Raw genomic sequence first — 72089 nt, 5'->3', positions numbered from 1 at the left:
CCAACACAATTTTTAAACCCCACAGTGTATTCTGAAATATCTCTAAAACAGAGCTTAATGTAAATACATGATAGGCCATGCTGTAGAAAGGTTTTATTGTACTCATAACAAGGTGCAGCAGAGCACATTCTTGGCACTATATAAATAACAAATAGTGATAACAAAACACACTCATGGCTTCACCATATGTGAGCAACGCAGCCAGTACAACCTAATGCCAATAAAATCTTTGTATCTCCACATGCCATCATGTAGCCTCTCTACATATTATGTCAACATTTTTAAACAACTATTAAAACATTGATCAGATCACTATACACTAGATGTTTTAAAATCTCTGACATCTGGAAAATTTAAGTTCCTAAGGAAAGAAGTTTTAAAAGTCTCCAGAAAGTCAGAGGGATCTTGCTTACTGAAAAGTCAGGCTGGAAAAGGATAAGCAGAAAGCGCAGAGTGTCAGCGGAAAGTAAGATGATTTCACTTGGTTTAATGTGAAAACCATAGAGAAAGCACTTAGGTTTCTTTAAAAATGGGAACTCTGTGGTCACATGAAAAAGAATTTGCAAAAAGTACGGAGAGGACAAAACCCACATGATTTTGATTTTGTAAATTATACAATGATTCAGTCAAATAACATTCATTAGACTTGTAACAGCTTCTGTTCCTTTCTTGCTTTCCCTCATCTTTTCTATGTTCTTGCATTCCAGGAAAAAGATGAGATCCAAATCCATGAGCTCTTTACGAAATGAAAGCTGTTGGCTTTTATTATTCTCTTTTTCTGCACACTTATATTATTTTTTTCAGGTTTTAGATTTCAGGCTTTTCTGTCTGAAGCAGATACTTTTCATGGTCTGGGTTAGATTGTTGAAATTATTTCTTTTCTTCAGGGTTTGCCAAATGAAAGCATTATGGCATATGATAGTACCCTCTCTACTCTCTAAATATGTCTTTAAAGACAGTAGCATGCTGGAGTTATTGCTAACAAAGCTGCAGCACTAGGTCCCTTGATTTAAATTCTGGGTAACCTTATTAACAGGTTACATTAACCTTATACATCAAATATGTTTCTGTGAAAATAGATCAGCGGCTTGGTCTACTTTAATTATGAACGAAGAAAAACAAATTAAAAGTGACACAGAGATTGAAGTGGAACAATAAAACAGCTCAGATAAAATCCTCATAAACTTTACTTAAGGGCATAAAACTTATTAAAATAGATGAGATTATTCTTCCCTTATGTCTGGAACCCGGTCTCTGACCTTATCTAATTTTGCTGCTTAAGAGGAAGAGAAAAATTCTCATGAAGCACCTCTTTCCTTCAGGCTTACATGGTGTACTCCTCTGTTTTTACACATGCCTACAGATTTTAGGACTTTCCAAGCATCTTTGCCACCCAAGCGATGGACTCTTAGTAACTATGCAAAAATCACAGAATCACAGAATCCAGAATCACAGAATCCCAAGGGTTGGAAGGGACCTAAAAAGATCATCTAGTCCAACCCCCCTGCAAGAGCAGGGTAACCTACAGTACATCACACAGGAACTTGTCCAGGCGGGCCTTGAATATCTCCAGTGTAGGAGACTCCACAACCCCCCTGGGCAACCTGTTCCAGTGCTCTGTCACTCTTACAGTAAAGAAGTTCTTCCTGATGTTAACGTGGAACTTCCCATGCTCCAGTTTACACCCATTGCCCCTTGTCCTATCACTGGATATCACTGAAATAATTTCATATTTTTTGCAGCAAAGAATAAATTGCTCTTCCTCATTAAAGGGGTACTGTTCTAACCTTACTGCTTCCCAAATACACAGCCCTGTCACAAATTCCTAGCCCACTGCCAGCTGTTTGTCTGATAAGCAAAAGAAATTAGCACCTCTTCATCTGGCAGCTGGCATCTAAGGATGAAGAGCCTGATTTTGCTCAGAGAGTAACTTTCTACCTTTGGGTACCCAATACTGAATTTTATGAGAAATCTTACAGAAAATTCAGGTCATGAGGGCTGCGCATATACTAATAAATTAAACAGAGCTAGGGAATATTTCTGGAAGTGAAACACAATCTTCTGATCCATTAATGACAGAACAGACAGTGGCATGGTTTTAACCTGGCTTTCTCCCAGATCCATAGGCATGTTGTAGGGATTAGCATTGTCAGGGATCAATTGCCCCGTTTGGATACAGCTACTCAGTTTTGGATTTAGAGAGTTTAGCTGTAAGGATGCGGCCAGATTGTGTCACATCCTTAAGAGAGACAGTTCTTGTGGCCAGGTTAATGAAAAAGTGATAACATTTTCAATCCACAAGATGAAACTTTGCATGTTTACTTGAAAATTTCAAGTGTTTTCATTTAAAGTTAGATTTCAGAAGCTGGCACGTCTCATGGTTAGAAAACAGGCTTTGTATTAAGAGAATTACTGACATACCTGAAAAAATTCCAATCAAGACACTGGAGAAGAAGTTCTCATGTAAATTAGCAGAAGCCACACATCAGAATCTCAGATGGCTGAAACCCATTAATCAGCCCTTCAGAGAACAAAGTAGAAGAGGGAAGATGCTGGGAATAGTACACAGGCAAAAGATAACAAAATATTAAAAATTTATATAAAAAAAAAAGGCTGAATTAATTAGGTCTGGTGTTTTTAATATTTTTTACACATTTCTATTTGAGTTTCACCCATTCTAAATGCTTTCAGTGTACACTGTTTTACTAAAATTTTGAGCCTGAAAATCGAAACATTTTGCTTATGAAAGGTCAAAATATTCTGGCAATTTAGAATATATGCTGAATGTCAAAATTAACTTTTTTCATATTTCTGTTTAGATATTAATTGGTATTTTCTCAGGTCAAAAAAACATCAAAATATGTACAGCACATCTAGGGACTCCAATCTTTTCTCAGCTAATGATGTGCCTATAACAAGTAACAGAGAAAAGCTACATCTAAATCTGATACAGCCAAATGCCTTGATCATGTAGAAAAAGGATCTTTATGTGTGGTACAGGCCATCAGCCCTGCAGTCAGTCTCTCAGATGGCACAATCTGCAGAAGGTGGCAGAGGCTCCAGGCATCCCACGGTTCTGTTGCAGGATAGCACCTGCTGCCAGCAGAGCCAACTTGCTTCTTCCCCCACATTGCCTTCATCCCAGTGTGATGAAGTTTTATGGTGCCATGTAAGCCTGGAAAAGGAACATGTTTCAGGGGCCTGAGGTTGCCAGGCCTGAGGTTGCCAGGCCTGATCCCAGGGACAGCAGGATGCAGCCCCCTTTAAGAGCATATCCCTCCCTGAGTGGGGGGTAACCAGCCTTCCACCCCCTACACCTTTGTGGGCTTGGGTGAATTGCCAGCCCACTGCTGGGCTGCTGGACCTTCTTCTCATCAATTCGCATACTTCACAGTTTTTTGTAGATGTATGTTATGCGTCTTATCCTCCTAAAAATTTGTAGTGAAAGGATGCCATGGAATATTAGCAAAAATGTCACAACATTAGGATTTTTTTCTGATATGATTCTTGCTTGCACATTTTTTTCCAGATCTTTGCTCTCTTTTTTCAAGACTACAATTTACAGCCAAACTTTTTCAACCCACCTTTCTTTATTGAAATACCTTTTTTTTTTTTTTTTAATGTTAGAAAAGCTCTTACTTGGCTTTTACTTTAATTAAGGAGTTGTTTAGAAGCAAGTACTACTGTTAGAAAAGCTTGACTGGGATTCTGAAGAAAAAGGAAAGTTAAAATTGTCTATTTTCCATTCCCTTCTCCTTCAGCCTATAATTGCCTCCGTTATATGTTTCCATTTACTCCACCTTCAAATAACGCTCTTAATCTTGTTTGCCTTATTTTTCTCTGTAGCCCCTGTATTGCTGAATAGACTATGTATGTGGCCCTTTGTTGTAAATCTTTCTTTACAGCTTGTTAGAAGCTAGAGCTCTCAGTGATCATCCTTATGATCTGACTCATCATGTAGACAAAATGCCCTTTGCTGTTTGAGTAGCACAGGATGTAACAAGTAATCCTGAGCACCAGATCTACACTCATTTTTAGAGCATAAAATCGGCTTTCCCCAGGATGCCTTTCAAAACAGCCAGACCTGCAGATCCAGACATAGATTGGGTGCATGTTTTGAGTCCACTGCAGAAAAAGTTTGACTCTTCACTCTCTATATATATGTATATGTGTATATAATGTCCATTTTATTATTATTGTATTTATATGTGCATCATACACAAAAATATGTAAGCCTGAAAGAGATAAAACCTGACAAAACCACTAGGGGTCCTTCTTAGCAGAGAAGCATTCAGCAGTGTTGAAAAAAACAGAGCCAATTTCTGAGACAAATTTAGCTTTTACTGGAAATGCCTTCTCTTAAGAAGGGGGAAAGAATGAAGAAAAAGGGGGAAAAAAGATAATTTATGGCTTGCTGTTTAAAACCTTCTGGACCAAATTCTCTTTTGCACTCTTTGTCACCTTTCAGCTCTGAAATGGAGACTAGCATAAGCAGTGTCAGAGCTCATCTATCCTCTCTTGAACTTCCTTGCTGATTTTGCAGGCATCAGCAGAAAAGAACCCAAATACAGCTTGAACCTGGACCTTGGATGGGGGTGGGGACCTGCCAAGATTGAACACAGTTCTCAAGCTTCCGTAGCCCTGTAAGAATGCGGTTGAGAAAGGGAAAGGAGATTCATTCTTAATGAATGCAGTTTGAAATATATACTTCAAGACTTAAATGAATAGGTTTTCAGTTACAGTGTGGTGCAGAGAAAAGTAGATGTGGAGCAACTGCTTACACAGACATAAAACAGTCTCTCATTCTCTCACACTCTCTGGGTCCCTTAGGATGTGGTTGGGCGGATGGATACACACATGTGCAGAAGAATCTTCAACAAAAAAGCCTAGGAAGACAGACAGAGAAAAGATCTTATGTAACAGAAACATAATTAAATCCTCTTGTAATGAGGCCAAGAGCTTGTAATTGTACATTTGCTGGGCATGTCATTTACACCAATTACAGGCTTGCTGCTTTAAAAATATTTTTTTCAGGGTCATCTTTCTAGCTGTGTCCTTATAGGGATTAGTAGTCCTATCATTCTTATAAAAAACTAGCTTGGAGAAGATTTTTAAAGGTTTTTAAATAATTTTAAATGCAGTAAATCCTATTTAGTTTGCAGCAGATTGCTTTCAATGAAAGCATTTGGCAGTAGACATCGTAGAGACAATTTTTTCCAGTACCCCTACCATTACACTGAGTATGTTGTATCTTGTGTTTCCCATAAATGTTTGAGACAAAGGGAACAAACAGCTCAGAAATACAGTACTGGATAAAATTTTTATGGTCTCTACAGCATACTTATGTATACTATGTACCTATGGAGTTAAAAGATAGTATTTGCAAGTTTGAAACATATGAAAGGCTATAAAAATTTACAAAGACAGGACATGTTTGTAATTTTCCCATTGGTTCCTTTCAGTATTTTAGGAAATCTCGTTTCAGAGCCAAGTTATGAGTTCCACTGCAGTGACACTGCATCTAATTAGGTCTGTGCAGTACCGTATATTTTGCTTAGTCTTAGTAAATCCCAACTAAAAGGCTCGGACTGCCAGCTATCAAGATTGTTTCAAGTCTTCTGACATACACAGTTTCTTTAATTTCTGTGACTCTGACATAGTCATAGATTAAGAACAAGACAAAGACACCTGAACTTGACTCACCATGTGGTGGTATAAAAAACTTGCATTTACCACGTCTCTCTTTCTACTTAGAAAAGTTGGTCATGGGAAAAAGAATACTGAAATTGATAAATTTGGCCTTTTTGCCTGAGAATGGCAGACATATAGGTGTCCAGGACATAGCCCACATGCAAAGAATCTGTTCATAAGACATCTCGGACCAGTCATGTATGTGCTATGTGTGGGTACATTTAGTTACACTTTTGAAGCTTGTATTACAAATCTTCACACTATGCATCTGCTCAGTGAATGCATGCAGGCCCCCATGCATCCTTAGTACACCAAATGCAAAATCTGTAAGCATGCAAACCAATTGCACATATCTAAGCTGGATGAGAATCAGTGATCACATCCAGATCACTCTGCAACTACAGCAGTGTTACATATCTGCTGCACTGGACACTGAGGCTACACTTATGTTAATAGATTAAATATATTATTATTTGGCACTGAGACAACTGATATGGAGCGGCCCACATCCATATTATTAAACTGTCTTATCCTCCCAAATAGATCAATATCATCTAAACTAATCATTAGGAATAGTTCATGACTAACTCATGGCCGGGTCCTGAACTGTGCTTGGGAATTGTTGGGAGAGCATTAATTCCACTGAGTCAAACCCATAACAAAGTTCATTCTAATAATTTACTAGTATAGATGAATGACTTGCCATTTCTATGTCCATTTCCTGGCCCCTTTTAAATTTACGGTGCAGCCTAAATGTACTAGATGGTGCATATACACACATTTCTGTCCTAGAAATCTCTAGAAATAATGACAGTTAATAAAGGTGAATAGCAATGTCAATCCCAAATAATCTCTAAAATCACAAGGTAAGCAGTAGCCAAGCTAAGAATTACAAGCTGCAGTCTGCTTTTTAAACCAGTACACCACACAACCCTTCACCTCTTTCTGTCTGTTTAGGTGAATGTGAAAATCAGTCAGATTAATTTCCATCTCATGTTATTCGGAGGTATCGTAATTAAGAAGGAGGCCAGCTAACCCTGTTCAATACTGTGCCTGAACATAAAATTAGTTTCTTAAATGCCTTTCACATAAAAAAAATGTGCAGAAAACCAACAGCTAATCAGAAAAATATACCTTGGTGTCCTTCCTTTCAGCCTCAAAAAAGTTGCCATAGGCTACAACAAAAAGAACAATACATAGTTAAATGCCTTATTTCATTAATAGGATTGAGCCACTAAAGTAACCCTTCCAAAAGCAGTGCTTGGAACCAGAACTACAAGTAGGTGAATGTTTTAGAACTGAATTGTGGATACATTCCAGCTTCAAGTGAAAAAGACTGAAAATGTACTACAAGCAGATTTTGCCAACTCAGATGTATGCATAGGAACTGTCACCATCCATAAGAAACATTATGAAGTACAGATGTGTTTATAAAACTGGGGGTTTCTGTGGTCCATCAGAACCTTTTATAAAAAGACTTCAAATCCATAACACCCATGTTGAAGGTCTAGTTGTTAATTAATATTTACTTATTTGACTTATTTTCTGCCTGTTCACCTACTTGTTAACTTTTCTAGTGGGCCATCACTGAACACACTTGAATACAGAGACCTGCCTCACTCGGGCAAGAAACACATTACTGCTCTGACATCAGAGGCTGCACCCTGGTCTTTACCTGGAGAACACTGACAGGGCCTGACAGAAGGCACAATTGTCCTAGCATCTGTATCAGAAGACTCAGCCTTGAACAAAATGCTACACGGAAGCCCACTCTTCACCTTGCCTGAGCAGAGCCTTTTCAGTTTTCTTCTTTTGTGCTGTGCAGAGCAGGACTTATTTAGCAGGATGGGACATAATTTTATCTGGGAGTTTTGGGGGCTGCAGTCATCATCATGAGATACCATTTATCAAATGAGTCAACATCCGGAGTTATCACTTAGGCGCTCAGGAATCTTACTTAGCATTAAAAAGATTAACGTCAGAGAACATATGATCTGGTTTACAATACACTCTTTTATCTGATAAAAATAAGTACAGAGCAGTTACCAAGAAAAGAGCAGCAAGGAGCAAAAAAAAAAAAAAAAAAAAAAGCATAAACACTGTTTTTATTTAGTTCACTTTTAAGAAGTTTTTTAAATATCTGGAAAAGATTCCCACATACATTTATCCCAACTACCCAAAATCCTCCTTTGCCATCACTACAGAGCCATCACAGGATTTGCACAGAGTTTCTTAGTATGCTTTTTCCCTCCATGAAATCTCAACATTTCAAGCACTTCTACACAGTTTCAAATTCAAAATGATAAGCTGAATAATGAGGCAGTCTCCAATCTCATTTGTGCATGTTCTATATCAGCCAAAAATAGTAAAATTCAGTGATATTTCTAAATCAAGTGCTTTGTGGTATATCACAGTCAAAAAAATATCAGATGACTTAGGATCAAAAAGGCTAAAAACCTTTTTAGATTTAGCACAAAGGACTTTCTAGGTAGATATAACTTATGAAATACGGAGTAGGATGCAACTTCGACTAATGAAAGTATATACCTGCTCTACACACATTTTTGACAAATACAACTGAAAGGAGAAGCAATTCTCCCTTAGAAGAGACACCCTGGTTTCAGTAGAGGATTTCCCAGCCAAGAGCAGCTGAACTGGGTCTGCCTGTGTGAGCCACGACTGTAGCAATTAATGACTAATACAGATCATGTCAACAGCTGGAAGAGATAATGCTATTCAAAGGTTTTATTTATAATCCCTGCATCTGATATAGTGCAGTGTTCTCTCAGCAATGGGGAGAGGATTTTTTGTGAAAAGCCACATTAAAAAGTAAAGTTCTACTGCAATGGATTATTTTTCTTGCTTTTTTATTTCTGGTCTATTTACTACAGTTTAATTTCACTTACAAAATATGTCCTTCTAAAAGAAAAACCTATGGAATGAGGCAAAATTCACTCTCTTGATGTCGGTGGCTTGTCTAGAGCTTACAATGACATATGAAAATTCGACTCTTTAATGCTTCCTGCCAACAAAAATTTAAGGCATTGACACAGTTGTAATCTGTCCATCATCCCTAAAATATTCTGTTTAATATGAAATGGCTTTCCATATTTGCACATCATACAGTGTATGAGACTAAAATTTATGGTGTTGCTGTCCTAGGAAAGCTTTATTTTATAGGGTTAGAACTGAGCTAAATGTGAATCATATCCACTAATAGATGTTGGGTTTAAGTTAATTTGCTAGAATTGCTGATTATCAAAACCTTATGTTAGAATTAGAGATGATGCCAAGCTCTCATATCATAAAACAGAAAAATATAATGGTCCAGTCCTTGTTTAATTCATTGCAAATAACCAATGAAGTGAAAATTTACTCTGGGTCTGAATTGCCATAATTACTAGGTTTCCAAATCTGGTTATTCGTTTGAGCTTCTCCTTTTGGAATTCTATAATTTATGACCAGGAATCAGGATTTTTGTTTATCTTTTCAGAGACATCACATCCATAACCTCTCATTGGCCTGGATTAGTGTGATGAGGTGAAAATTCATTTCACTAAATAACCAAAACACCTGTTTTAAAATGCAGGTAATAGGAATATTGTTGGAAAATTATCAAAGAAACTACAGAAATATGAGTGTAAGCAGAGATATAAGATACAGGAATGTAACTGCCTGAAAAATGAACAGCAAAGATACAAAGGAATAAGATCAGGCTAAAATACTTCAAGATGCCACAGATGACAACCTTTACAGTGAATATTACATTTTTTTAATGACTTCAATAAAGAATTCTTTTGGGCCAGACCAGAATGCAGACAACTATGAATTTTGGAGAATAGAACAGATGATGAAATCATGAACAACTGACACCACTGCAGAAAATTAACATTTATCTACACAGTGTACCAAATTAACAAGAGAACATGTTTGCTTTATTGATGTTTGCTTTGGTTTTCACATCACATATTATTTAAATGGTAATGGTATCCTACCCACATTATAATCAAAATAGAATAATTAAGGCATATACTCAGTTCCATAAAATTATATTTGCTTCTAAATAATATTAATAAAACCCTCCTCCCATTTTTTCACTTCCTCCCCCCAGTTACTATTGAACTTTTTCTCTGGCGGTTAGCTGATGAATTCGTACATCCAATAGATTGCAAATGAGCACAGGGTAGCCTAGAGTGTATTCTCCCTGGCAGTTCTGGGGACCATGACAACATGTACAGCCTTTTTGAAACAGACATTCCCTTAAATCACATCATCCACACTCCTACTATCACCCTGGCTATTCCTCGACTTCCTAAATTATGTTATTACTAAAGAATATATAAAGATACTGGGCCTAGTTCAGCATCTGTACAAAGATACACCTGTACAAATATGTCCACCCTTCTGTCCTTCATTCCCGTTAGCATAAACCCTGTAAATTAATTATGTAGTCAGGATTACAGGAACATTCTTGCATCTGTTTATCAGCCAGAACTGCTTTGACCTTAGCAGCATGGGCAAAGTGTTCAGTATTCACTTCACCACTTGGGCAGCTTTTTGGTCCCTAGTTTTCTTGCCCAGACGGAAATATGCATGCCATAATGTATACATGCCAATACCCCTGTAACATGTTTCTCAGACAAGAGTCCAAGGCCAGAACTCCAGGAAGAACTGGCCCACCTTTCCTGTAAGGTTTGTGTACAAAACCACCAAAGGGGCTTCCAGTTTCTAGAAGGAAAGAGGAAATCTTTTAAAAAAGAAAGCGTTGCAGTCTGCTGAGTGAAACAGATTAAAATCAAATGTTTTAAAACAAAGCCCTCTTCTAACCCAGCATATTTTCGCAGCATGAGTCCTTCTCTCCAGCTTTGCTCTTCAGTCTAGCCACTTTCCGTAGTTTCTTCCATTGCCACAACTTTTGCAGAAACTCCCTTGGGATTTTGGGTAGGTTTTGGATGCAAGCTGGCATGCAGCTGCACTGAGAACCCTGTGAGCTTTGGTGGTGCAGCAGGCTTACTGCCTGCTCCGACAGGCTCTGGCAGCTTGGACTCCAGATGCCCTATCTGCTCTGTTTTTGCTGTCAGAAAAGAGGCAATCGCCCCATTTGCCCAGTGAATCGTACCTCAACCTCTGTCATAAGCATATAGTCTTCTATGTTAGTCCAAGGCCATGTAATTTCAACAAAGTATAATATCGTGTACAGAGCAAAATGTGAGCAGCCAGATGAAACAGCCCATCCATGAGAATCACACCTGCTATACATTTTTTCTGAGCATGAGTAGCATTTAACTTATGTTGCATGTGCAGGCCACATGAGAAGAGGATGTTCAAGGAGTTTAGTGAACACTTCTTAGAACCTGTGCTGGGCTGGCTGCATGTGATAATCCACCACAGCATGCAGGAACAGTACTAGCAATTGAGGCATGCAGCAGTCTGAAATCTTGGACATATGACAGAAAGTATTCTTAGTGTCTCCACATGAACAACAGTCTGATAAAGTCATCTGCCCTGCAGAGGTTACCAGTCAGCCTAGGCATGTATTACATTCCCACAATTAAAAGGTTTCAAGGTGAAAAAAAAAATATGCCCAAAAAAACTTGGACATTTGGTAGATATGCCAGAGTTGGGTTCTGTGGTACCACAGCTCTCTTACTAATAATATCCACGTTGGCATGTTGAAGTCTTAGACAGGTTTGTCTACATGAATTTCAAACACAGTGACTGCAGTGTAGACAATAACTTGATTAATGTTATGAAAAGAACAATAGAAAGAGATATGTTGCCAAACACAGTTCTGAGTTGCAAAGGGAAGTAATGGAAACATGAGCTAAAACATTATTTTTGGATATTGGAGAGTGCATACTATGGAATATTTTGGAGTTCATTTGTATTTGTTTGGTGCCTTGTTTGATTCAGACAGATAACATTACCACATTTTTTGGCTTTTGGACATGAAACATCATGAAAGTCAAATTAGAAAGAAAAAATTATTTCCATATTCTAAGAAGTGATTTTTGTCTCTTACATCCCTTTCTTTCTTCTGAAGATTTTTCAACACACCTGTGTTAAAAACTCAGTACTGACCATGGAAGATAAAGCAGTCTTCTCTGACTGCACAAGAATATCTCTTGGATATCACTCCTGACTTTCTGGATTGAAAAAAGTAAGTTATAAGTATGTGTAGCTAGTATTATCTGAAAATATCATGCTTTTCACCCTGCTTTTCTGACTCAGATCCCCAAGAAAGTGATGCCATGAGCAGCTATCTATCTGCTTTGTTCTTATATATGCCGGTGTTGAGCCTTCCAGATATTTTTTCTTACCAGATGTAATGCTGGTAAATATGTGAATTCAGGGTAAAATTTCTGCCCTCAGTATTACTATATCTGGTACTGTAGAAGCAAGTAATTTGTCTTGTCTGTTGGAATCTAGACTGTGATCGTGTGCAGTGCAGTTCCTTTAATTGTTGCTGTTTTGATTTCTGTCCTTTAGACAGTTCTCATACTGGAGAGCTCCTGGAAACAAGTTTGGAGTCAGGAATTCTTTCTGTGTAAAAAAATTTGAGACTTCCTGCAGTTGTGGGGTATGAGCCAGCAGACAGGAGATTTGGACTTTCTTGCCAACTCCTGCACAGTGCATGGCAGCTGAAAGGCCCATAATATCATCAAAGTTTCATGTGGAAGTTTTCCACTTAAGAAACAAGGCAGCAATGACTGTTAAACCCTAGAACAGAAAGAGAAATAAAAATATCATCTGGTTATTCAGGACAGCTATGTACATAGGTTTTTCACACAATTCCCATGAAGAAGAAACAGTATCAGACATGGCACCTGACCCATTTACTCTGTCTGGCATGTCTCTTCCCTTTATCCACTCCATAGCCTGGGCACAGACCACACATAAGGACTTCATCAGACAGATGGTACCATATGAGAATCCCGAGCCGTCATCCCGGATAGAAGGGAGAGCTGCTCCCAGAATGGATTCTCCCTGAACTACCTCAAGGGAACATGCTCTGCCCTAGAGATGGGAAAATAGCCAATAGGGTCATAATGGGTTATCACTTATGTTAGCAAGATAGGAAAAAAGCAGACTCATTATTATGAGTGAAATTCAAGTTCTAGGGAAAGTCAAGAAGGGGTTGATGTGAGCTTCAGTGATGACAGGGTTTAACTCTTTATTATCAAATTTAACAGTTTTCCAGTTAAGTACACTAAAAGCATTGAAAGAGAATATGAACCACTTGGATCCGAATAGCCTCTCGTGGAGTTTTCAGACCGTTTGCTAGTTTCTGAAATAGTAGTTTAATGGTTGGGAAACCTAGATTTCTCTAGTAAAACCCACATTAGCAGCCACCCGTGAACTGGTAAATTGGCACCATGCTATTCTACTTCATCTGGAAATCTTAGCTGAAATTGCTGTTAGTGCAAAAATATAAACGTAAAAGTAAAACATCTCATTAGTTATTGGACTGGAGTAGTCATCTAATTGTCAGCAGGTACTGCAGTTACATCATGGACTTCTGACTATGGACTTCAAATTCAGGGTTATGGGAAAACAAGCAAGGACCAAACTTCAGTGGTTGGCCAGACAGGACAGTCAGCTGGACCTTTTCTTTCCTTTAATGGGACTTGCTCCAATCACACTGCACCACAGCTCTTTCCTACTGCTTCTGTACCATGTCCCATGCCGTTTACCAAATGCTGTAAGAACAACAAGCAGAAGCAAACATAAATATTAGTTCCTTACCACCTAACAAATTCACAGTGTTTAGCTAAGGGGAAAATGTGTAGTCATATGTTTGACGTATGTTTGTTTCTGTGGCTGTGCATTGTGCAATAGTGGTTTTACCCATCTTAATGCTCAGAATTTGATTTGAGGGGAGGAGACAGTGATCTAAGGTGCCTCATAAGGGACAAATTTTTTATTTGCTCAAGGAAGGAGAAACGCAATGAACTTAAAAAAAAAAAAAGAAAAAAAAAGAAAAAAAAAGGAAAAAATCTTCTATTATGGTACAGAAGCTAAACTACTCATAGGATGGGTCTCCTGGGCCCCAGGAGCACCAGTCAATCTTGGCATGTAACATTTAGCCCTTACCTAAGCATGTGATATTCAGTGCAATACTTTCTGAAGTAAGGCAGAAGTTAACCAAACCATTCAGCATCCAATGACACAGTACCAGAATGTTTTGGTTTATTAACATCTAGTGTCTGCTATATCTGCATGTGTACGTACACCTACATGACAGATGCATCTGTCTGCATCTACTGCTCATTGCTGATGATAAGGTATTATAGTCAACAGTAGTCTAGTCTGTACAATCAACAAGGTTTTATTCTGCAGCCCACACACAGGCTTCTTCATTAGAGAAATGCTGGAGTGTCCAAGGAGCTGGCAAATACATTACAGGACCTGCAGGAGATCAGTGTCCTGCTGGGGGGTAGACAGGCTGCTCTGAGACATTAAATGACCATGAACAAGAAGCTGTATGGATGTTAAAGAAGTCTGAATATTATTCACCTGACTATTGCCAAGTGTCTGCCATAGAGTCAGGTTGATTGTTCCATAAGAGTTCCATTGATTTTACTGCTTGGAGTGCCAGTGAATGTTCAGACAGAAACTTGAATAAAGATGGAGCTGAACTCCCCTCTCACTGACCATAGTTTAGAGTGATTTACTTAGACCTTTCTTGATCTTAGTCCTGCTGTATTGCCACGGAGATGTGGATCCTCTATTCTACTTAGAAACCAGAGGCAAGGTTTCAGTCTTGCAGCCCTGTACTTCTAGTTACTTAGATATTGAGTGTCTGAATATTTGCTTGCACTTTAGAATGACTAAAAGCAGAGCTAGTCTTAATTCCAAACACCATATTCGACCTCTCTTATTTGGGAAAAATCTGATCTCTAAGTAGCCACATCTGCTTTGAGCAGATGTCCAAGGAAGAGTTTCAGCCTCTATGCTCACATGCCACAGGCTGGATTCTTCTGGCAAGGACGTGTGCCCAGGCTGTGCGTGCAAACTCAGCACTTCCCTGCTGAGGGAACACTGACTGCCATGACCAAACCTCTGCTTCATTGCCTTTTGCTGTCTGAGCTATATCCTGACAACTCCTTATATATAATTAACTTTCTCAGCTACAGTGTTAGCCAGCTGCAGGATTTTTGTCCAATGACACATTTACCCCCCTGCCAAAAAGGCTTTATTTTTCCTTCTTTGTTTTGTTTGTTTTGTTTCTGTGTAACAAAGACAGCCAAACACGTTAGCCTTTCTTTAGGGACTCCCATATTCTGGGCAACTGTACCATATGCAAATCTTTCTGGAAAAGAAATTCTCAAGACCAGGCAAACTCAATTATACATGTTTTTGCCTCATGGATGTGCAAGACCAACTTCCCAGCTTTTGGTGTTTCTGAACATGGACATGGTCCACATTCTCCCAAAAGTGCTTTTCTCAGCTGTGGGTCATACAGCTAATTTAGACAGGCACAGGCAATTTCTGCAGCATTGTTTAAAAATCTCCTTAGCATAGACATTGATAATGCAAACAATTGGGAAACAAATGCATAGATTTATAGAGAAGCATCAAGGCAGACCATTCTCTTGGCAGAGCTGTGCAGCAATCTTTCTTTTTTTTTTTTTTTATTTAGATTTCAGTCTTCAATTGCCTTAGATGAACTAACTGCTTCTAAATCCCCCAAAGAGGTATGTATGCATGAACAAAGCAGTCTAAAGTATTTGCTTTAGTTCTTTGAGAAGTGTTGGTAAACGCATAGGTAAACAAGCAGACAGGCAGTTACCTGAAGCCTCTGGTGAAACCAGCTTTGAATGACAAGGGATTCATGCCCAACATCCCCACCACGGCATCTTTCACACTGAACAGAGCTCACACATACAATTTGTCTAGAAGCTCTGACTTCAAACTTACGAAATGCAGTTACCTGAAGTGGAATATACTGAAGGGCAATATATGGGTAGGTGTTGCACTTACTATACAAATACTTGGTAAAAAGACCATTTTCAAACAAACATTTCTTAAACATATTGAGTATTTCATTAGAGAACGCATATATTTACACTTGTGTTCTTTGCCAGCTACTTGCAAGATAAATCTACACAATAAGAGTAGAATTTAAAATTACCGATTGTGATTTAGCCATTGCCAGTGGCTTGCATCTATATTGCAATCCAAGAGAAATAGGGAGCTCAGAGAAAAAGTTACAGCGCACATAACAGAATTTTTGCAGTGCTGAGAGGACAGAACTTCTATCACAAACAGCATCTTTTTTAACCTGCAGCACCAAGCATTTTAAAATAAATGATACGACCTTGAATGCTTCTTGCACAGAAAACAGAAGTAACACGAGGAACTACACAGCAACATGTGGTGTAGCTTTGAATGTGGAAAATCCTGTTGTGAATCAGACGGGGGTTGTGTTCAGACACAGACTTCCTTAGTATTTTCACATGGATGAAAATCATGATTTTCATGACCAATCATGAAATCTTTCTCTGTGGTTGAAATAATGAAATGTTTTTAGCTCTGAGCATTCCACACACATCAGTACAGAACATTTTTCACAAAGTTAGGGTTGGGGTTTTCTTCATCGTTTTGGAGGACTGATGCAATGATTCTGAAACACCAGATACATTTGCACTTTACAAGATTAAGCCTGATTTATTCCTTAATGTTAGGAATGTTTTCCCCTGCAAAAGAGAATCTGACATCACAGAACATGGAACACATAGGGGCAATATACTCTGATGATTGTACCCTGGGAAATTTAACACAGAGCATAATTGTGTGCGTTGGTGGCACTATAACATGATTTCTGTTTATGCAGACTTGGCATAACAATTGGGAAAACATTTTAGATTTGTCCGTCAATTCATTTTTTACTGTGAGCTTCAGCTATGTAAAAATGACATTGTTCTACCCAAGACACCTTCCCCTTCCCTCTAATTGGCATCCGATCGAACTTCAGTGCTCAAAACATACATTTTCTCTTCTCTATTGCAGGTCACACTGTACAATCATTTCTACATAACTTGTGATTCCAGAATCTTTATTCCTAACCTCTGACAGAAAGAGCTTAGACAGCCTTTTAGATTTTGTGATGAGTTTTGCAAGGTTGTTAGCTAGTTACAAGAGACATTTTACTTGTGATCTGAGCAGATTTCGTATGGAACTCATGAAAGACCATAAACCATCCACAGTTTAAACATACCTTCAGACAGAATATTCAAATCATTCTATGGTCCTGCTGCCAGGAAATTCTTAAGCTTTCTGAAAGGACACTTGAGGTCTTTTATCTTTAATGTCCACGCAGAACCTTTGTCAGGACTTTAAATAACAGTATTTTTTGCCAAATGAATATAAAGGAGGCTGAAACCTGCAGTGCACTTATCCTTCTCTTACTTGAAATGACACTTGTTATGTTAGGAGGCTACAGAATGCTCATGATATTCATGTAAATATTTCTGGTACCAGCAGTCCAGAGAAAAAGACGAAATATGGCAAAATACTCCTTTATCACATATTGGTAGTGTGTGTACAAATCTGGTCGTCCAGATTATAGTCTAGCAATGCACTTTATCCAAATATATCCAAAATTGCTATTAACTCGCTATCAAAATCTTCCCAGGTCTGTTTCTTTTCCAACCTTCCAACCTGTTTGAACTTTTTAAGCCCAACTCTTTTCTGAAAGACTCTAAGTGGAATGTGGTTTTCTTTTCATTACTTAGAAGGCCTCATTTACACAAACTTCCTTGCTACCGAATTGATAAGTCTCTATCTTAATGAGCTGCAGAAGTTCTTCTTACTGAGCAGATAATATTCTGTTGATAGGTTTATAGTAAATCAAGAAAAGCATGCACTGTCCACTGCAAAGCCACCCACACAACTCCAGACGCTTAATCTTTAAATAAAGGAAAGCCAGGCAACTTGATGTTTTTACTGAGCAGATCATTTACTTCTTAACCTTTCTAAGGTGAAGTCCGCCCTGGTGGAACGGGATATACATCAGGCCTACAAGCTACTTAGTTCTGTTTGAGTCCCAGTTGTGTCTGGGAACATACAAAAGTGATTCTTAGCTGTTGCACAGGTCTTGTGAGGCTCATAAGAAGCAAACAGTGATTGAAAATTTTTCATAGCTGAAACACACCTTAGCAGCACAGACTGCTAATAATATATATAACCAAAGTACAACATATCTCTGGCTAATTTCAACACTGGGTTACCTACTTCACAGATCTGATTTTGTGTGCTCCAGTTAATATATAAATTAGCTTATACGTTAGCTCTCAGTACTTTTAAATTAGCTTATTTTGATCAGATTTTAAAAAGTGAAAATATGTAGATGAGTTTCTAGGCTTGACCTAAGCATAAACAAAAATCTTTCCAACAAATAAAGCGAATTTTAAGGAATGCACCAAAAATATAAAGTTCAGTGGAAAATCACAGCACAAACACACACTAGAGAAAGAAAAGGATCTATGAAAAAAGAAGCATTTCTTGAATACTTATCAGTTGAGCCCTGCTACAGGAGTCAGGGGCAGCTGCTTTTGGAACAATAGGCTAAAGTTAACATTCATGTTGTACTTACTACTGTTTTGATTGTTTTGGTTTTGTTTTTTACAAAATCTTCCTGTGCACATGAAAGAAATCATGTGACCCCTTTACCAAGTTACAAATTTACAGTGAAATAGGTTGAAGTATAGTCTAGCAGAGAAGCAGAGATGACGACGGACACAATTTTTGTATGTTTGTTTTTCATATGGTTTTGAAAACTTGCCTAGATTGTTCTGACACTGCCTTTGCACAACAGAGTGAGCTTAAGTTTTTCCCAGTCATTTGTAATTAGTAATTTTAGTATAAAAGAGAAAGACAATGTCATTGCAGTAAACAAGAGAGGAGAGAAAAAATCTCTGTACAGCTTATACTCTATAGGGGAACTTTTCAGGGGAGAATAACTTTTTTTTTCTTTTTAGTAAATTTCCTGTCAACTCGAATTCCAGTGATGACTAATTCACTTTTTAAAGTTTAAGCTTGTTTGTTTGTTTGTTTTGAAGGACAGACTTGGAAACCAGCATGACACTTTCAGCTTCATGTTACAGCTTTCAGCTAAACCAGATAGACGATAAGAGCACTGTGCACTGGGTATTATCCTACTTTTTCCTCTGTCAGTTATACAGTTGAGAGAAAAATCTGTGTTATAACTGGAGTGAGGATTGGTTCCAGCAGTAAACAGTTTCCTAAGGGATCTTCAGGAATTGATACAGTTATAAAACTACTCTCCCTACCTAGTTAACTTGTTTCTTCTCCTTTGCCAGTTCGCCTGACCAGAGAGATAGTTACTTCAGTTCACCTTCACCACCTTCCTAGTTCTACCTGTCTCTTCCTTTGCTTTCTTTTTTTTGTTCCCTTACCCACCAGTGCTCTAGCTCACATTTACATGTGACATTATTACTCTGACATATACTGTCAAAGACATGGTAAGTAAACTCTAGACAATACAATTAAAAGTCACCTGTAGAATAATAATAAAAAATAATAATTTTGAAACAACAGATTTTTAAATCATCATGTATCTTATGCATTTCTCCCCTTTCCTGAACCTGCTGGTTTCCATTGCAGGACTTTTCAAGAGGAGACTGTCATTTGCCCTCTAGTTTCAGGGTGGGCTCTAATGATCACTGAAAGCTCCAAGGAATACTGAATTGCTATCAACAAGCAAAATGATAATGCACAAAAAGAGAAGAGTATGACTATCAGAGAGAAGGATCTAGTTCTTCTACCACTATTGCATAAATGTAATTAGATGACCAAAATTTTTCATTTGCATTTTCTTTGCCAAAGAAGCTTTGATAGATCATTTTGACCCAGACACAACAATTCCAGAATTGTCTGAACTACATATATTCATGTTTCTTTCTTTAACCTTGACTTATACTTGTTTTTCCTGTACTCAAGCAATACTATTTCATTCTGAAAGGTTCAAGGGGAGTGAATAAAAAAAATAGTAAATAAAGCAAATATAATCTAACTATATCACAGGACCCCAGTATGGTTTATCTAACCCTCACTAGTCATGAGAAAAAAGTTCTGGGGCCTTACAAGGGTTATACCACCCCTTGGGTAGATTTCCAAAGATCGTGAAGATTGAGACTATAGCCTCATGAATTAATGGATAGTGTTGTGCAATTCTCTCACAGTATGATGTGTCTGTATGCTTATGAAACAACTTGGGAGGTTAATGAGTACAAATGCATGCTACAAATTCTTCATATAATTTTAATCCTCTTGACACAAGAATATGATGCAAAAAAGCTTTTAGCAAATCCTGATAAATTGTAGCAGAGAATTTTAAAGGAGGAGAAGATATTGCTCCAAGACCCCCCAGCAACTCAGGCATGCCGTTCTTCTGTATCTGATGCTGAAAACTGGTTAGATTACAAGACACATCAGTAGAGGGTAGCCATTCCTCCCCTTTCCAGAAAGTTTATTGAAGTGTTTATGAAGTGCTTGCTCCAGCTGTCAGATCCTCAGGACATCTTGTTGCAAAACCTCCTAAACTAGATAGGTATCAAATCTCATTGTTCTTGGAAGCAAGTCTGATTTCATGATCAAGCTTGCCAACAGCTGACCTCTGTTCTAGTGCAGAGGAGAATACCTCAGGTTGGACACTGTGGAATCAGCAATGTAGTATTTTTATAAACAAATGAGACCTAGGCTAAAGAGTGTGGTAAATCATACCAGGGAGCTCAGGAAAACAAAAACATTTTCCTGTCTGCATGGTAGAGAGTGCAGCAGAAACTGCATTTATGACATCAAAAGTCACAAAAATGTTTTTTGTACTGCATCTGTTGCTGGCGTGTTTTCATATGTTTTTTCAGAAACCCAGTTAACCCATAGATAATGCTGAGTGAACTACACTTTTGATACTTAGACATCTTAGATATAGTCTAGTCTGAAAGAAAGGTGGGTGAAATTCGTCAGAACAAATGATAGGTAACCTCTGAAAGGAATAATCAAGCTGACAAAGACAAGATGGAGAGCAACAGCTAAAAGATGTGATGTGGGACTAACAGTTGGTAACCATCTGGAGTGATATGTAATGGATAGGGCTCTGTAATTCGAGAAAGACGTAAACTAACTAGAGAGAGTTAAAAACTGATCAACTGCTGGAAATTTGAATTAAAAGGAAAGATTAAACAAACTGAGATTGGCAGTAAACAAGGGAAGACATGATGGTCCTAAATGTCTTGTAGAAAGAATTTATTAAAAGAAAGTCTTTTTCCAAGATTCACAGTGCTAAACGTCTACCAGAACTGATACAAACACAGTTAGCTGTCAGTCCTTCCTTGGAAGTGACAACACTTGTTTTTCCACACAAATGCAGACTAGAAATAACCATTGAATCCTTTTCCATTCACTTGGTTATTATTAATGTGCCTATACAATCATGAGCAGGTCTATACAATGTCTATACAATAGCAAGTCTATATAATGTTTCGTTCTAATTGCAAATTCTTCTTTTTGTTTGTTTTACATTGTCTTAATTCAATCCATAGTCTTCATTTAAAAAAATATAAAATTACACTGTTTATGAAATTTTATGTAATAATATGGTCACATCTATGTATATATGTCATGTAAAGTTCATGAATGTATGAACCTGTAAATTCATCCATTGACCTGAAAAAGAAGTCTGTGTTGCATCTATGACTTTTGCAAGAATGTGTACTTGATTCCACTTTCCATTTAAATTTGTTCTATTTGAAAAAATAAAAATCAGTGCCCTTTGTCTGCGTCTTTGACTTTGAGCTTCAAGTAAAAAGTTTCAAACATTTCTTAACAGGTTTTTCTGTTGCCTGATACTTCAGTCCCTACAACACCAAACGCACTCCTGCCTGCAGGCTTTTTAGTTACAGGTTTATAATCTAAGGCCATACTATTTGTCTCCAGATGTTCATATTAAGCACTTCTCTGGCCATATCAAAAGGAAACTATAAACAATGCTAAACACCTTGTTAATCATAGGTACTGTTGATAGGTAAGGACTATCATAGAAATTAGGCATGGCAAAAGTGTCCTAGGGCACATGTTACATGATCATTTATTTCATTCAAAATTAACCAAATTTTGCACTGGAAGAAGCTATTACAAAGATTTTTTCACTCTTAAGAACACAGTGAAAGCAGTGACCTGCAACTGCAGCCTGTTGCTGTGGAGTCCTTATTTCATGAACAACCCTTTCAAAAGGTGTACTAGGGTGCAGAGCAGTCCCTCCATCCATCCAGAGCTGCAGGGATGAGGTTTTATTTCTTAGTGTGCACCAGGAAGAGCAGAGCTGAGTGACATAAAAATTGGGAAGCATTTTTTTGTGACATTTAAATAAAACACCAATGTTTCTCTATGATAGAGCTTCTTGAAAGAACAGGATGAATCCTCCATCTAAGCAGCCTGCACCATGAAAAAAACTCATCTAAAAAAGCCAAAGGTCATTTCTAGTTGGATGCCAGCAAAACTAAAGCTTCATTTCAACTCAGTCTGTCACAGCTAATTCTGTAGTGAAAAAGCAGTAGAAATTCATACAGTGGGATGACAACTGTCCTGCTGGAAAGCAGTGCTTGGTATTGAAACAGGAGGGAGAAAAGTGGCTTCAGAGAACAGGTACAACTTCCGGCTCTAATTCCTATGTGAGATTATACATGTGATTTTCTGGTTTCTGATATTGTGAGCATGAATGCATTTTCTATGCATGATTCCTATGCATGAATTCTACGGCTTGAAGAAACTTTTCACATGATCTTTGCAGCTCTGAACTACCTGGTTTGGCAGGTAGGACTGCTTTTATGTTTCACTAAAAAACTACTGAACTTCATAGCTTGTCATGACCAAAAACCATCTAAACTTTCATGAAAGTTAGCCCTGCCAAGACTTCTAGACCAGAGATGTCCTGGCCTTAGTAAAGATTTGTTGTGCATTAAAAGAAAAAAAATAAAACATCCATCCAGAAAGAACAATCACCTTAAAACACTCTCAGAGGTAAGTTTCCTCATTTATTTGTTTTACAGGCTTTGGGGCCACGATTTCTGAAGATCTGTTTTAGTCTGCTTTTAGAGTGACAATATGGCACATCCTTCCTGCAGGGCTCCCCTGCTTTTCAAAACCTCATCACCTTATGCTTGCACATAGTGGAGCTGTTTAGCTCTGGCAGTAGGTGGTCTAATGAAATATCACCATGCTATTTCTTCAAGGACTCCTTTAGCCTCTTGTATCATTTATCCTTCTCAAAATCATAGTATTTATTTTGGACGGTTTAGCTGGAATTGCTCCTTGGTCCCTGATTGATTTGATGAAAGGAAGGACAGGTGCCAGTGCCCCTTGGCCCTGTTCAATAACAGAAATATTTCTCTGAGGTTAGCAGACTCTCTCTAGGTGCTACTCCAGGTTTTCTTTGAAAAGCAGCTCTTTGATGACATGTAGGCTACTTAGAGGAGTCCTGTTGACATCACTGATATGGGCTTCTCTTGTAGGAGATGCAATTCAAGCAGACATGAAAGGCGCTGGAGGACAGGGGAAGGAATGGTCTTATGCAAGCCGCAGATCAAATGCCTTGTTTCTCCTCCAGAATCAGCAACTAATTTCTTCAAAGCTGAGCTAGGGAATTGAGGCTGTTGGCCTGAGTACAGCTGGGACTCCATCTGAGCTGCTGTTTGTTTAGTGACAACAGCTGCTCTCAGCTAGGACCTTCAGAAAATAGTATGTGTTTGGAGAGGCAGGAGGATGCTGCTGCTGCTGTGAAGTACCAAGTATCCTCGTCTCCACACCCTGACTGCCATGGGAGCTGAAATCTCTTAGCACTTTGCTGGCAGTGATCATCACCTCATGATTAGATGCATGGACAATTAAGGCTTTCAGATATTCCCACAGAAGTGATGAAGAGCTGCAAACATGAGGTTCTGATTCTCACCACTGTTATGAAGTGTGACTGCTGAAACATTTATTTCCACTTCAAGTATTAGTCCATATGCGTACTTCACTATTGGTATGAGTACACAGTATGGAGTTGAAATTTGAAAACTTTGGCCACCAGTGTCTGCTGGGGACATTCCTTCTTGCATGTCCACCTGCTGTGATGCCAGAAGTGTAAAGGGCAGTTTAGGCATAATAGCAAAATTTCTTCTCAGCATTCATTTTTTCCCACTATAATCATTTGTACTAGTCAACCTATGCAATAGTGCTAGTTTAACAGTTCTAATTAAGTAGCTGTTCCCTGAAAGTTCTTTAATCAGATTTAGTTCGTAGTCAGAAATCAAAGGAGCTTCTTTCTTTGTGATAAACTCTTCCACCCTGAAATTACTAGATTGAAACACTGCCCATCTTTTAAGACAGAATTACTCCTTACTGCAAGAAGTGTCTATATGTGCTGTTTAATTATATTTTTTTTAACTCTACTACACCCTCTTTTACTTCCAGCAAGAGTGTTTTGGACCCTACAAGGGTTACAAGATGTGAATTCTGAAAGTTCTGGGGAAAAAAATAAAAAAAAAGACATATTAGAAAATTCTTATGAAATTCTGTAACTATTTAGTTGGTTGATTAGTTGGTGGGATGGGGGGTATGTTTTCTTCAGGATGTCAAGAAGGGAGGTAAATACCATGATTGTCTGAGAGGCTAAGAAGCAAAAATTAGATCAAAGACCTTATAAAGTCTACCAGGGAACTACCAGACTGTTTGACTATTAGAAACTAGTTTCTATTGAAAAACAAATAGCAGATCCTCTAACGGCACGATCCTTTTTTTCCCCTAATTTTCTTTTCTAGCTCTTCTATGGATGTATACATGTTACTTCTATCCATTTTAGCATAACAGCAATGTTTGTGTCCAACAACATGTAGGAAGGTATTCTAAAAGATCTTACGTGCTAGTGAACAAACAAAACTCTGTCTTTTTGCCTTTTCAAATCCTGCCTAAACCTTCACATTAGATGCTAATGAGAAAGAACAAAACCTGACATTTGAGAAAATGAAGTTTTGTTCTCAGCTCCACACTGACATTCTGTGGAGATTACCTGTCTATAATGCTATTTATTCTTCATCTGCCTTTCCCTCCACTCATGACTTACGTACATGCTTGTACATGTGTATCTTTAATCTATCGTGACCATTTAGCAGATTTTCCAGGACAACAAACTACATCTTAAACTGTGCTTCTGTAGTGCCAGCTATGACTTGGTTTTGTTTGCTTGTTTTAAATTCCTGTGAATAGGCCACTTATAGGGGGGTTCTCCCAGTATTGCCAGTGGTACAACTCCACCAGCACTGGAACTAGCAACTGGCTTCCAATGCACTTGTGTCTTTTACGCAGTTTTTCACTTTATGTTTCCTTGTGAGCTTTATTGTTATTAGACATCAAAAAGAAAGAGATTAGAGATCCTCTAATTATGAGAAAATATTTCAGTCTTTTTGTGACTTACTAGTCAAAAGAGAAATCTTGATCAGTCCTATCTGTGCAAAGTTCCTATGTACTTAATAATTTTGAAAAGCCTGTCAAATTCAGCTCTGTCAAATTAATTAAAACTGGCCAATGAGCTTAAGAGTTCTGTAGTGATTCACTAAGATATGAGAGACAGATGGACAACATGATCATGCCAGCTTCATCTCTTTCAGGAACCAGGATTAGTAAAAAGCCCTCTTCAGTTCCTAATAATTGTTCACTGCAAAATCTTGTTCCGTATACTTCCAAACTTACATCTTTATACTTTTTTTAATTTTTTTGTCTATTATGTATTTCTTATTTAGACAACATTCAAGGCAAATGTTTTTCAGCCAGGGGAACAAAGAGGTGGAATTCCTTGAGAAGCATCATCACGATATTCTGATTTTCTGATTAAGAGGTATCTTAACACCAATCAGGCAGGCCCAGAAATGGTTAAACCCAGTGCCAGCTCTAGATACCTGCTGGTCTAAATAGAATTACACTGAGTCCTGCATGTATTAGATGTGGTACTGAATATAGGTTAAGTATAAGCTAGCAGCGCAGCCTCACGTGTATCACCATTTCTTTTTTTTAAAGTAAAATTTAAGTGCAACACTGAAAGCCCAACCTACTTGGAGATTTTCTTGCTCAGTCTGATTTGTTCTTGAAGCTTTGCCATTAATGGTGAAGCACCTGAATCTGGTGCTTCTAGCAGGCTATGTAAGAGCTCCTTTTATTTTGCATCATCTTTTACAGAGTCAGAGTGGTTAAGGTGGAAAGGGACCTCTGGAAATTGTCTAGCCCAACCCCCCTGGTCCAAGCAGAGCCAGCTGGACCAGCTGCTCAGAACTGGCTTTTGGTTTAGTGGTGAGCTTTCTTAAATCCCATCAGTGGCTTATATATCATAGCAGTGTTCCTAAATTTTTAAGAGATTATTTATATCTATTCCAATATTGTTAATATCTCTAGAATTACCAAATTAAAATGAATGCTCCTGCTAGGATCCAGAATCACAGCCATTTGGGTCCTTCTATCTGGTCAGAGCCTTTTTTGCTTAAGCTCAAAAATAAAGTCATTAATGAGTCATTCTATTCAAATACCTTGATGCATAGGTGTAAGTAAAGCACAGATCAACTTGGATAAAGTCGGTCCATCCTTCTGAATCAGCATAGTCAGAAAAAAAAGCATGTCTCTATTTGCCTGAATAAAATTAAGTGCACCTTGAAAAACCCTTATGGAATGATTTTGTTTAATACCATACTCAGAGCGCATAAGAGAAATGTTCTCCCTACAAGATCATATCAGAAAAACAGAAAATCTACAGTGTTATATTAATTTATGAGCAGAGCAAAACAGGAAAGATGCTTTCCTTCTGCATCTTAAAGAATAATTTTATTTGTCCTACTTTATACACCTACATTAAACTAAAAACTTTGTTCTAGGAAATCCTGGTTTTCTTCATTAACTGGAAAGGAAGTATGAAGAGTTACATCAGGTATAAATATCTACTTCTCAGATGTTAAATCTCATTTCTGGTGTTTTGGATTTTGGGGGGTCGTGTTTTTTTGGTGTGTTTTTTTTCTTTTTTCGTTTATTTACCAGATTATCATCTGTCTTGCACATCTGGAAATAGCATTTCTTACAGATATAGCTGCAAATGGGGCATTGTGAAACACAGACCAAATGGCCAATCCTTTATGAAGGAGTATGCCTTCGGGAAATGTGATTTAACAGTTGCCCTCAGGCCGCTATTAACGATCTCAAATAATTTCTGTTTCCATCTTTAAGAAGCCTAGGTATGAACATGGATAAGCAGCCTTCAAAAATGTAAGTGAAAAATGTATATAAGTGAAAAATACCACCTCTGTAAGCTCACTCTGAAGAGCATAACATCTGCATATTATGCACATGTCTAATTTTTCAGCCTGCCTTTGCACAAGTGAAGCAAGAGTTTGGCTCTCTGGTTTTATAGTCTATATAATAAAAAATACACATCAATGAAGAAAGGCTAGCAGCTGCCTTCTGATGCATACAGCACAGCAGCTCCCCAGGGTATCCTGCCAGGCATCTTAGGTGGTTCAGATCCTGGCTGATGATCTCTGCAGATGAGATCCTACATTTCTGCAAGTACTGATTATGACTTTGAGCAGAGTATTATTTTCCCCCTGCCCACCTCTTTCGTGCAGTTTGTCAGACCTTGTAAAATTTTTTGCAATTTTACTGCTGCTGCTTTCCCCACACTCATTCCTCCGAGCCACATCTGGTATGTTACATGTCTCCATCTGAGATGTTTCTGCTGGCTTTCCAATATCTTCAGTAAAGTGATATCAGCATAGGTACTTAAAAAAAAGTGGAGGCCCCTTTGCAGCACAGATCATTGCAATGTGTCTCTTTCTGTGACTGAGCCAGTAAGTTTAGTACTGATGCTTTTGCCTTTGAATCAGCAGCTGTGCTTTTGTTAACAGGAACTGTTCAAGTGGTTAATTTTTCATTGCAATTAGCATACAAACCCCTGTATGCATGAGCACTTACTTTGTATATGTTTTATACAGGTTTGTCTATATGCAAGTGTACTTAAAAATGGATATAAGAACAAATGCTTTGTGACTGGCACAGGATGAGCAAAATTAATGTCCTTGACCCAGTAATTAATGTAAAGCTTACATTTATAAACTTATAATAGACTTTCCCAGTGCTTTGTACCCCACACAATTTGTGTGCTGAAAGACACAAATTCAGATGCCCTCCCCCCTCCTCACACCACAATATTTCTGTCTCATCACAAGAGGTGAATTTTTCCTTTCCTCTCACAGCAGCACCTCTGGCACTCACAAGGCCCCCTACCGCTCTCCGAAAAAGTAAAAACCTGTCTTTGCAGTATACAAAATGTGTTTCATTCAGTATAAAAATAAGGAGCATTTTTTTGCAAGGTACTCCCTGCAAGTGTTACCAATATTGAAGTATCATCGGTGGAAGGATAAGAAAACAAAAAAACCCTAGACAGCCCAGATGACAAATACATTTAGCATTCTCAGTTTCTTATTAGACTACTTTTTAAAAAAAAAAAAAATCTCTTTGGCTTAATACACTTCAGGAAATTAATATTTAACCTGAAGAAAAATTAGAAACCCCTAAAAGCTGCCATCAAGAACTGCTGTTTGGTATTGTGAGACCTGGCAGTAGCTGTACGGGTTCCCCCCTCAGCCTTTTTTGTCTTTATCCTTCTTTAGTTTCCTTCTCACCACTTGTGGGTCTGTGGTACTGGGAGACTCTGCCTCCCACTGTAGCATAGATGTGCACTTCCGAAAGCTATGACATGGAAAAAAGGGAGGATTTTCTACCTTTCCTACAGGTTATCCGTGGGAGAAATGGAACATCTCATGTGATGGGGACATTACAGTTCAAAGCATAAACACGTGTCAAAACCCAGATGATGAGATACAAAAATATGGATATAACAGGAAATTAAAATGTTCTGAGAGTGTTTCCTTTTGAATTAATAACTCTTTCCGTGCCTTCAGTTTTACTTTGCATTTCTAATGCAAAACATTTGCAACATAAGAAGCATCAGGCTTTTGTCACTAAAAGATGATGTATGTCCCTCAAAATTATGAACATGTGTATGAAAACCTGGTAGTCCTAATAAGGCAAATTGACAGCATTGGGTTATCCCACATGGACACATCTCTGCAGAGTAATGACTGAGCAGTAGAAGAAGTAAAGATGTCTCAGATACTTGCCATTTCTTACTTTACTTATTAAACACTTCACAGTGGAAGTGTTTACAGTTTCTTGTAAAAATTAATCTTTCTTCTTGAGAAATACCAGTTCTTCATCTTGAATTATTTAGACACCACAGCCCAAACGTTTTCCCAGCCACTTTTTGGTGTTAGGACTTTTCTAGAATATTTTAGGAAAGGGCACCAAAATGTACATTGATAAAATTTTTTCCATATCCAGCTGAAAATGACAATTAAAAATTCATATTGATAAACAAAAATGGACAAAAAAGTAAACTTCCTCTTTATGAGAAGGCCACATATGCAAGCACAGCATTCATTTCTTTTGAAGCTATAGAAATTAATGCAGTAGTTTTCCAAGTAATCTTTTATTTCTGAAGGTACTGCAAAAATGACAGACTCCACTTGGGTTTGGGAATTAGGCATGACCTGAAAAGATTACATAAAGTAACAGATTATATGGAATAGGCTGTGATTTACCAACTGCATTGTTAAATCAATACATTTCATGCTCTGTTGGGATGAGTAATACAGGGAAGAAAGTATGTACGTAATTATGGAGAGAAACAATGCTCACTTTTTGAGAAACAGCAGCCACAACATTATGAACTCATCTTGGGCAGGAATGAAGAGGCACAAGCAAAGATCGTTCACAGTGCTACAACACCACAGTGCCTTGCACAGGAATTTTTTAAGAATTCTTCCAAAACGTTATTTCATCTTCTGGGATATACAGGACTATTATGAAACCCCAGTTAGTAGAAGAAAAAAAACAACATTGGCATGAATATTCCAGAAATAAGCAAGTAAAACTGTTTAGTTTCAGTATATATGCATCATTAAGAAAAAAAAATAATAACTTGAGCACAGCATGCAGGTGTTAAATCTGGAACTAGACTGTAGACAGATTCACTGGCAAGAGAACAGGGGAAAGTATTTTAAGTACAGGCAACACAGCCTCCACAGAGCTGATCTGCAGAGCTCAGCGTTTGAAGTAACTCTCTGTGGGCTTAGCACATTTTTCCCCATCTCCTCTGTAGGAGACAGAGCAAGGGATAGCTGCACGCAGGATTTCTTACCTGGGCTGTTTCTTTGGCTGTCACAATGGGTCAAGTGGAACCATGCCACAGGTGCCAGCTCCTGTTTTCTGTAACTCAGTTGTACTATTTGTGTCATCAGAAGGCATTCAATGCCCAATGGAGGAGAACAGATCTTCCTCTCTACAGAAAAGAAAAATGGTTCTGGCTAGAACTTTCCTTTCCAAGACACATGGTTTCAGTAAAAACTTAACCAAGCATCAGGTCTTCCATGCAGTCAAGAATGATTGGTATTAACAAAAATCAGCTTCGCGTTTTTATTCACAAAAAGTTACCATAGATAGAACAAAAACAAAAACAAAACAAAACAAACCACCAAAAAACCAACCCTAAGGACTGAAAGCGTTTTACACAGAAGACCCTTCAATCACTGCAGAAAAGTAGATATAAACCACTCATTTCCAAATGTAATATCACAAATTTAGAAAATTTTACAGAAGTATTATTTGTCGTACTAATAAACTCACATAATATATTAAATACCTGGGTCATTTGTTAAAGTAGTCATTAGTTCTGAAACATTTTTCTATAGTCAAAAATGGAGATATATTTGAAAGTCAGGTCCTTCCAGTGTATTCATCTCAATCTGCCAAATCTAACAAGGTAGCAGAAGAATGTTCTTTTCATTTACCTCTCCAGCATTGTGCCCCTGGTTGGATGAATAATCAGAATATTCACATATAAATAAGGGAATATGAAAGCATTCAAATAAGATTGTTGGTCTTCATTTCTTGTAAAGGAAGGCTAATTCATTGTTAGAGGAAAGTACGAACAGGAAATAACAGAAGCTGATGTTTTTGTATTGTTGCCATAATGACTTGTGCTTGTTTGTTATCAAGTACACAGGCTTGTGATAATGATGTTGGCCTAGTGTTCAGAAGCTCTCTGCTTCCTTTCTATTCAGCCACAGCTTCCCTCTCCCTCATGCTTAAGACAGGGTGGATATTATCTTCTCACACCATAAGGAAGGCTGATGCTAGGCATGAAGAACAATAGGTTTCTTGATTGTCCATTGGTGGAAGATATAGTTCCTACTCAGGGTTGGACAGTCTTCCTATCCATAACCATGAATGGTTTAATTTCTTTCCATTTAATTAATAATACTAATTCAAGGTCTATTTCAAACTCTGAACACCAGTCTTCAATAGAGACATCATGTAAGGTGATCTGAGAGCATAATTAATTATGTTTGAGCATTTAATATTATTGAATAAACCAAAACAAAACAAAAAAAGAAGGAAAGATTAGGTGCTATATACATAATAGTCCTCTTTGTGTACTGTAGAGGGTGTTTCCTTATCAAGTGGGAGCTTTTTATTGATATATTAATGAAAAAAATGAATGTAGAGTGACTCTTTCCTTTTGGGTTTTTTTTTTTCTCCCTTAATGAGAAAGAAGAATTTGCAGGAATAAAAAAAAAAAGAGAGAATGTGGTCTCTTGTAATTTTATTGTCCATGGATTCTCCATTTCTCTGAAAATTGTGCAGTACTTAACCTGTGCATTTAACAATATCCTGGGTTTCTCCCTGCTCCTGATCGCCCTTATAAACATTGGAACTTCTCTTTTTAAATAGAAAACTGCTCTCTAGAACAGTGACTGACCATATCTTTGTAACTAACTGAATCTCACTTGAGAAAGCTAGTGATCTTCCACATGTCACTGGTTACACCTGTAGATGTTGTCCCCACTTCTTTAGCATCAAGGTTGAGCTTCTGCATATAGTTAAACCTACTGGATTACATCCACAACTGTCTGGGTGGTCCTTTACTTGTCTGCAAAATCCTAGAGCAGGGACACTGCAGCTGAATCTTCAGAAACCAGGACAGATTAACTTGCTTGAGCTCTACACTCCACTCTAAACTACTCAAGTGTCACCAGAAAGGAATGTCTTAACAATTGGTAGCCACTGATCCTAGATATATTTTAAAGCAAGCTGAGGTATTGTTTTTGCCATATCTTGAATTATTGTCTCTTTATGATAGGCAGATCTATTCCTGACATTTCTATTGGGTGCTGTTGGGACTTTTGAGAAGGCAGCAGCAGCAACTCCAGGAAGAAAAAAAAATTGAATGATCAGTCAGGAGACTGAGAGAAACCTGCCTGGCATGGAACTGGAAAATCTGTGTTTCCTTTTTATCTACATATATTAAAAGGTGTAGGTAAAAAATTATCCATTGTAGCAGCTGACAATACCTGCGGCTTTCCACACTCTCCCTTGTTTCCTTTTCTGTCAGCATCATTTAAAGAGAGGAAATCAGCTCACAAAATCAGCTCACAAAGGGGCCATCAAGACTATATCTCCTAAAAGTTACTGAATGATTGACTAAAACCAATTTCTTAAACCAATTTCTAAGTTGCAAGTTACCATGTCACAGCTGTTGCTAAGATTTGAAGTGTGATTTGCAATGCATCCCTCCAGCATCCAGAGACTGGTGCATTCAGCAGTGCTGGAAAGGGTCCAGAAATGGCAGCAGCTGCATGAAAAGAAAACTCACTTGCTTCTAAAGGTACGCCACCAAACACATTCACATCTAGCTCTACAAATATCAAGATGAACGGGAAATGACGGATGATCGTTGATAAGACAAAAGGTTGCAAAAGTTCCGTCCAACTCATTTTCCCAATTTCTGCTGTGGCCTATAGCAGATGGCTAGTGAAAGTGCTATGAACAAGACAAGCACAGAATCACATTTATCTGCAAGAGCTAGCCAGAGAGACGTGGAGAAGACCATAACAATGAGTAGCACCCTATACCTGAACAGAATTGCACCATGACAGCTGAGCTTTGCAGCAAAAGCGAAGGAAATTCTTCTACCTTTGATGTACTGCATGAACACATTGCAGACACATGCACACAAGCAGTAAAAGCAAAGCAGGGTTGTTGTTTTATTTTTTCCTAACATGCAGTTTTTATGATGAAATACATACTATTCACTCCTTCCCAAAGCCTGTGACAAATAAAGCCTGTCAATGAAATTAAACAGTAACAGACCAGAAACTGGTAAAAGGAAATTTATACAAATTTATACTGTGTATCAGGTATAATCAACCACCAGAACTCCCAATAGGCTGAGAAGTGGGATTAAAAACCTGAGATATTTATATGAATATTAATATTTGCAGTTATATTAGTGCAAAATCAGCCATGCAGGCACAAAGGCAGAAACCACCCATTAACTGCCTGAGGCTAAGCATGTTGTTTCCCTTCTAGATATGACAATGTATGATTCTTAATGACAAAGATTTTACACCTTCCTCTGGTGCATTTGGTACTGGCAGCTTTAAAGAAGTAGAGGAATGGTTTAGAAGCACCTTTGGTTTAAACAATCCCAGGTTTCTTTTCCTTCAAAATCCCCCTTCCTGATCTACAAGGGTGGTCTTCTCCATATTGGGAACAACACTGTGCCAAGTTATTACATAGTTATATTTCAAATGGCTTTACAGAGCAGATGTTCCCATGTGAATATTAGAACTCTTCCTCTATGGACGCTTGCAGCACATGCTGAACCTTGATTCTCACCCAGATATCACTCAAGTTTGTAGAAAAACTCCCACTGAGCTGACCAAGATGAGGATTTGGCCCACTGACAGTGACAGTCTCTTCAGCTTCTGCTCCCATTGTGTAACTAGCAAAGAGTAGACACAGATGTTAGCATTCATTATGCTAATATTTGAGCTGCCTGATGCGCAAAAATCACAGGTATAATCCTTTGGTGGATATTTTTCTTTTCTTTCTTGAAAAGAAACATGATAAATGTGTTACTGACATCCTTAAATGCTGTGAGCTCAGCTTAACCTTCCAGAATGCAGAGGCTTATCCAAAGTTTATCTGAAAAACCCATGTTTTAAAAGTGGTCATGAAGTCTCATCAGGAATTAATTTCAGGGAGATTTCAGGATTTCATTATTTCCTGTTTTTTTTTTTTTTTTTGACTGCACGAGAAACAGTAAGATACATTAAACTTATCGAAAGGATTTTAAAAAGGAGGAAAAATATGATTGACATTTAGTAGGTGGGAGTGTGATACTCTGGGAAATGAAAAAGAAAAATCTGCCTTGTATCACACAGGAGTCAGTAGCAGAATCGGTGACTACTCTTACTTTGCTTCCCCTTGTAAGAAAAATGGGCTTTCTGCAGAGATTTCAGGCCTTCTTTTTCCAGATGCATATCTCTTTCAGAATCAGGTGTACAGAGGCTGCAAAGTTTTTAAATATGGATGTTTTTCAAAATTGCCTAAATATTTCTGAATATCTTCAAGAGCTTAGTTAGAACAACAGACAGGGGATGTCACTGCTTTATGTGAACCTGTGCATTCACAGCACAGAATTTGCATATTTGGTCCTTTCCTGTTTTTCATAGACACCCTGTACTAGTACTGAAGTACTGCTGTTATGTTTTCACATATTTCCACTAATGTTATTTCCCTGGATATGTATTGCAGGGCTCTGACTGGTTGCCATGAAAGGATTTCCCCACCCCCACCCTACTTCAAATCATCACTAAGTGCTCATGCTCAAAACTCTCTTGCAGGTCCATACCAGAGTTTTGAATGGGACTCTTGAGAACATTGGGTAACAAGACCTTAATCTATTACCTGAACAATGTCAATCATTGGTGTCCTCACAGCATAAATAAAAGAAAGCCACCTCTCTACATGACTGAGCATTTGCATTGGTTTAAAAGACTCATCAAAAAACTGTCCTGAAGACTTGGCTTTCTTGTGCAGTATTCTGAGAACTTGCACTGGAACCAAAATCCAGGGAAAACAAATATTTGTAAGGCCAAGAAAATTTAATAGTTGGGCTATTATATATTACAGTTATATATGTATCATCTCATACATATTGTTCAAGGCCAGGTTGGATGAAGCCTTGGGTGGGATGGTTTAGTGTGAGGTGTCCCTGCCCATGGCAGGGGGGTTGGAACTAGATGATCTTGAGGTCCTTTCCAACCCTAACTATGCTATGATTCTATGATTCTATATATAATACAGTTATAATATGACTTGAGTTCACACCTCAAAATTGGCATTTTGGCATGCTGGGAATTCTTACTTGCTTAATCCAACTCAGATTCCCTTTCCTAGGAGCAGTTCCTACTTTTAGCAAAGATCTCTTATGCTAAGAGTTTTTCATTTTATTTGGTTAGTGATGATTCACTGGTTCCTGAAATTCTCCAGCAGGAAGGCAATCCTCACTCACAGCAACAAATCAGACTCGGATGGGACTCACGGCAGAAGCAGTTACAGAGAAGGATCATGTATTTGTTCAAACACATCAGCCAAGACACAATTCAGAGAAGCAGGACCAGTTCCTGCTTCTCAGTTGCAATGCTATAAATAAGACCTGGGATAGTCTGCCAGATAAAGACTTCATTGGGAATGATTTCTTGTCAGAGTGAGCTGGAAATCTGCTGTTTACAACCTTAGAAGATAGTGATTTGTAACCAAGCAACAGATTTGCTGGTTTGCTTGAAACAAACTGGTTTAGAGCAAGGCAGGAGGATTATTTAACTGAGGGCTTTGGGGAATGGAATATTTTCTTTAAAGAAACATTTTAACTATAAAAAAGGTAAAGAGAGTTTTTTATATAAAACCTTTTTACAGTTTATTTCCTATCATTAATTTCTTAATATATATATATAAATGAGGATCTGACTAAATGAATCGGGACGTTAAATGATAAAGTTCCGTCCATGTGAACAAATAAATAATTATTTACAATCTTTGGCAAAACAAATGAAATTTCATTGATCTCACTCTCTCACACATACTTGCAAGGAAAAAAATGAAAAGGAAATTTAAAAAAACATCATAAATAATTTACATAGAATAGGAAAATTATGATACAGTCCAAATATTAACATCTTCCTCCCCACATTGATGTCTGTCTCTGACAAAACAAAAAACCCTACACAGCCATTACAATCACTACATTTAATGAAGTCACCCTCCCTTCTGCTTGGGACATAGGTACACAATTTAAAACACCAAAAGAAAGAAACTGAAAAGTTTAAAAACCTTTAGAAAGGGGCAAAAAACCCCAAACAAAAGCAAACAAAAAACAGGGAAAAAAAAAGTTTGAAACAAATCCCAACACCCCCCCCCAAAAAAAAAAAAAAAAAAGATTTGATAATATGAACACTATAAAATGTGCAATAAAGCCAGTAACTGTGGATTCCATTCTAATGAATATAGCAACAAGATCTATTTAAAGGGAGAAAATTTAGCTCACTTTGCCCTACAAGGTGGCAGAGGTACTGTATTATTCCATTAGTTAACCCATCTATGAAAAAAATTACACCAGCGTGTGTTCTTTTTGTGAACAAAGCTCATACGACTTAAACAAAACAAAACAAACAAAGTTAAGCATGTTTATACTATTGTATATCTGAGTAACTGTTGTATCTGTTTAGAATAAACACTGGTATCCCTTCAGCATTATTTGAGAAGTTCTATATACAGCAGACATAGGAATCAATACAAAATATTAAAATTAGGGTAACTGGATATATATATTAAGGTTCCATTTATAAATTCCTTATTATTATTCAACTTTAAAGTATACATGAACGTAACTCATGAAACTATGCTTAACTGTATACCATGCTTTGACAAAATCTACATATTGATATGCTTTTACAAACAGCTTTAAAATATTATTTGTGTATGTATTACCAATGCATTATATGACATGCTTTAAAATAAATTATCAGAGAAGATAGCTCTGTGTGATAATCTTAATAAATACTAACAAAATATTTATAAGTGGAACCTTAGATTCATACATTATCAAATTAAGTAATAGTGGCCTTGCCACCTTTCAAAAACCCACATTACGATTCAGGATCTCAAAGTGCTTTTTGCAGCAGAGGTGGGGAAAGTGGTTCAGGTTCATTTTGCTCCACATGGTCACTGCATATTCTTTATTACAAGGGAATGCAAAATATGATGGAAACAGAACAATTGGAAATAAATTCTTGAAAGTCAGACAATAGTGATGGCTTTGCATGTTTACATGATTCATTCTTCCCTTTCACATGGGAGTTTCTAGATTGTGTTTGGCCTGAATTAAGCTTCTACTAGGCTTCAAGTTGCAAATCGGACATTTCTACCAACTGTAATTTTAATAGGTGTATTAAAAGCATCTTTATCAGCTAAAGAACATCTTTTTGGATCAAGAAGTGTTCGCAATTGATATTTACTTTATTACCCAAAGGCATTTTGACTATTATTATAGATACCGTTGGTGTAGCCCTCCATCACTTTGCTAAAGTTAGACCCAGAAGCCTCGTATTATTGAAGTCCAGTCCTGATCAGAACAAGGAAGTGTCAATCATACACCTAAAAAGTTATTCAAACACATTTTTCCTCACTTAAAGACAATGACTGATAATCATCACCCCCCTCTTTTTCTCCATATATATAAATACATTAAGTAATTACATTTTTATATGTAAACGTCATTCCTTGAAAAAAGACAAATAAAACCCCATGTTTTCACTCTACAGAAGTGTTCTAATGTATCAATCTGCTATTGCTTCAGTGGTGGGTCAGATGCTCACATTTAGGTTTCATTAATCCTGGCTGTGAGAAGGCACTTGGTGAAGGGATGGCGGAGGCACTCCTGGCAGCAGGGAGGTACCTGGTGAGTGGAGCACGAGGACAGAGGACAGGAGGTACACAAAAATAGAAACTGGGAGTACCAGGATGTACTGAGGTGTCTAGGTTGCATAGCATTTACAGTACTTTGCTGGTAATGCAGCAACCATTGCTCAAGCATCTGAAAGAAATCAGAAAAAAGGTATTAATTGTGATTGTTTTATTTGGTTAGGTAGTCAAACACAAGAACAGAGCTCCATCATGATACAATAAAGATCCACACAATGTTTCCTGTTCTGCATTTCCTACAAATATGAGGGCACTTATATAAAAATAGTTATCTGCCTGTGTAGCAAGACATACACATATGTGTATGTGCACCCACATATCTAAATGTATATAAAAATCATGTAGAAGAAACCCTGGGAAAGCATTTTTGTATTTAAAAACATTTCAGAAAAGCCATTATAGACAGACATGCTCATTAAAAAATATCTGCTTTCCCCTTCATGTCTCTTGAATGAGAGATGATCCAGAAGTAGCTCTGCCCGCAGGATACACTGAAATAGCCTACAAAGGAAAGTGAATGTATACAGAGAATTCTAAGAACGTATCTTGCTTAGATATTTCAATCTCATTTTTTCCAGGTGGGTAGTATTAAAACATCTGGTTTTTGTTATTTAAATTGAGATTACTATATGGGCAAAGGGCATTCATGGTATTTCAATAAATCAAGGTTTACTCCATGTTATGATATTTCATATTGCTTTCAGTAACTAGAGGATGCTTTTAGCTTCCATATGTCACTCTGCTCCACAGGTTATCAAAGTCTTCAGCATTTGGTCGATGAGAAAATGAACATGAGCCGGCTTCAGTGTGCACTCACAGCCCAGAAAGCCAACCATATCCTGGGCTGCATCAAAAGAAGCATGACCAACAGGTCGAAGGAGGTGATCCTGCCCCTCTACTCTGCTCTCGTTAGACCTCACCTGGAGTATTGTGTGCAGTTCTGGTGTCCTCAACATAAAAAGGACATGGAACTGCTGGAACAAGTCCAGAGGAGGGCCACGAGGATGATCAGGGGACTGGAGCACCTCCCGTATGAAGACAGGCTGAGGAAGTTGGGGCTGTTCAGCCTGGAGAAGAGAAGGCTGCGTGGAGACCTCCTAGCAGCCTTCCAGTACCTGAAGGGGGCCTATAGGGATGCTGGGGAGGGATTCTTTGTCAGGGACTGTAGTGACAGGACAAGGGGTAACAGGTTAAAACTTAAACAGGGGAAGTTTAAATTGGATATAAGGAGGAAATTCTTTCCTGTTAGGGTGGTGAGACACTGGAATGGGTTGCCCAGGGAGGCTGTGAGTGCTCTGTCCCTGGCAGTTTTCAAGGCCAGGTTGGATGAAGCCTTGTGTGGGACGGTTTAGTGTGAGGTGTCCCCGTCCATGGCAGGGGGGTTGGAACTAGATGATCTTGAGGTCCTTTCCAACCCTAACTATTCTATGATTCTATGATTCTATTTTCCAGACATTTTCTGTAACTAACCTCTGCATTCATATTTGAGGTCAGAGAAATAGACCATCTCTTGAGAGAAGACAAAAAGACCTAATCGTCCACCAGCAAATGTTGTATCATAGATTGGTCCAGAATCCACCATGACTTGTTTCCCTTCATACACTAAAACTCTGTAAAGAACAACATAATTTAAATTAGACAAGAAAGATAACACAGTGTTCAGTACTGCTGACAGTTCCCAAGAACTAAAACAGAATTAATTTTAACAAGGCACAAGAATACCCAACTGCATTGTAAGGATCACTTCTCATCTCTATCTCACGCCCACCTGGCTGGCAGCCACAACACATTAATCAGAAGCAGTGGAGCTGTTCCATAAGTAATTTTATGCACACCATCTGCAAAAGATTTCCCAATTCTTTATTTAGAAGTCATGTCTCCTGGAATGAACTATGCCATGTGCTAGCATTCATTGATAAGCCCTTGTCCCTGTGAACTCAGAGGTTAGCACAAGACCTTGCCACATCACTTAGCAAAGTCATCTTTACAGCTGTCTGAATGGCTGATTTATTTATCTTTAGGTGCAAGGGCCAACATCTAAAATTGTAAGAACCATCCCTTGAGTAAAACAAAACATTAATTGGAGACATGTTGAATCTCAGTTTCAGACATTTTAAGAGCTTAATGATAGCTGGAAGGCTTTGGACACAAATGACTAGACTAATAATAAATTGGAAAAGAAAGAGAACATGTGTGTGGGGGGGGGGGGGGTGGTGGTGCCTGTAGAGGTTTTGGTGGGTTGGTTTGGATTTTTTGTTGTTTTAGGGGGCAGAGTTGACTGTTTCTTGCAGTGTTTTGGGCATCTACTCTGAAGCCAAAAGGCCAAGACATTTCTTCATCTTCCTTCTCTATCAGATAGACTGCAGTTCCTTGGGCTTGGTTTCTCCACTTCTCATAGGAGACCTTGAGATTGTCAAGGTTCTTAGGCTCTCAGTCTCCTAAAATAGCTTTAAGGTCAAATAAGAAATTACTCCATAGTCTGTTAGTTAGAGGAGTCTCTAGAGGAAGGGATCATGGTCTTGCTTCAATTAATACATTAGTTATACAAAGCAGAAATACATGGCTTCATGTGAAGACTAAAACACTTGAGCAACTTCCTATAAATCAAGGGTTAGGGAGATTTCTGCTTACGATGGAATTCATGTACAGCACTTGCTATATCTTAAAGTGTCTTATTTTCTGAAAAGTGCCCAAAGAGAAGTATGAAACTGTGTCCCGAAATCTGTATTTAATGGACTGTAAAAAGAACAGCAAAAAGAATGACAGATTTTCATGTTCAAGTAACCCTATTTAATGTAATTCTCGAAATTTCAAAACCCCAAAACATATGGAAAGAGTTTCATAAATCTTTCATCCTACCAAAAAAACCCCAAAACAAACCAAGAACATGTAGCTCAAAACATGTTAGTAAGAAATTGCTATTTTTGTACAAACAAAATGGTTTCATGACTATATTAGTGAAATCACTGATTTTATTATCTATAAAACCACCCTAAAAAATTAGGGAATTTAATGCCCTGGATCATAGACTTTGTCATGCTAGAATAACCTAATGGGTTACCAGTTGAAACATGCTTTGTCTGACACTAAGCATATTCTGCAAATGAGGATACAGATAGCAGCAACATGAATGAAAAACTCAACTTTCCTTTTGACCTGTATCAGTCAATGCTTTGCACTGCAATACTTTCATACATAAAGAAATTATTTTCTTTCCAAGAAACAGGTAACTTTTAGCAACTTAGTATATCCAAATTTGTCTACCCTTTCTCTCTTACAGCCAAATGAATAACTGCTATAAGCACAAACAAGACCTTAAGAGGTAAGTTCATACTCTGCCACATGGAAAACATCCTTTACAGGTCCTGTAGTTAGTAGAAGATAAAATTGGCAGGGACAGTTAATGCTCATTCTTTGGAATATTAGATAAGCAGCTGGGCTCTAAGGAAAGTCATATGCCATAGCACCTTGTTGTGTGCACTACAGATGTGTGCATGGCTACTTCTGCAGCATTTCATATAAACCACTATTGGAGAGACAGGATGCTGAAGTAGACAGGCCATTGGCCTATTTCCCTGTGGCAATTCTGATGGTTCTGATTAATTTCATTCATTCAAATTCCAGAGGCTGGGGAGGAATCTCGTGTTCTAATCTTGCTTTGAGTTTTGCTCTGGAATTTTTGGCTCCTTTACAGAAAAGCTTTTTTTTTTTATTTTTTCCCAGAAATTTCTTGTTTTCTTTAATTCAATAATATTTAGCTGATGTAAACACTGAACCATCCAGACTAAACTGAAAACATCTGAAAAGAAAAATAACTTTTTCTAAGGATAAGAAAATGTCCCCAAAATACTGTAACAAACTGTCACACAAGTATTATCAGAACTGACAAACTGATAACATAGCTCTTATATCGAGAGAGACAAAAGTTTTGGTACTAGAAAATAGAGGTGCAGAAACATTTCTTACTTTATTAATCCTGTTTTAGGTCTATGAATCAAATGCCACCGGTAAGCAGTATAATCTTTCCAGCCAATGTTTTTGGGATCATGCCACAATGTACGCACCTACAGTAGGAATACAAATGGCTTATTAGAACAGTAATACAGTGCTCCAGTAATTGTACATCCACTATAGAAATTGTACTTGCAGCCAAAGCTCATTTGCTGCAGAGCATGAAACTGAAAATAGTGTTTAATATTCAATGGTATGATCCCCAAACCTCTCTTATAGGGGGAGAGTAATGAAAATTTACATCTTAAATTACTGATCAGTTACTTATCTGTAGTTTCACACCTGAAGTCACTGAAGACCATTACTGCATCAAACCTGACTTCCCTTAGGAAGTCCTGCCCTTGTTTGCACATACACACCCATGCTGACAGAGTCAGTATTAAATTTCCTATCTGTATGAGTGACTCCACCAAAGAAGAGGAATTGCAGCTTGCACAGATGTTACTGCCTGTGGTCTGCTCCTTGAAATTGCTTCCACTCAGTCAGGGTCCTCTTCCTGCAAGGAGCCCTGAAGTTCTAAATTCCTATCTATACACAAAGCTCCACTAATTTCCAAAAGGCATTAGTTTCTTCCATGGCTGGGCCCTATTTGGAAGAGCAGCAGTTTTTCTCACTGTTTTCATTTATTTTCTCTTTGGCTGTCACTGGCTACTAAACTCTAAACCACGTATAATCGAAACAAGCTGGAACGCCAAAGAAGCAAGTGCCAATACAGAGTTCACAAAGGATTTGTGGATAACTAAGACCTCTCACTCCTTTCTTTGGACCACATCATATCTTCCCTTTCATAATTTTTTCCATTTGTAGCTTTTTATACGTGTAATGTTTTCTTTGAAACACAATGCAAATATTATTGACACTAGTAATGTGGGAATTGAAGAAAAGCTGATAAATGTCTGCAAAAATTGAGGTGGGAAAAGAAATTCTTTGAGAAACCTCCCTTCTTTTCAAAATATTAGTCATGCACTGTTGGCCTGAAGTTTTAAATCTCTCACCTGTCCAGGTGTGTTTCCTGTGTGCCAGAGGGCATTTCTCAAGTGTTCACCAGCACCAGTTGTTGAATTTACTACTTTGAGTGACACACCAGAATAGCCATAAGCCCTGGTGGGTTTGTCCTCCCAGTAGGTCTGAGTGACCTGCTTCCACATCAGAACATAAAACCGACTGCTGGACTGGTAGCCAAACACAAAGCCAGCATAATCATCATCACGATCTGTGTTAACATAGAATGTCCCACTGAAGTCAACAGAGCTGAACTCATCATAGCCTGGGAGAGGACAAAAGCGACAAACCATTGAGTTACCATGCTGAGCCCAGCCACCCACACCAAAGAGTCCCAGCTCTATTCTGAGTTTTGCTAGAAGTCATAATCTATCTTTTTGAGTTTTCTTACCTGTAGGAGAGGAAGTAATTACACTTTCCTACCTATTACATGGAGGCTTCTGGAGGGAAATAAGTTGTTTATAAGGGGCATTGAAGACAGCAGGCACTATACTTATATCAAGTTCTTCAACTGGGTATTTTATGTGTGTTACAGTCAGTAATCAGATAAATAGTCAAACACAAATAGCATTGACCTGGTTTTCATTTGGCATATACATTGTTCCCATGTATCCATCTAAAGCTTGCAGCACCAAAAAGGTGTGTTTATCTACCTTTTTACTTTTTCCTTTCCTTATCACCAGATCACTGGTTCATTTTCTGAAGACAACACCTGACTTCAGATACTCACCTACAGCTATTCCAGGATCAGAGTTGGCAGTCTGTACCAGTTCCTTGCCTTGGTGGCGAATAACCCAGTTGGGATCAATCTGAGCTGTTCCCTTGGGATCCAGTGGGACCATCTGGAACTTTCTGAAATCAGTCTCACTTATAGCATTGTTTTCAGGGCAAACATCATAAATATCCGGGACATTGTCATTGTCAAAGTCATCTTTGCAAATATCACCTCTGCCATCACCTGTAAGCAATGTGAATAAACAAATGCAATCATTAACAATTTACCTAGCCTTCCTAGGAGCTCTCCCAATGATGGAAGAGATTTATGATAAACATAAGTATGTTATTCTCTTGTTTCTCAAAAAACACTCCAAATTACTCCAAAGAAAACTTCATTCTCTAAGAGTCAGTTTGAAATGTTGCTGGTAATGACTGGAAGAAATCATCAACTTAGATTAGGGCCAAAATCGTCAATAAACTGTCCTGTCAGTGATTTATGACAATGATCAATTTGGCCCCAGACTATATGCTGCTTTGGAATCAGGGTGGGAAAAGTTGGAAGTTTACTATGTCTATGTAATTCACTAATTCTTGTATTACATTTTCAGTTTGATTTGTCCCAGATGTGGATACAATGACACATTAATATGTGCAGTGTAAATGAATTCAAACAATAGCATTAAGAACTTAATCTTCCTTCACATTACTAAATCTGTACATACTATTGAAGATATTAAATATTTTCACTTTTATTTCTGTCTCAAGATTTGTTCCACCTAAGGTGCTTCAGACTCCAGAAGTGTCACCCAGATGTCGAAAGTGGAGACAGTATTGCAGTAAAATACTGCAATATTTTGTACTATTTTGAAAGACACTCTTAGTCTTTCACTTGTGGGTAGAGAAACTTGTCTTAAAGGAAATGTGGTGCTTCAGAAAAATGTAAGAAAAAATAAAGAAGCACTGTATCCAATAGGACTAGCCTTGGAGAAATGGAAATACTAAGTTTTGTTACATTAATTGCATAAGTTTTTAGAGAACATAAAAATACATCCATAGAGCTCAGCTACAGTTGTGCTTCTGCTCAGTACTTTTATTATACTCAGTATTTTTAAAAAAGACAAAATTATTTCCTTTCTTAATTCACCCATAATATTGGAGAAATGCCTTGCCTTGAATAGTAGGTGTTGAAAGAAGGCATCTGAAAACAAAAAATCTCATTGCCAATGCCACTATTATTCAGTGGCATATAACAGTACAAACACTTGAAAATATAGCAGAAAGTCTTGGCTAGACAAGTACAGAAACAAATTTGCAAATGGCTCCAACTTTTATAACAGAAACCACTGGATATTACACTGGGTACTAACATAAAACCAGAACTGCCAGCTAATTTGTTTCTATCCTCATGCAGCTGTGCAGCTGCTTTTAAGGTATTTGTGACTGCTCTAAAACCATTGGAATTAACACAATAGGAAATAGCAATGATCCAGCTCATTCAATACTGACCTGCTACTAGATGCTTCACAGACAAATGGAAAGCTACATAATTAAGCCTAACCAGCACAGCATTGTCCAAGTATAAAGCTTTCACAGAGAAAGCAGAATGAGCTTTAGGAAACAGCCAAAAAAAAAAAAAAGATAGGAAAAAGATGAAGCATCTCGTATCTCAAAGACACTCTGCAGTTCAGATACATGGTAAAATGGTCCCATTTTCCACTCTGGCAATCAGCCATGGAGAACTTCAAATCCTGACCAGCTGTGTGCTCCTGCACCTGTTTGTCTTAGCACTTATTGGAGAAAAGAGAATGAATTTCCAATTTTATTCTCTTTGCCAATATGAAAGAGGTAATTCTTGAGTCACAGGAGAATCTAATTATTCACTGAAAAGCCCTGCTGATGTTCATTTGGTACTGAGCTGCTGCTGACAACATTGACTCCATGTCAAGGAAAGTTAGAAAGTGTTTGTTTACCCAGCCATGTCCAACAGCTCTCTCCAGGGCCTCATCTTCATATGCTATAGCTCACATCTTCAGAGCGTGGGAGCATCTTTTGGCTTTATTTATTGCTTTTCCAAGACTTCTGTTGGACCTACCGCTAATGACAGTGATGAGCTGGCTAAGCTGTTTGTATTTATGCTTTTTGTGATCTTTATTCCATACTTAAATGTGGCCTCCCTCGCAAGACCCAGATGACAGATGACTACAACAAATTATCCCAGTTTGGGGGCACCTTTATTCTGGAATACTTCTGAAATTAAGGGTGATTCCAGAGACTGGCAAGTACAAATATATTCCAAATATATAATTGTACTGAATGGTTAAGTAATTTAAAACCTATTACTGACTAGAAACTTCTTACTGCCAGAGGGAAGTCAGTGCTCAGAATTTTATCTTTCTAAAGGTACCTAAAACCATATTGTGTAGGTACTAAATTCTTCTTCCAATCTCACCATGGAATGACTCCAGCAAGTTGTATAATTCGGAACAGAAATTGCTCACCTGTATTTACTACAAGGGCTATTACTTGTAGACATATTACAGTGATTTTCAATAGATCAGAATTGTTTTCTAAATGACATTTACGATTATGAAACTATCACTATTTCATTACTGAAATACTGCCAAGCACAGAGAAAGGCTGTTTGAGAGTAACCAACAACATTTTACCACAGAATTGGAGAAAAGAACAATTGTGTATCCATTTTTTAAACTGTGATATGACTGTTTTAAAAACAGACATGTACATCATCAAGACATATTTAAGGCTACTTATAAAGCAAATTTGAGAAAAGCTGCTCACAGAAACTATATTTTTTTTTTACCAAAATAGTTAAAAACTAAAAAGAAGTTTAGACCTAAATAAACTGGTGAAATAGTCTCGGTTTCAAAATAAAGCAGACCACTAAACCGTATTCTTTTCTTATTCTGATTTTCAGAATATAATGTTTGGAAAGAAAAACAGCTAATTTTTCAGTTTTTAAAACGTCTATTTGAAATATTTTCCCAGATTTTTATTATTTCAATTCAAAGTGAAAATCATAAATATACAAAAAAAAAAAAGGGGTTTTTTTTTCTTTTTATATTTGTTAAAGATGTTCTTCTGTTCTACTGCTCTGACCCTGGACCAAACTGGACAGTTCAGTTCTTCTGAAGTCGATGGTGTCTCAAACGTCAAAAGCAGCATGGCTTGATCTGAAGACTCTCTCTTTATCATATATTAACAATCCAAGATCATCAGATACTAAGAACTAAATTAAATACATATGCTATTGTTCTTACCATCAGAATCCTCCTGCTCAGGGTTGTATCTAAGACGACAATTGTCCCTGTCATCTGGGACACCATCATTATCATCATCAGGATCACAGGCATCTCCTTTACCATCTTTATCATGGTCAGCCTGGTTTGCATTGGGGATGTAAGGGCAATTATCCTGGTTGTTCTGGTGGCCATCTTCATCTATGTCCTCATTGTTGTCACACTGGTCACCAACAAGGTCATTATCTGCATCAGTCTACCCAAAAAAAATTTGAAGAGTAAATTTATTAGAGTTACTAAACATAAAAGTACAGATAGGCTGGTAGTTAACTTCTCACCACTTTGCTTCAAGGACATCTCTGAGGAAACGTGATATTATGATGGTAACCATGCTTCAAACAGAAACATTTTCAAACTAGTATGGCCACTTATCCTGCCATCAGTGCACAAGATCTGGTACCAGAGACATTTCCAGGGCAAGTCTGGCCACAATCATCTTCATTGTTCTCATTCTAGAGATCACAGGGGAGTGTCAGTCTGGGCAGCACATTTTCTTATTGCTTCTGTATGCTTGACATTACTTATCTGCACATAGACCAGCAAACTCAGGCACATCAAATACAGCCCTGAGGCTGTAATCACTTGCCATAGGGCAATAAAGAAGTTCACCAAAGGCTTAAAGATGAATTGAAAGACATCATCACTCTACTTCCATTTCATCTACTACTGCTACTGCTGAACCCAGAACAATCTGCTACAAAGAGATCTGACAACCTGAGATGTGAATATTAGCAATACAGGTTCTCTTCTTTAGCTCTACAGTAAACAGGGACTGATAACAATTCCCATGTTCTTTTCTCTACCCTTGTTCTGTATTACCATTAAGGAAATTATCTCTAACATTTACCTGGTCTGGATTATGCATCAAAGGACAATTATCACACTGATCACCAACTCCATCACCATCTGTATCACTCTGGTCTGTGTTATAGACGTAAGGACAATTATCTCGTTCATTAAAAATGTCTATGAAGAAAAAAAAAAAAAGTAAAAACCATTGAAAAAATCAGAATGATATAGCATCCAGCACAGCCAGCCACACACACAGCTGTAGGAGTCACTAGTAAAGAAGAAAGGCTCTTAAGGGGTTCACAAGTTTTCTGACTACTGCAACATATTGGCATATCTCTCTGGAAAGGATAAAAGAACCCTTTCTTATATTATATGCCCCCTGGAAGTTTGCATAATTTTTCAGCCAATAGCATATGATCACACTTTTCTTCAAATTCAGATCTATCTTAAGTACTACTAAGAACCCGAAAATCGCAGGGATGAGAGGACTTCAAAATGTTCAGAAGTTCAAGTCAAATAAGCATCCAGAAGTTTAAAGACTTACTGAAGGAAATCCAAAACTGGATTTCTTCAGCTTCTAGTACTTCCTTATTCTCAGAAATTTTTGAGAGACATTTAAGTGCTTTTCCCCCTCCTTAAATCTGACCAAATCTGAGTCATATAGGCATGCACTGGTAGATGAAATAAGCACCTTTAATATTATTTTAAGGCACACAAAAATGTGTATTTGGATTACTCTGGTCTTTCCTTTACACTTATAGCAAAGCAGATTGATTTCATACAGGCATTGTCTTAAATGCCTGGATGTTCTGATGTTATTTTACCTCCCTAAAAAGGAAAAAAAGAAGTCAATAAAAATGTTATACTAGACACTGATTACTTTGGAACACAGACAAATTAAATATTTTTTTCTTAGGGTTACACTGATAAAAGACTTGCTGTGAATTATTCTTCAATAATATACATTGTAGTTACCTAGGGAATTTCTGGACAACTATGCTACACAGAACAGATGAAATTCAGGTCTTCTCTTCTGCCTTTTTGAGCTGCTATACCCAATTTTATTCTGTGTATAAAAGCAGGTAGCCCATCTTACTGGACATAAAGCAAAGTATACTCATGGAACATCATATAATACGCAAAACTGAAAGCGTACCATCTCCATCAATATCCACAGCACATGAGTCACCCTCCCCATTATTGTCTGTGTCAATCTGAGCAGGGTTGTGCACATAGGGGCAATTATCACAGCGGTCACCAACTTCATCCTTGTCATAATCAAACTGACGAGGGTTGAACAGAAGAGGGCAATTGTCCTAAGTAAGAAGAAATAGAAGATTTCAGAATAGAAATCACAACTCATGCCAGCATACTATGAAGTGGTAATTCTTCCTTTCAAGCTTGGACAGAGGCCAAAAAAAAAACCTAACCAAAAATCTAACTATTAATCTGCATTTTTTTTAATTGACAAGCTGTACTTTCACTGAAAATCTTGGTGGTAATGGGGTGCCATCTGGACAGCCTGACTCACTGGCTGGTTTTGTACATGACATGTGAATGTGTTCATATATCACTAGGATAGCAACAGGCATTTTAAATTGGATCTGTATTCATATTTCAACAGAAGTGTATTACTTGTACGTGCATTATTTTATTAAAAAAAAAAAAACAAACAAAACAAAACCAGAACATGTTGCAAAAATCAGGCCAATTTCAGCTGCATTTTATATTTTCTGATAACAAAAAAAAATTACTCTGAGGGTTTTTTTTGGAACAAACTAACAATAATATTCTCACTTTATAAACCACATATTTTGATTTTTCAGTTCAAAAAAGGATCAACTTTTTTGTGGGTTCTGTTATACTGCATATGATAATAAGATGTAAAAAGTTTCAAAAAAGCAAAGTTAATTTTAAATACTATCATTGACTCCGAATATTATTTCTCTGAGACCATGCCTTTTAGGGGAATTTTGAAAATTTCATTTTAGTTTATTCCCTAATTTGGAAGTTTGCCAGAACAAGAACTCTTATGTTTCACACATCCTCAAATTACACATGGGCTTTTGCACAGGCACAAGGAAGTACTTGGTGTGGAACTCAAAGAACAATAAAACCAAACCTAATTAGTGGGAGTGAGGGCTACATCAGCATCATGGAATCTGAACGGAGGTCATATGGAAAAAAAAATGTAAATTCATTTTTTTCTGCTAAAGCAAAAATGATTTACTGGGAAATAGCTTTTTAGCACATTTTAAACTCCTCAGAAATAAATTTTATACTCGAGGACAAGATGTAGTGGCAATTAAAAAAATATATTGTTCATAAAACAATTGTTCTGGCTACAATTTTTTAAATCTATGCACTAAATCACATTCTTTTATCAAATGATTCTTTTGTTTTTTAACTCTTCCAAATAGAAACATCCCATGAACAGAGGCCTAACCCAGCTTTGACCATCTGAAGCTCTAGGGCATCTAAGCTCCCTCTGAAGGAAACAAAGAGGAGCAGTGAACTCCTAAAACCAATTCACTCATTCTCAACATGTTCAGAACAGTCAAGGTGAATCCCACTCTGGAGAAGCCTCTGTCCTTTTGCTGGACGCGCAGGGAGAACAGGTTTAGACTGATTGTCTACCTTTTGGACTCTACAGGAAAACTAATTTCAGTTTTGCTGGCAGATGTAGAGGAGTAAAGTATGAATCAGGCTAGGTACTTTCCCCCTGTCATTTCCCATTGATGCTGGCTGTGTTTATAGTTGTTATTATTAACCATCATCCCTTGTTTCCAACATACCTCAAATGTAGTATTTACCAGCTTTTCAAATACAATGGACCTATCATTCTCCCATTGCAAAATACAAAAGCCAAAGCTACTTTCCATTGATCTGTTTTTATGCATACAACTGAACCCAGAACTGATATGGAGAACACAATTCACACCCAGGTTCCCCAGGCTGCTCTGCTCTTCACAGTGCTACTCTCCTTTGACTGAACACAGCTTTACCGTGCACCAGATATCATCCAGGGAAGGCAGTGCAGAATAACTCAGCTGAAGTTCTGAACAATAAAGCTCTCCTCTATTGTAATGGTTTTTGTTAAAGCCAGATGTTTAGGTCAAGTGTACTGAAGCCACAGAAACATATCTTACTTTGTCATCTTCAACACCATCATTGTCATCATCCTCATCACAGGCATCTCCTTTACCATCTTTATCAAAGTCTTCTTGGCCAGAGTTAGGCAGAAGGGGGCAGTTATCCTGGCCAAAAGAAATAATCAGTGCATTATGTTTATATTATGTCAGAATGACTTGCCTGGGCAAAAAAAGTAGATATGTTACACCAGAGACTATAAAACAAGATCAATCACAAATACTTTTTAAAGTGCCTATTTGTTTGTTGCCAAAGATAGTAGTTCATTTGCTGCTTTCATATTGAAATGCATCTGCAAATCATTCTATTTCCCAGCTCTCCTTCTGTCAAAGTAATGTTTCCAGTAAATTTAAGATGAAACCATCTAGCAGAGAACAAGCACACCACATGCACACACATGAACTCTTACATCAACTTTTTATAGACAACTTATGAAGTATGTTTGAAGATTACAAATAAAATGACCAGGTTTGGCTGCCAGAAAAATAAAGACACAAGCCAGGAGATGATCTTCAGAAATAGTTGCTCATATGGAAAGTTACTGGAACAAAGTAGTACGCAGCAATGAAGGGGCACACTGTTAGAAAGGGTTTTGGAAAAAGTGCCTTTATACTGTTCAGCAGAAGAGTACCTTGGCAATCTCATGCTCCCATAGCATTGAAAACAAAAGGCAAATGTACCTCCATTTTGTATCACAGCTTTTTAAAGAACAATTATTTTAAATGAGCAAGTCTTACTTTACACTGAAAAAAATAAGAAGTGAAATAGCTCGTCAAACTTTTAAGACGTATTCCTTTTAAAAATACTAGAATCAGCTAAAAATGGATTGTAATTCTACCATTGGCCAAGAATACATCTGTTATTCTCACTCCTCACATTCTGTATCTACTGTATCAAAACTGAATCTGCCAATTGCATGCAGAAATACCTTTTTCGTAACACCCTAAGAAAATGAATAATATAGTAAGATTCCTAGCCATGTTTTCAATCTCAGTTCTTCTAAAAATGTAAGTAATTCAAGCAGAAGAGAACTAGAAAATTTGTGATAAATATCAAAGCCTCAATGCAACTGCAATTTTTTTTTTTTTATGGCACTTTTATACCAAAAACCTGTGAACAGACTGACTGTCCAACTCAACACTGGTTACCAGTGATACAAAAAAACCTTACTTTGAAATAATGAAAGAAATTAGTTGAAGCTTGCCCAATCACTTTGTATATTTGTATCTATGTTTATCTTTCTGCATTCCCTATAGATTTGAGTCCAGTTTAATGTAAATCAAATTGTAAGGTACAGACATCACAGGTAGCAAGCTCCTATAAACTTTACAAAAGGAGGTAACAGGACAGAGAAGAGAGATCCCACCAGTGCACTCTAGAAGTTTGTTATTAGATACTAGAAAGAACTTAGACATCGCAGCTTCCACCTGTGAACTCAACCTTGAGGCACAAACCTACTGGAAAGTAGGCTTCTTTAGTTCACCTATAGACAAAGTTGTATGTTGGTATGACAAATATTAATGAAGAAATGACACCTTCATGTGAATGACAATGAAATTCACACTAAAAGATATTGCTAAGGTTTTGCTTTTATTTACATCTACTTGCTTTATTCATATAGTTTTGATTAGACAAAAAGTTAATTTTCAACCATTACTAGCTCAAGAACGCAACATTGGTTTTTCCTTTTTGAGTTACTCAACCTCAATATTTCATAATGAATATAAGTACCTGAAAATACCTGCCATTTTTAAGGTTTTTTGGAAGGGTTGGAAGGTGAGTCCTTAAATGAAATACTTGTGTCTATTAGAACAACACATATATTATAGAAACCATGAATCAACCTTTGGAAACAGTTTTTTCTAATGGGTTCAGCATGTTGATTTCTTGTGAAAAGTAATCATTTGCTTTATATCTTGAGTCAATATGTTGCAGATTCTGATGACAGGAACTGAAAAAGAATACATGTACTGCAATTGCTGAATTGGATGGATCCACAATGAACAGACATCGACTACAGTGAGCAAGATCAACATTTGAGACTCAAATTTCCACCAGAAACCCTTCTGCTGATAAAGCCTAGACTCACAAATTCAAAAGGGTTACATCTGAGTGACCCGATTCTCTCAAACAGGCTGACTTCAAACTTTCCTATTCTCTTGATTTGTATTTGTTGTTGTTTTTTCTAAACCACTGGAGTGGTCTAGAACTCAAGTAATTTTCTTATTTCTTTCCTCATTTTTTAAGTATCCAAGCAGGTTTGCCTGCCAGCTTAATGAAAGCAACCACCAGCTTGATGCTGAGAATTGTTACTCAACTATTTAGGAAAAGGAGAGAAAATTTGTTTATTGCATGGCATTTTCATCAACTTTTTTTTACTTACCTTCACACAATGGTATGTTGCATTAGCAGCACAGACCAAGTTATTATTAGGCCAGCCATCCAAATCTGAATCCTCACCACAGATGCGCCCATCACCAGCATATCCTGTCCTGCATTCACATTTGTACATAGGATCACTGAAATGGCCCAGATAAATGCATTCTGCAGACTTATGGCAACTGTGCGTCTTGTCCTTGCATGGATTCTCAGGTTCACAGACCTGTAAGAGACCATATTCACTGAAACCTGCTGATACTCACAGTCAGCTGTGTGCACCTCAACTTTGTCAAATATCAGGGCAGTTATTTAGATGCCTGAAGACACGAACTTCGCTTTGACTGTGGTTAGTAAGTTATACTGCTCTGTCAGCTCACAACTCTAGACAATGTGTACAATGAAAACAATTAAAACAAACCACAGGAAAAATTGGACACTATTCAAAAGCAATTAAAGTGTGTGATTAACATTTTCAGAGCTCTGCTTTCATCCAGATGTCATTAACCCCTAGAAATTAACTGCAACAGAAAGTAAAATGTGCTCACCTCTTTCCCTTCAGTCTTTTGCCTGTCAGTATGCAAGGACTATTTTATTTTCTCAGATCAGAGACCTTAACGAATTCTCATGTACAACGAATGTATTTTCATTAACAGTGTCTGAGAATCTCACACAGATGTTCTACATTTAGACTTCACACACTGAACTAACCACAGATTGATTCAACAGCAACAAAGAGAAGGCATCCCATGACATCTGTTTTAACCTTTTTTGTCTTGTCTATCAAACCATAGTCTTCAAGACTACTTCCACTTCTGTTTTTCACCATTAAGAGGTGTTGTTTTATGGAGTAAGAACTTCAGACATATGTCTAATGACATCCACATTCTCAGCATTATATCTATGGAGAGAACGATATTGATTCTTCAGTTTCCAATCCCCAGAGTAGATATATACACTTGAGAGAAAGGAGAGCATAGCAGGGGAATGCTTGTTCCTGGCATTTAGCACTCATTTGGAACAACTGTGCAGATGCCAATGAAAATAAAACCCTAAAAAAAAAATCAACTCAAAATTCAGTGTTTTGTTACTCAAATCCAAAATACTCTGAAACAGTATTTATCTATTTCAGGTTATCTTTGGTACCTAAGTTTATCCCATGCTTCCATTCATAGATATTTTCAGGTGGGAATTACTCAGTTTCAAAACCCTCAAGTTCTCTTCAGTATCACTTACTTGCTTCTCTGTCTTGGCAACTTCCAGCCCTACCCCATAGGGCTGACTTCCTTTATAGCGTGGAGGACATGGCAAGCAGTGGAAACCTGGATTTGTGTTCACACAGCGATGGACCTGATTCACCTTAAAGCAAATGTCTGACACAGCTATACACTGCAGGAAAAGAAAGAAGAAATCAATGAGATGGCTATGTAATTCCCAAATAATGAAAATTTCAGTGATTTCCTGATGTTAATGGAAACAAAGCCAGTACCTCATCAAGATCCTCACAGGCAGTACCATTGCCAAGGTAACCTGCTGGGCATGGCCCACATGACCAAGACCCATCTGGGTAACTGTTGCATTCTGCTCCAGGAAAGCAAGGATTTGACAAACACCCATCTGGCAAAGACACATAAAAGTGTATATTAAGTTAGGAGCATAAAAGGCATATAAAATTTCATTTAAGAAACAGGCATTCTCTGTTCATTAGCTTAACTAATGTCTGAGGCAACAGATTCTTATAAGGACCCATAGAATTATGGTTATTAAATTCATTTAATATTAGATTGCTACTTCCAGTTGAATACTTTACAACATACTGAAGTCCTGTTTAAGAAATGCACCCTTGTTCAGAAATCAGTATTTAGAATATATATAAAAATCTCCCTGATCTAAAAAGCACCCTAAATAGTCAAATACATTTTCCCAAAACAAAGGTATAATTAGTAGTTTTCTGTAGTTTCAATTCATAATTATCCATTAAAGAAATGGCAACAATTAGTCAGACTGTATAAAGAATGACTAAACACCAACCAATTGGGCAATCCTTCTTATTGCACATATCATGTTGCTTGGTATCTCCCACACATGGCTTTCCTCCATACAGTGGCTCTGGACTGTTACAGAGGCGAGACCTCTCACGAATTCCTCCTCCACAGGTAACAGTGCAGGCAGACCATGGAGACCAAGGACCCCAGCGGCCATTCACTAGGACATGAAGAGAAAAGCATCACAGGCAATATAGTGGGGACAACATTTGATGCCATGATAACCCTTTCTTCAGATTCTTGACTGAAGAGAGTTTCTCACTATGAACACAGAAAGAAAGATGCTGGCACAGCCTTACACTGAGATAGCAATGTCTCACAAACAAACAAACAAACAAAAAAATACCCAACTGCTTTATAGGCATTTTTTGGCCAACAATTCAAAACAACATGCTGTGCCCAATGGCATGGTGTATTTCTATTTAAGCTGACGAGAACAAATACAGTGTCTTCAAAGCTCCCTACTAAGCTTCGATTTTTGTACAGAAAGCAGAGAGTGATCACAGATATAAACTTCTACTGAGCCAGACCTGAGCTTTGTGGCTTTTTTAATGGAAACAGTATTCTCAGCAAGGTTGCAGCTATCATTTTTGTTTTTCAATCCATTCAGTGTATCTTCAGCAGTATTCCTTGACTCAGTATAAATAACTTGTTTCAATGAATGTTGTGCATGTTTTGTATTGGTACAACTCTACTGATCATTCCTTCATCAATTCTGAATTTTCTTGAAATACAAACATCTTTGAACCAAACTCTGTGTGTGCTCTTGGTACTGCAAAAAAACCTAAGGGCCATGGTTTGTGTCCTTAAATAACCTTTTCACTAATTTTGCATGCACAGCTAGATCAAAAAAAAAAAAAGAAAAAAAATTGAATATAACTATTTAAGTACTATCAGGTTGGAAGCTTGACACCAGTTTCAAGATCATATTCTGTAAGTAGAATGGAAAGACTGAACAGAAGAGGGAACAAATATATACAAAGGGAAAAGAGTGATGGGAAAAAATATATGAAAGAAAAATGAAAGTGAATAGAGTGAATGGTCTCTAAAAAGATTAAAGAGTGGAGATGAAGAAAATTATAACAATTGAGTAAAATATGTTTACATACTTCCAAAGAAACCTGGCCACTAAGGGACTGGATGTCTATTACTAACATGTACAATAGAAGATTCCTTTTAGATAGTGTTTGTACTTTTGATATGCAGAAATAAATCACTAAGTTATAAAGTGAACATTTCTCAAACTCTTAATGTTTAAATGCAAATCACAACTTGGGAGGTTTACAAAAGCTCTGACTTCATGGCTGTCTTCATTTTAAGGGCACCCTTGTGTGCTATTTCAAACCAAGTTATAAATTGTGTTATTTCAAACCAATTTATAATTTATATTATTTCAAATCAAGTTACAAATTATATTTTCCATCACAGAAATTCACTGCAATTTAGATCTAAATAAAGAGAAAAAAATTAGCTGGACTATTATTGCACTGCCTTGGATTCAAGGCCACAGACATACCTGGACATGGAACCTTCTCGCACTTCTCTGTTTCACGCCCATTTCCCACACAGTTTTTCCCACCCATCTGGGGAATAGGGGAGTTGCAGAGGCGGATGCGGGTGATATTTCCTACTCCACAGGTAACTGAACAGGAAGACCAGGGAGACCAGTGACTCCAGCCACCATCTTGACGTACTGTGAGAAAAGACCAAAACTCAAGAAACAGCCCACCTGCAGCAGTAATGCAACCTCACGTGTGAAATTAACCTTCTTGTTAAGCCTCTCACTACACCTGATGAATGTTCCATGTCTTTCCTACCACTATCACAAAGCACATAAGCTCAGGCATTCAAGTACAGCTTTCTTAAGAATCTCAGTGACCAACATATGACTAACATGAATGTTATTAAATACTAAAATGTTTAAATAGATATTAAAAAAAAACTTTTCCCAATGAAATAACTTGTTTAAAATGCACTTTTGGAGATCTAGCAGCTTCAGCAATAGCCTGATGTACTAAAGTAGCCTATATATAGCAGCTACCTGCAACAGTATTAGCTACCTGGAGTATGATCCTTTTAAGTGCCTTAAATGTAAAAGCAGTTTAACATTTTGCAAAAGCCTATCATTCCCATACTCCTAAACACTACTAAGCTAATGGAATGGGCCAATAATTGTGAATGAACGGCAGATTAAAACATAGCCCCATGTGTCATGACTATGAACTCTGCATTGTCTTGAAACTCACTTCAAACAAGACTCCTGTTCAGAGAATCATACACTGGTTTGGGTTAGAAGGAACCTTAAAGATATTCAGTCCCAATCCCCCTTACACAGGAAGGGACACCTTCCACTAGACCAGGTTGCTCAAGGCTGTTTCATAATGTTAAAAACAGATGTTAACAGATCTAAGCCCAGATGCACATACCTATTGCACTGTCAGGTAAAGAAGAAATATTCGACAGGGGTGAGACGACAAAGAATCTAACATTAGCTACTTTAAATATGCATACACAAGTGCTCAAATACATACTGCCCCGACTAGTGAGCATTCATACGAAATCCAGACTAAGCTTCTGTTTATTTTTACTTAGAGATGCCCAAAGAAACTTAAAAAAAATGGAAAGGAGAAACTTTATTACTTACTGCGATGGTCACATTTCTTAAAGCTGCACATCCTTGTCTGGATGTGTGGGCCTGTACAAGCACTCCTGGTCACATCACATGACCTTCCTCGCATCTGAGTCCCAGAGCCGCACGTAACTGAGCACTTCGTCCAGTCTGACCATGGTGACCAGCCTTCCTCACTGTCATCAGCTGCAGAACAAAAGGAAAGAAGACCTGCTTAGCATCACTATTATCCTATTCAGATTTTCACTTCTCTTTCTGTAAGACATGAACTTTGCCCTTTAGATCTCTCTTTTTCTAATTTTGCTTTCCCAAACTGCCTCTGAACTTAGGGAATTATAATTTAATGTAATGAGAGGTTAGCCCAGGTAAGAATACTGGATCTTCATGAACTTCCTTGCAGTGTTTGTATGAGGTTCTAACCTTTGGAGGAAGAACATTTAATCTCTAGAAAAGACTGAGCCAAAAATTTGACTTCCCAACTGCCTCTGACTTCATAATATAAGTCAGTATAATGAAATGTGGCCTATCTCTTAACACAACATAACAGCATACATGACCAAGAGCACATTGTAAGCGTATACCCTACACTCTGAACAGGCAAAAACCCTGAGTATATTCCAATATGCTTTTATTTAGAGGATCTAAGCAACCATCATCTTCTGTAACTGCCCTGTCTAGTACACTGAAGTCACTTAACCAGTGAAACTATTAAAACTGCTCTCTCTAAAGGCTAGCTCACAGCCTGCAATGCCACCTTAAATGTGGAACAGATTGTCAAGGTTTATAAGTAAAGAATATGACAGAGAAGGAATAAAACTGAGTAAAAGAACTACAGTAACAAAGAGGAAAAATAAATTGCACTCTTAATAAAACAACACTGCAAACTGCTATTGCAAACCAACAAAAATCAGAATGTCCAGTCTTGAGAAACGCAACTGGGGAGGAGCATGTATCTAACCTTTAGTTTCTAATTTAGCTAGGCAAGTTATCAGTTTACTTCTAAGCAACCAATATAATCACAGAAGAAAGACCAGCTCCTCCAGAAGGTAGCTTCAAGCAGCCAAGTTACTTCATACGATTTTTATGTACATATATTTTTTTATATTTGATCTCACCTACCTTTACCTCTTACTTGTTTTGACCTTTCCAACACACTAGTAATGATTTCCAATATTGCCAGAGAGTATCTTTCTCTTTGGCTAAATACTCACAATGAGAGCAGACTGGACAGCATTCACCTTCAACAAAAGATGGATCAGCACAGGAGACTGCTGGGCAGGTGATTTGATGGCACACGACTTTAGAATCCTACAGGCAAAGAAAGTAATTTACTGACATGCTGACATCCAGAGACAAACAAAGGTAAGCATCTGGGGAAATTTCATGTGTGGAAATTCAAGCTGTTCTGTCTGTCATGGATACGGGGACTAATTTTTAAGAACAGCAAGTCTAGGTCAAGTTCTTCGGTAAATGTGACCTGACCTGGATGCTTGGGCTCAATTAAACCCACTCTCCATTTCTGCAAAAGAATAATGTTTCCAAAACCTTACCTGGCAGGTGCACTTGGTGCAGCTATCTACAATCCAGCTTTCATTGTCTGCAAAGACACGACCATCCTGCCAGCAAACAGACTGGTTCTTCAGTGTTTTGTTAGGCCCAATCAATTCCCACATAATTTGGTTCTCTTCAGACTAGAGGACGAAGTAAATGAAAATAAGTTGTGTACTTTGCAAGCAAACCATTTTAAATAAATAAAAAAAAAACCCCACAAAAAAGCCTGAGACACTAGTGGATTTAATTCTTCCTTCTTCAGAAAAAAAAGAAAAAAAGTATATTTTTACATATTCATGTACATAAAGATGACCTCAGATAGTGGAATACAGCATAGCAATTCTTCAAATAACAGTACAAAAACAGTCACACAATACTAAGAAATCTGTTCTTCACAATTTTGCTTTCCTCTAGTACAGCTCATCTTTAGATGGTAAGATTTTACTCCTGAGATATATGGCATAGTAATAAACTTCCTTCAGAAAGAATTAACTGATTCAGAATGAGAGGGGCAGACTACAGCAAAATGTCACCATTATGCTTCATGTTTAGGTACCCTGGTTAGCCACTTGCTGATATTTTCATAAATAACATAAGCATGGTAACACTGCTTTAGCAGTACACAGGCAAGGTTGGGTTTGTTAAATTTTGATTTCCAAACCTGCAGCAACCACAGATCTCTCCTGCGTATGAATGCATGTGTGTGTGTTCTTTTAAATCCAGTCAGCAAAAACCAAGCCATTGTTTAAGTATTATGCTCAAGAACTACCTAAACAGTCACTTTGAAAATGCAGGTCATCCCTACATTATGTAGCTATACCAACAGGTATATGTGTATATATGTGTATATACGTATACACATATATGTGTATATATATTATTATATTATATTATGTAATATATTAATATAATATAATTATAATATATATGCATATGCATATGTATATAACAGGTATATATGTGTAATAAAGAAATCTATTAACTGCCTCTGGTGTAAAGCAAAGAGGGAAAGAGCATTGACAGCAGACTTCTTTAAGTTCTACACTTTACAGTACTTGCCACTTTTTGGAGGTTGTCAGCTAAGTTGTTCACCACAATGCGCAGGCCAGTGAGCTCTGTGAACATCGTGCCCAGCTCTTCACAGGAGCGGTCACAGAATTCTGCCTTCTCTGGTTTCTCGCCCACATACTCAGTTGTAACAGCAGGACTCAAGTGGAGGATTTCCGTGCTCTCGTTGATGGTGTTCACTTCAGCTGGTGGCAAGAAAGGGAAAGAGAAGAGCAGCATTCACAAAGTTCTTCCACAGATTACAGATTCCTGCTGAAATCACATATTGGCACCCATGGGTAGGGTTTAAACACATCTATTTTGGCACAGCTTCATGCCAGATTATACCCATGAATAAAAGAGAGGGGTTAGATGTCAGCTGGTTCCAATTAGAAGCTTTCCCTTTTCAAAACTAAGAGCCAAGCTGTGTCTCATATGGCCCTCACTTTAAAACATAGTTGGCACTGCAGCACACTAATTTATGAAGAAGGCACAACAAAAGGACACAGTATCGAAAAGCAACCCATTTTATCCACTCAGAGCCATGACAGATTTCAGGTTTTTCATGACATATCACATTATTCCCTGATGCAGACAAAAAGGAAGGAAAAAGTTTCCTTGAAAACAGTCATTGTCCTTGTTCTTCCCATAAATTCCATAGTTACTTAGGTCAAATTTGAAACATTATGAAATTTCAACCAGTCTCCGGGCTACTCTGTATTGCTCTGCCTATTATAAAACTTTGAGTAGCTTTTATAAGAATAGTTTAATTCTGAAGTGAAATGAAGATCAAGGTAAGATCAGGCTCAGTATTTGATTTGTCACTCTAAATACTCCTCCATCAGGCAGGCTGTAATTAGAACAAAAATTTGCATGCATTAGAGAGCGAGAACTGAAGAACTGGACAGGTATTATCAAAGACTTCCTTGTCTAGCAAATTCATGAAAAAGACTGTAACAGAAGGCATCCACAGTAATTAATAAAAAAGGAAAATAGGTAACTAAATAAAACAGTCTGTGTTCTGTTAAGCATTTAAATCTCCACTATGTAAATATCTTATGGATTCCATGGAAGCCTTCTCTAAGGAGCCCAATGTACCCTCATTTTATATCAGCCATACTCAAATCCATACTGCCCTGTCTCTTGATAAAGACTTGTTTACCAAGTTTAGTAATGTTGTAAATAACATTATCAAATAACAGAGAGGAGAAGAAAGGATATTGTAATTTTAAAAGAAGACGTCAGAACACGAACATGTGCAACAAGACACATCATCAAAACACCCCAGTATCATTTAGTGTTTTCAAGTCACAGCAGGTGGCGATGCTTCAGAATTTTGAGGGCTTGATCTTACGCTTGACTACACAGTGTAAAGTGTTATATTTAAACGTACAAAGAGTGAAAATAAAAGTATTCTTCATTCATTTGAAATGCTAAAAATGAAAAAAACAAAGAACCAACTCATAAAATGACATTAAATAATTACTTTTCAACTGTATTTAAAATGATTGCCTTGATGTGCTTTTAAAGTAGCTATAAAGTATCTGCCACTAGCCAAGGTCTACAGAAAATTGTTCGCAGTATTCCAGAGTTGAAGTAATTGACCAGCTTCACTTACAGGATGCAAGAAAACCGATATACCACATAACACATCAGAACTCTGTGTCATAACTGTTTATTTCAGCTGTTTTTTGGTTCCCTGGAAAGAATGTAATTTTCCTACCACACTGAAACTCCAGGTTTCTCAGATTCCCCCATAGCACTTCTCAGATCATTAATTTCATATTTTTCAAGCCGACATGGTGTGTGCCTTGACCAGAACATTCTGAGGACATTAATAAAGCTGCAATCTCAGCAGGAAACATAAACCAAAACTATGTTAGAAGAACTAAATCCACACTTCCTACTGGTACTTGGCAGTGACTGAAAGAAGATGCCTGGGGATCACGGGGATATCAGTTCTCTGCTGCTGGCTTCCTGCTAATTTCTTAAGGACCACATGATCGTCTTTAAAATGAGAAACCAGAAGAGCAAATGCGCATCTTCTCACATATGCAAATGTCATTCTGTTGATCTAGCAGAAGGGATTTTATTGTTGTGCCTATTTAGGCGTGTTTTTGTCATCTGTCCTACCCAGAACTGTGTATAAGTCATGCCAAAAGTATTTAGGACATTCTTTTTACAAGGGCAAGTAGTAATAAGACAAGGGGGAATAGCTTTAAACTGAAAGAGAGGAGATTGAGATTAGATATTAGACAAAAATTCTTTACTTTGAAGGTGGTGAGACACTGGCACAGGTTGCCCAGAGAAGCTGTGGCTGCCCCACTCCTAGAAGTGTTCAAGGCCAGGTTGGATGGGGCTTTGAGCAACCTGGTCTAGTGGGAGGTGTCCCTGCCCATGGCAGGGGGCTGGAACTGGATGATCTTTAAGGTCCCTTCCAACCCAAATCATTCTATGATTCTATGACTTGCAGCCACCACACTACAGAGATACTTTCCTACCCTTTACTCAACAGCAATCCCAAGATACCATACCTCACATTCTCACACTAGGATTAAAGATATAATATAAAAACACAGTTCAGTCTCTGAAAAAGCAGCAGGCTTTTTGTCTCCTCAGAGCTAAGGGCACTTCTCTATTAACATCCACCACATTGTTTTGGGACACTTACACATACATATGTCATCTTAGTGCCTGTACCTCAGCTCAACAACTGGAACATCAAAATGGGCAAATATGTACCTTGCAGCCATGGCTTTTCAGCTGTGGTAATTAAGTTGTATAGGCAACACCAGAAAATCAGCCATGCACATAACAAGCCTATCAAGTAATTTTGATGGCCTCAAGCCACAGTGTGCTATGAGCTTTCTTCTGCTGTTGCTCAAGTAATTTTCACCTTGTATCATCCTCTTGGTGTTGCAAAGTAAAACTACTGTGAATTGAGCTGTGCACTAAATAATTCCCAGGAAGGATGAAACAAAACCCCAAGTCTTTATAATTTATCAGACCTGAAAGTTTGGTAGTTGACAGATGTGATTAAAAAAAATACCTTAAGAAAATATTATCTGTTGTCTACAACCACTGAAGGGTATAAGAATTCCTCTTAAGGTATGTATCAGCATGCAGAACTCAATTATCCCTTTGGGTTTCCATCAGCTTCCTTTTCATAGTAGAATTACAGTAACATCCCATTTCTACTTGGGGAAATTTCAAAACATTTGGTCACACTATTCCACTTTGTGATAATCAACCAGTAATAATAGAAAAGATTTATAGACACTGTTTTTAACTGGTTTTGCTGGTTCAATCCATCTACACCTAGTGATCCTACCCTGTTCTGCCTCTGACTACTGAATGTGCCCTCAAGGTTCTACCTCAACTTCTGGGCGTTGTTTTATACTGGTAAATGAAGCATGATAGATGAACAGCATCCTTTCGGAAACCACCCTTCTGTTATTTAGACTACAACCAGACCCAAAATACATGTTCCCTGTTACCACAGCAGTTATGCTCTTCAAGCATTTTATTCCACTAACAAAGCTGAAAACTAGTAATCAGTAGTTCTGAGTAGTTTCTCAGTAGCTTCTGAGTATAAGAAACAGCTTGGATGGGAGAGATGACAACCAACAAATGGGGGCATGTCTTCTTGCCTGTGCCATATAAGGCCAACTTCCATTCTAGCAAATGTGACTCATTTCTAACACATTGGCACACCTCTGGAATGTATAAAATAACCATCCAATATTTTTTATCAAGATTTAGAAACAGACTAGCAAGCTCAGTTAAACTTCTTGTGCATATACAAATATACATACCTCTATATAGACATATACACACATTTATATATCGCATAGAGACTTCATCATAAGGTCTCAGTACTTTGGCCCCCTTTGAAGCAGTCAAGGCCTGCTACTGCTTAATTTCTAGGTTTTGCATAAACAAGGGAAAAGGTTGAGTACAGTCTGCTTAAATGATTTGAGTTTCAAATAAAACCCTGAAGTCCTGACTGCCTTGTGCACCCACCAAATTCCTCCAATGGACTCTGTTGTCTGGTTCTTGACTGAGCTCTTGCTAGTTACAAACTCTGGAAGGTAACATAGCCAGCACCTCCCATGAGCTTAAGTACAAAACCTTAGTGAATACTTGACAAATTTTCATAATTCTTTTATAATTAATCAAATACACTCCCATACACCAAGGGCTCCCCCTTCCTAGTGAGGTCAGCACGAACTTGACTAACAAGAACACATCAGGCTGTCACATACAAGCCTTCCATACTTCTTAGGTTTTTTGTTTTTGTGGTTTTTTTGTTTTCCCTTATTTTCCTTAGGTTGTTTTGATTGACAGTGCTTTGGGTTTCAAACTCAAAGCCTCTCACAATCAACAAACTTATTGTGTAGGAATTCAGCATCTTTAAGACTTGGGAGATTTGTTCATGGGCCCATTGACACTCAGGAGCAAAATTCAGAAGCAACATTACCACTGTTGTGTTCAAAGAATCATAGACATCTCGCGGAATAATGCAAATATTTTCATACATGTTCATGTCTTCCTTTTATTTCTATTAATTCCTTGCTTGACAGCTTTTCTCCCAATTTAAAAACAAGGGCTGAGTTATAAACCTAAGTGATAAAAACGAAAAATAGTAGGCTAGACAGTAGAAATCTATCCCAACACAGCTAAAGAATATGTTCCTATTACCACCAAAAAGCAGCATGTTGCATAGCTTTAGGATAATACATCACCATTGACATTTCTGATTTTCAGAGTTAACTGAACAGTATTAACGAGATAAAAAGCCTTACTTGACTGGCTTCTCTGGCATCCTTTTTTACGCAGAACATCCTCTATTGAAGTATCAAAGATTAACTGAATATTTTGCAAAAGACCCTGCAATAATAAAAAAAAATAATTAAAAATCAGTTAGGCCAATTTGGGCATAAATAACACCAGGTCTGTCTCAATCCCATGCCACTGACTGGATTCATCCATAAGTAAATATGTAAAAAACAATCTAGAAGACATTAAACCTGACACAATAGAAAAAATATAGTTTTGTTATATACAATTCCAATACTATAAGCAGCAGAACCAGGTATGTTCTGGAATTAGTCATAGTAAAGGTTTTTGATCAGCTGTGAGCTCAAATCTCCATGCTTATAACACATTTTAGATTATAGTTCTATGAGTTATTCCTCATGAGGTAAAGCCAACCTTTGAAGTTCCTGTCCCATCACACTTCAGTCCTTAGCCACACATTCCCAAGCACCATACTTCACTGCCTCCTCAACTGTGCTGACACTACCATGAGACAACACTGTAAAACCAGACTAGTATGTTTCACTCAAAAAAAAAAAAAAAAAAAGAAAAATATTATCAAAGAAAAAAACATTACTTTTAAACCAGATTGTTTCAATGATCCATTTAACAGTAGAGCTCCAGAACCAGTTCTATGAGCACAACTGATGGAGAAACTTAGTCATGGAGACAGGAACAGAGAGCTGTGGTCAAGAACTTCTGGCTTCCCTGCCAAAACTGGTCACCCATGGAACCACAGTCCAGCATGTCACGCTCTAGCTGACAACTAGGTGGCACAACAGGATGAGAAAGAAAGGGGTTTTGGAAATTTCTGAAGACCTGAGTTCAAGTTTGATTTCAGCTGTGAGTGAAAAGAAACCGTCCTTGGGCCACTATATGAGGCAGGCAGCGATTTTAATTTTATAGGAAAATCAGGAAGTTTGTAATTGCTTCAATTTAAAACAAAACAGAAAGAATAAATGTTTTCCACAAAAAGGGAAAAAAATATTCATGTATACGACTGATCAAAATATTTCTAATTTTCTTCCCCATACCTGTTTTTGTTGTCGTTCGGTTGTTTGTTTTTAATTGAAACTAAAGGTTATTCCGAATGGCAAAGATATTCTGCTAGGGGATGGACCAATACCACATGGTTTAGCTCCAATAAAAAAAAAAAAAAAAAAAAAAAAAAAGGTTTCTTCCTTCTTTCAAATAAAATTTAAAAATATTGACAGGCTTCTATGACCTGGATAGATTTCAATGGAAAAATACCTCTTCAGGAAATTCCCAAAGAATTTTACAAATCACCACAAAAAATGCAACATGTTTAACAGTCTTACATTTGGAAAGAAAAAGTGGATGGTTGCATACGAAAGCCCATAAACTGGCTTTGTGCAGTCTGCCTGGATCTAGGCTGTGTTTTACCAGTCCTTTGCTTTCAGGAAACCCAGATTCGCACAACACAGATCCAGCAATGAATAAAAACACACTCTGGAGAAATTCTGCTTGGGAACACCTGTGACCCCATCAAATCCAAGAGGTGCTGGGGAACAAAACTGTGCCTATTGCATCTTCTCAAACTATCTGAATTTACTTTTTTACCTCACCAGAGACCCAAGCTTCTCCAGGTTACCTACCCTGAAATGATTCTCCCGAATAGACCCTTTCGCCACGTACATTCTGCTGTTCTCTGCTTTCAACTGCTCATAGAAAGGCTCCTCCAAGATGAAGCTGTCAATAAGGTCACAGCCAACATAGAGGTTGTAGTTCTCCCCTGTTATTTGCATGGTGAGGTTCTTCCACTGTGAGTCGGCAAGGTCCACATCTTCCAAGGAAATCACGTTCTGGAAGCCATCCACCCAATAAATAAGGTCCAGGGTGTTGGCACGGCCATTAGAAATGATCTCAAACTGCCTCTCACTGATGCCAGGACCCTCTAAAGCAAGGATAGTGCCTCTAGATTGCCTGTCCTGTCTCAGGGTGGCTGAAAGGATAAAGCCCTCATTCTGCCGTATGAGTTTGACAATCTTTTTTAATTTCTCTGGTTTACATGGAGGTATATGGTCAAACCGAATGAAACGATACGCTGGGATAGAGGGGTCTGGACCCCGGAACAATTTTGCTCCAATTGTCTTTCGGTTTATGTTACTGATTTGAAGTAAATCAAAGGTAGTCTCCTCTTCCTTCTCACCATCTGAAAGAGTTAACAAGGTGTGACAATGTGTCTACAAAAAGTCTTAAAAGAAACAACTCTGCACATTATACTTAGCAACTGCAATTACATGGCAAGTGCAAGGATCAGCAGAGTAAACCTAACAGTTTCATACTTCCACAAACACAACTGCTCCTACTAGCACATCAGTTAATGGTATTTTCCACCTGACATTTTCATTTACATGAGAACTCTTTCCTTCAATGTCCATAGGTATAAATATGTTTGGTTATATAACCAAATATGTGGCTATATAACTAAACATACGGCTACACATTTTATAGCACTTGAATACACACTTGTATATACATATATATGCTGCATACATATGCCTACACAGGATGCATCTACCAATGTATTCATTAAATATTTTTAGTATATATGAATGGATAAGGAAGTTGAGCAAATTTCTATATTTTGACTATCAACTAATAAAAATCAAATTATGAGAAGCCATGCGGCCACATGACAACAGGAAGCAAGAGATTTGCTTTTAACAATTCAGGCCAAGAAGTCAGATGTAAATGAGGGTCTGGCACTGTGCCAGCTTATACTCTACTTGTAGCTGGCCTGTAGAGGTCTATTTCTCTACCTCTGTCTTTCTAAAATGTTCATCAGACTCAGTGACTCTGCTTACATGTCACTTTCACCATACATTTCCACTGGAGAGGAAAGTATAACAAGAATTACTTCTTAGAGTTATTTATTATTGGAGAAACTTCATTTAGCAGTAGTAAGATGCATCTACCAAACACACCACTGGGAACTACTATTCTAGACACTTCTAAAAAATACAATATGATTACTTTGCCCACTGTAGCTCAGATAAGCAAATGTTTTACACTGACTTTTAGCTTTGTGAGTTACTAAATCTCTGGTTAAGAAGTGTCAGAACTTACCCTGAGCATTTGAGGAAACCCACAGGGTTATCAAGATAGCAAGCCACAAGAGCCCACTCCTCTGCAGCATAACTCCTATGAATAAACCAAAAAGTAGCAAATATTAGGGAAATAATATTTATCAACCACAAATATTTCAATTTATCTCATGAAATGCCATAAACAGAACTCTCATGATAAGCAACTATACCTATAAAATCTGAATTTCTATCTTGTCTGATTTTTATCATTTTTATTCTGAAGTTACTCTTGATGCCAGAAGTAAAACATGATATCAAGTGAAGGGAGGAGGAAATCTGGATGATAAAACTCATTTTTAGGTAAATGCCCTTAAGAAAAAGGGAAAGAAACAGAAAATATACAGTTTTATCCACAATATTTCAGTTGCTGGCACAAGGACCACATGACACCACTACACGAGATAGAGAATAAGCTGCATCTTTATTTCGGAGCACAGTGTTCAGCTGAAATTCCCTGTAGAAAAATGGGATCTCACTATATGTTGGTTTTGGTTACTAGTTTTACTATTCAATACCTTTTTCAGTGCTATCATACAAACCCCTCTCTCCTTCCTGTGTATATATATATATATATATATATAATATATCATTCATCCATTCTTACAACCCTCTGCACCCAACCACAGCTGGATAAAGAGCCTTTTAACATTTTGCCCTGAAGCACTATGCAGCTATAAGCCACGTAGCTATATCTCCAGATGTGCATACGCTCAAAATGAATGGAGCAGATGGCGTTCACTGGAACGTGCAGACGTTCATGCCTCTGGATATAGCCATATCGATCCAACACTGCTAATTCCACATACTTTCGTAAGGGCTCGGGGATGCCAACATTCACCACCTACACTTTCTTTGTCTTGCGGGGAGCTCTTACTACCTGCCGCCCCGAGGAAGAACCGCTGCAGCCAACTACCGGCCAACGCCACGAAGCCTCTTTCCCCTCTCAATCCCAGCGCATCCCCCACGGGAGCCGTCCCTGCGGGCACGGCGCGGCGGACACACGCCGCACTCAGCCTCGGGTCAGCCTTCCTACGGCAGGTCCCTTCCTTTGCTACCCGCGCACGCGCGGGGGACGGCTGCCCACGGAGAGCTCCAGTCCTACAGGAGCAGCTCCCACCGCCTCCCCCCCCCCGGAGGGGGTATTACGGTGGGGGGGGGTACGGCGCCGTCCAGCCTTGTGCCTCACCTGGCTTGGCGGAGCCGACGGCGCGCTGAGGCTCTACCGGCGAAGACCGGAGCACAGTACCCTGCCGCCGTCACAAGTCCCTCCACGGCCCCGCGCCGCTGCCTTTATGGGCTACGGGCCGGGCCCCCGCTGTCAATCAGCGGCGCCGGGGCGCGCCCCTGGCTCTCCCCTTCGCGGCCGTGACATAGCCCCCGCGCCGCCCCCTCCCCACCGTGTGGCCCGCGCTCGCCTACCTGCGAGGCCATTCCGAGCCCGGAGCCGCCCCTGCTCCGCCCCGCGACCGCCCTTCGCGGGCGGTGCGGGAGGCGGGACGGGGACCGCTATTTCCCTCGGGGCGCAGCGCGGGGAAGCGTCCGGGCGCGTCGTCGAGCTTCTGGTTTCGAGGCGGGACGAGCGCGGCAGCCCCGGCGTGGCAGAGCCCCCGGGAGGCGGCGCCAGGCCCCGGCAGAAGGGAGGTGAGCGCGGCCGGAGCAGCCGCCGCGGCCGCCCGACTCCGGTCCCTGCGGGCGTGGAGCGCGTTCCCGGCTCCTCCGGACCGGCCGGGAGCTTCGCGAAGCCTCGTCGGCTGAGAGCTCGGTGCTTCTGCCGGCACTGCGGCAAAACTCGACCTTCCCGAGCGCTGAATCATTTGTCTCATTTTAAACTTCTTTATTTTTAAATTACACAGCAGCCAAAAGGCGAGACGTGTCCCCGTCTACCCCCACACCCCTGTCTGTAAGTCGGCTGGAGGTAAAGTTTTGTAAAGCTTACTGGAGATCAGCCAGCAGCTTCTCAAGCGAGCCCAGCAACTCAGTCCCCTTTTCTCCGTAGGAAGCACCAGCTCCTTTGACCTCAAGGAGGGCTCAAGTGGGCTTGTTTAGGCATCTCCGTAGGGAGAGAGCCTTGGGCTAACGAAAGAGGCGCACAAATCTTACTCTTAGGCTGCTTCCGCTCTAGTTTGGAGAACTGGAATGTGTCTCTACAAACCAGGGCTCCAGTCCCAACCCTGGGACTTGCAGGTTACCATGCTGAGGCGCTGCTAGCACGGCTGCAGACACCATGCTTTGTGGGGAGCAGGAGAATGGATCACTGCAGTGGGTCCACAGAACCTGTCCTGCATGTTGTCAGGAGTCAAACAAGGAGACCAGGATCCCTGCTGCTGAGACCCGAACTGGGGTTGCAGAATATAAATGGCAGGATCCTGCAGCTGATGCGAAGAAACATGGATTTGGCTGAGTTGCCTACAGAATCCAAGAAATGGAGCCCTGTCAAATATATAGATGAATAAACACAACAAATGTTAACAAAAAAAAAAAAAAAAAAGAAAAAAAATTGAATTCATCAACTTTGCTTATCACAATTTGAAATTCCAGCAGAAAAAAGTGTTGATGTTTCAGAACTCGGAAGGCTCAAAGAACTTCAAAGGCTCAATCTGTCACTAGAGCAGAAAACACCAGTGCAATGCCAGTGCAAGCATTGCTGCCTTTCCTTTTGCCATGAAGCTCCTTCCAACTTGGCTGGCCTTGGCCTTCCAGGGTAGCAGGAGCCAAGGATCCTTCCTCTTTCTCACAAGGTCCAGGAGACAGAGCCAAGGGCTTTTTTGTCCTCCTGAGACATTTGGCTTTCAGTTTTGCGAAACCTCAAGAATTTAAAAAAATAGCTAATGAAGATCACAAAACCTCAAATTCTACTGAGTTTACTCACCCCCCACCCCCACCCCCCCCCCTCCATATTAAGACTTGGTCTTTGTATCTATATATGTAGCTGTATGGTATGTTTTCCACAAGACTGAACAGCACTGGCACAACTCTTACAAGGAAGCTGCTCTGGGTTTACAGCTGGAGAAGAGGGGGCAACAAAGTGTTTGAGAGACCTAGAAGGTATCTTTGAGATGGTGCAGTTTGCTATTTGTATGTTCATGTACAAAGAGTTTTTACAGTGGAAATTTTTAAGTTAGTAGAAGAACAGTGCAAAGTAAAGAGACAAATTTCATCATGATTGCTTTGAACCAGCTACCTCATAACAAAATTCTTCTTTCCATCTCTGTGGGTGTTACAGGAATGTAAGACTGATAGCATATTGTTTCAAGCTGAGTGATTTATGTGTAGGATGATGAACTTTAGGAAGATATATTGGGTTCTGTTCTTTCCACGACTGTGGAAATGCTCACTACTCATTTTTCCCTGGCCACCTTGGAAGAGGTAAACATCCTCTTACTTCCAAGATTCCTGAGAGAAAGGCTCACAGGAGTGAATGCACACTCTGCTTTCCCTAGCTAGCCAATGTATACATGCAAACATTGGAATTATATTCACATTTCTCATTCTATCTGCCATTTTAGTGCAGAGTGAAAGTGAGCAGTGGTAATTAGGGAGATAAAGTCATATTTACTAATATTTAGGAATGTTGGTGAGGTAACAGTAGTTCTCATACTAATGGTCTTTGTTAATGTTTTACATTTCATTGAGTTTGCTTCAGACTGGCACATCAGACAAGAGCATAGGTCCTTAACTTCTCATTTCCTTATGCACTCCTCTTTGCGTTTTTCACTCTACTGTTTGGATTTTGACTTCTTTTCTCTTCTGCATAAGCCCATTCTGGATCACTTGCAAGATTATATGCGTTACTGAAAATTGCTGGAGAATGGCAAGATTCTGATATGGCACTGTCTCAGAAAGAGCT

General features: G+C 38.3%; 1 protein-coding gene across 3 annotated transcripts; it reads right to left on the bottom strand.

Moving 5' to 3' along the window:
- Positions 1-35588: 35588 nt before the first annotated feature.
- Positions 35589-69707, bottom strand: THBS2 (thrombospondin 2). Of its 3 annotated transcripts, none has more exons than XM_065680374.1 (22): positions 69662-69707; positions 68223-68297; positions 66749-67305; positions 65120-65204; positions 60327-60520; positions 59267-59407; positions 58928-59024; positions 57732-57902; positions 56604-56780; positions 55074-55247; positions 54532-54659; positions 54279-54431; positions 53050-53268; positions 50666-50773; positions 48673-48832; positions 47572-47690; positions 46686-46920; positions 43421-43648; positions 42684-42955; positions 41644-41741; positions 39148-39287; positions 35589-37789 (listed from the first exon to the last, which is right to left on the bottom strand). In XM_065680374.1, the coding sequence occupies exons 2-22, from the start codon at positions 68290-68292 to the stop codon at positions 37782-37784; spliced, it is 3534 nt and encodes a 1177-aa protein (XP_065536446.1). In that variant the 5' UTR covers positions 68293-68297; positions 69662-69707; the 3' UTR covers positions 35589-37781. The 3 variants fall into 3 exon arrangements, with proteins under 3 accessions (XP_065536446.1, XP_065536444.1, XP_065536447.1); XM_065680372.1 differs by lacking the exon at positions 69662-69707 and adding an exon at positions 69429-69586; XM_065680375.1 differs by lacking the exons at positions 35589-37789; positions 39148-39287; positions 69662-69707 and adding an exon at positions 69429-69587 and having other exon boundaries at positions 41640-41741.
- Positions 69708-72089: the final 2382 nt, after the last annotated feature.

The sequence above is a fragment of the Lathamus discolor genome, chromosome 5 (genome assembly GCF_037157495.1).
Source record: "Lathamus discolor isolate bLatDis1 chromosome 5, bLatDis1.hap1, whole genome shotgun sequence".
Taxonomy (NCBI): domain Eukaryota; kingdom Metazoa; phylum Chordata; class Aves; order Psittaciformes; family Psittacidae; genus Lathamus; species Lathamus discolor.
This window is presented reverse-complemented; position numbering and strand designations above follow the sequence as displayed.

Excerpts from the sequence above, each read along its gene's own strand:
- THBS2 (XM_065680374.1), bottom strand. The coding sequence starts at position 68,292 with ATGCTGCAGAGGAGTGGGCTCTTGTGGCTTGCTATCTTGATAACCCTG. Across the intron at positions 59,025-59,266 it reads GCACCAAGTGCACCTGCCAG|GATTCTAAAGTCGTGTGCCA; the intron begins GTAAGGTTTTGG and ends CTTTGCCTGTAG. Across the intron at positions 42,956-43,420 it reads TGATCCTGGAATAGCTGTAG|GCTATGATGAGTTCAGCTCT; the intron begins GTGAGTATCTGA and ends GTCCTCTCCCAG.